The 69,540-nt window shown below is 41.1% G+C and overlaps 7 protein-coding genes across 11 annotated transcripts in view; 4 read left to right on the plus strand and 3 right to left on the minus strand.

Annotated features, from left to right (window-relative positions):
* Positions 1 to 17,273: 17,273 nt before the first annotated feature.
* Positions 17,274 to 19,799, plus strand: LOC113010036 (caspase-8-like). The gene is made up of 6 exons (XM_026148817.1): positions 17,274 to 17,918; positions 18,044 to 18,387; positions 18,488 to 18,504; positions 18,630 to 18,732; positions 18,815 to 19,358; positions 19,447 to 19,799. The coding sequence occupies exons 2-6, from the start codon at positions 18,051 to 18,053 to the stop codon at positions 19,583 to 19,585; spliced, it is 1,140 nt and encodes a 379-aa protein (XP_026004602.1). The 5' UTR covers positions 17,274 to 17,918; positions 18,044 to 18,050; the 3' UTR covers positions 19,586 to 19,799.
* Positions 19,800 to 22,830: 3,031 nt separating this feature from the next.
* LOC113011136 (ciliogenesis-associated TTC17-interacting protein-like) lies at positions 22,831 to 26,365 on the plus strand. Of its 2 annotated transcripts, none has more exons than XM_026150530.1 (9): positions 22,831 to 23,260; positions 23,407 to 23,589; positions 23,679 to 23,734; positions 23,846 to 23,932; positions 24,151 to 24,318; positions 24,407 to 24,531; positions 25,607 to 25,683; positions 25,778 to 25,845; positions 25,946 to 26,365. In XM_026150530.1, exons 1-9 carry the CDS (start codon positions 23,143 to 23,145, stop codon positions 26,132 to 26,134), a joined length of 1,071 nt encoding a protein of 356 aa, XP_026006315.1. In that variant the 5' UTR covers positions 22,831 to 23,142; the 3' UTR covers positions 26,135 to 26,365. The 2 variants fall into 2 exon arrangements, with proteins under 2 accessions (XP_026006315.1, XP_026006314.1); XM_026150529.1 differs by having other exon boundaries at positions 22,842 to 23,260; positions 25,775 to 25,845.
* A 294-nt stretch (positions 26,366 to 26,659) lies between these two features.
* Positions 26,660 to 33,609, plus strand: LOC113011134 (caspase-8-like). The gene is made up of 12 exons (XM_026150528.1): positions 26,660 to 26,899; positions 27,629 to 27,770; positions 27,905 to 28,080; positions 28,165 to 28,270; positions 30,784 to 30,913; positions 31,012 to 31,070; positions 31,157 to 31,199; positions 31,333 to 31,397; positions 31,492 to 31,603; positions 31,758 to 31,885; positions 32,309 to 32,694; positions 33,330 to 33,609. The coding sequence occupies exons 2-12, from the start codon at positions 27,660 to 27,662 to the stop codon at positions 33,463 to 33,465; spliced, it is 1,452 nt and encodes a 483-aa protein (XP_026006313.1). The 5' UTR covers positions 26,660 to 26,899; positions 27,629 to 27,659; the 3' UTR covers positions 33,466 to 33,609.
* Positions 33,610 to 34,658: 1,049 nt separating this feature from the next.
* LOC113010736 (protein lifeguard 3-like) lies at positions 34,659 to 46,484 on the plus strand. The gene is made up of 12 exons (XM_026149938.1): positions 34,659 to 35,131; positions 38,013 to 38,324; positions 38,706 to 38,773; positions 42,477 to 42,541; positions 42,624 to 42,677; positions 42,768 to 42,818; positions 42,918 to 42,957; positions 43,431 to 43,468; positions 43,559 to 43,646; positions 43,746 to 43,841; positions 43,930 to 43,983; positions 44,103 to 46,484. Exons 2-12 carry the CDS (start codon positions 38,018 to 38,020, stop codon positions 44,250 to 44,252), a joined length of 1,011 nt encoding a protein of 336 aa, XP_026005723.1. The 5' UTR covers positions 34,659 to 35,131; positions 38,013 to 38,017; the 3' UTR covers positions 44,253 to 46,484.
* Positions 46,485 to 49,468: 2,984 nt separating this feature from the next.
* mcm6 (minichromosome maintenance complex component 6) lies at positions 49,469 to 54,410 on the minus strand. The gene is made up of 18 exons (XM_026150779.1): positions 54,139 to 54,410; positions 53,820 to 53,966; positions 53,564 to 53,674; positions 53,230 to 53,317; positions 52,976 to 53,137; positions 52,731 to 52,896; positions 52,491 to 52,639; positions 52,253 to 52,403; positions 52,004 to 52,145; positions 51,714 to 51,855; positions 51,490 to 51,597; positions 51,202 to 51,357; positions 50,933 to 51,061; positions 50,675 to 50,839; positions 50,362 to 50,488; positions 50,082 to 50,276; positions 49,832 to 49,971; positions 49,469 to 49,729 (listed from the first exon to the last, which is right to left on the minus strand). The coding sequence occupies exons 1-18, from the start codon at positions 54,234 to 54,236 to the stop codon at positions 49,619 to 49,621; spliced, it is 2,487 nt and encodes an 828-aa protein (XP_026006564.1). The 5' UTR covers positions 54,237 to 54,410; the 3' UTR covers positions 49,469 to 49,618.
* An 8,534-nt stretch (positions 54,411 to 62,944) lies between these two features.
* Positions 62,945 to 68,161, minus strand: LOC113010532 (C-X-C chemokine receptor type 4-like). 2 transcript variants are annotated; one of them, XM_026149631.1, is made up of 6 exons: positions 67,987 to 68,161; positions 66,476 to 66,546; positions 64,481 to 64,538; positions 64,175 to 64,383; positions 63,793 to 64,076; positions 62,945 to 63,699 (listed from the first exon to the last, which is right to left on the minus strand). In XM_026149631.1, exons 2-6 carry the CDS (start codon positions 66,481 to 66,483, stop codon positions 63,104 to 63,106), a joined length of 1,155 nt encoding a protein of 384 aa, XP_026005416.1. In that variant the 5' UTR covers positions 66,484 to 66,546; positions 67,987 to 68,161; the 3' UTR covers positions 62,945 to 63,103. The 2 variants fall into 2 exon arrangements, with proteins under 2 accessions (XP_026005416.1, XP_026005417.1); XM_026149632.1 differs by lacking the exon at positions 66,476 to 66,546 and having other exon boundaries at positions 67,987 to 68,160.
* A 1,328-nt stretch (positions 68,162 to 69,489) lies between these two features.
* The window catches only part of LOC113010541 (uncharacterized), a 2,641-nt gene continuing 2,590 nt past the window's right edge, over positions 69,490 to 69,540 (minus strand). For all 3 annotated transcript variants that reach the window (XM_026149644.1, XM_026149643.1, XM_026149642.1), the window contains exon 6: positions 69,490 to 69,540. This exon is cut by the window's right edge and continues 501 nt beyond it. The gene's annotated coding sequence lies outside the window, so the exon portion shown is untranslated.

Below are 69,540 nucleotides of genomic sequence, written 5' to 3' on the forward strand. Positions count from 1 at the left end.
TAATTGTTAAGCAGTAGTCTGCATCAAGCTTAAGGTTCGCTGAAACTCAGTGTAATGACATGTGAGATGAAGACAATACGGAGAATAACTAAACTAATGAAGTGCATAGAGGCACTTGACCAGCTTGAAACTTATCATTCTAGAATGACACATTGCTGAGATAGAGCACACCTATAATAACAACCAATAAGCAAAACCCTGTAGACAACAGCTAAAACTACAGGATTGAGAAGCTGAATTAAATATGTAGACACTGCTAAGCTGATGAGCATGTTCCACATTTTCTTTTCTTTTTATTTATTTGTTTCTTTTAGAGCAGAAGCTGCTGTAACACACCCAAAGAAAGACTCTAGGTCTGACCAACCGTCTCAGTCATGGGCAAAAAGATGTCAGTCAATAAAATTCTAAAAGATAATTTACTGACAAAAAATATATCAAGAGATAAAAGATAAAACAGTCCAGTGTCCCACTTATGAATTGTATAAAAACACACAGTCCCAAGGCCAGAGCCAGCTATGCCACACGGCCAAGTTGCACTCCACATGTTGCCTTTAACAGGGTTAGAAGTTGTCCTTGGAGACCCACCACCCTGCAAGCATATAGTCAGTGGTCACTCCTGCCTCTGCAACCCTGCTGCCTTTAGGCTGTGGCATATAATAGGCCCTGGACTGCACAGAGAGACAAAACGACACACTTAATATAAAATTCATAGCGCAAAACCAATCCATCCCAATCATATCTGATTTCATCACATTACATACCTGCACAGAGAGACAAAACAACACAGCAGTGGTTGTAGTGTGGGCTATAAGTAGACCAGTGTATCAGTGCAATCAAGTACACCTGCCTCTAATTAGTCCAACCTCATTCCAGCCATTGGCTCACCAAAAATGTGACAACCACAAAACCACTCCCATCCCAGTGCAACTTCACACAATAATATGGAGCTGAATTAACACAGGCACATTAGTCTACCATCTTACAAGCTGCATGCTATTAAAAGCCAACATATGCAGACTTCTGCCTTGTTCGGGTGGCAGCATTTTTCTTTTTTCTTTTGTGTCCTGACACGTTTATGTTTTTTGTTTTTGTTTGATTATTTTGTTGGTTTTGGAAACGAATTTAAACGAACTTGTGACCATACTTGGGAATCACAGTGACACATAGTGATTAGGCATATGATTGAAAAATGCCTAGGTTTAGAGCTGTGAGCTATGAGCTGTGAGCAATGCAAAGTTAAATATATATATTTGTATAAATGGGAAACAACCCTAACTTGAAAGTTTGAAATGTGTGAGATCCATGCATTGTTTGAAGAACTAGAAATTATCTAAAACTGCCTTAAGTGAAAATGTAGAGTTGCATCTATTCTCCCAAACAAAAAAAACAAAAAACAAAAAAAGGGAGAAGCATTCTGTAACTTAAAAATAAGGCTGACTGTTGACAACAGACTAAAACACTAATTCGCAGGTGGCTATCAGGAACAGAGAGGCGAGCAAAGTCACAAACACCAAGGCCGCAGACAGCCACGCAGAAACAGCAGATAACATAGAGACAACGCCTGCTAGAACCGTGGAGAGGAAGGTCACTTCACACGAGATTGTTGCGCATGTGAAATACACAAAGATAAACAAATAACCATTTATATAGACAGCCAGTATGTTTTCTCTGCTGTGCATCATTTTGCAAAAAATCTGGAAAACCAGAGGGATGATTACACCAATTGGCAAACCAGCATGCCAACCTCTTACAACGCCTACTGACTCTTTCATTACTACAGGCAACAATTTTGCTGACAGAGCAGCAAAATAGGCGGCACAACAGGCAAACATCACATTGATGGCAGTAAACACACATCAGATTCCACTGGATGTGTTGAAAAATGAACAAAAAGCAGCAAGCACAGCAGAGCAGGCAAAATGGCTAAAACACGGTGCAGTTCTGACAAACGACTTAATGATGTGTTATGGCAAGCCAGTGTTGCCAAATTTCCTCCACAAAATGGCGGCATTAGTGACTCATGGCTGTACGCATTTGTCAACGGGGGGACTGACCAGTATTGTCAACTCTCATTTCTACACTGTAAATTCTACACAATACTCTCATTTCTACACTGTAAATTCTACACTGTAAATTTTGAAACCTCAGCAAAACAATTTGTCAGAACGTGCATGACGTGTCAAAAATATAAGGCTCAGGAAATGCATGGCAGAAACAGGAAGGCCATGGCCTGAATGTTTGGGTTTAGTGAAAATGTGGATGCGCTTAACACAAGGCTCCCATAAACTAACTCCATTTGAAATCATTCATGGCAGGCCGTTTCCACTGCCCATTACCAGTCAACCAATAGACAAAGCAATCAGAGAAAACACATTAGCAGAGTGGATGTCTAAGCTGTTAGAAAACAAAGAGATCGTTGTACATAATCAACAACCTGATGATGTTTCTCCAGTGTCTTGCAGACTAAAGCCCGGTGACTGGGTTCAGATCAAGGTGCTCCAAAGGAAAAACTGGAGCACACCCAGGTGGGAGGGGCCATACCAAGTCCTCCTCACTACACCGACCGCTTGCAAAATTGCGGAACGACCATCCTGGATCCATCAGAGTCACTGCAGGCGTGTCAGTGAAGCCATCTAAACACAGCTGACGGCAGGCTTGCCCGCTTGTTGTGATCTCGCCCGGTGGAGGGGTCAGCTTTCCTGGCCGGGGGGTCTACTCGCGACAGGAGGGTGTGTTCCGTCGTCATGACGTGGTGGCTCTTATCAACTGCAGCGGCCCTGACCATGGCCGGGCTCCTCACCTTTGCTTCCGTGAGGGACAACAAGTCACGCTACATGGAGAAAAGGCAGACACTGTATGACAAAGGAAAATACACCAAGTTTCCCCATGGATACGCCACCAACTTCTGGTGGCAGTTTATGAACACTACAGCTCACTTGAATAACAAAACTGACTGCTATGCATGTACCCATATGCCCCTATCCTCGCAGACGTCTGGCCTGTGGCCGTACAGCATACCTGAAGATCGCAGTTGGTGTCTGTTGGGCCTGGCAACACATCCAGGCTACGGTACTCTTTGGTCCAAAGCCAACTACAGCATCCCAGCAAAAGCAACCTGGAGGTCATCATCACTCACAAATGTGAACTGTTCCGGACAGACCTACCTACTGACCTGGCCCCAAGTCTCAGACCCACTGCCTGATGTAATTCTACTGAACAAACTGAACGCATCACAACTGCCAGTATGTGTGATGAACAATGGCTCGCGGGCAGTGGGGGAGCTGCCTACTCACCTATGTAAGTCCATATACACTTTCTGCCCACCAAGGAACGAGAGGAAGTGTATGGCCTGTTCAATCAACGCCACCTGTGCCAGTGACACGACGCTGATGGGCCTAAACTGTCGCTCCGACTACAGCTACCGAATGCCACTACAAACAAAGACTCAGTACCAGACAGGATGTGCACGGACGGCACCCAGCAGCAGAGGAACCAGAGTTTTGGCTGACTGGTACTTCCTATGTGGCAACAAGGCTTATCTGTCACTCCCTGAAGGTTGGGGAGGTCTGTGCGCCCTGGTGGAATTATCAGATCACGTTTTCTTCATGCAAAGTGTTGCACATCACCCAAGCAGCCGGCAGAGACGTGAAGTGGACATCGCCTCCCCCAATTCTTTCGGCATTACCGTGGACACTGGAGTGCCGGGAGAGTTTCGCATCTGGGGAGGAGGAGTGAAATTCTTACAGAGCTTGATCCCCGGCATTGGAGTTGCCGAGGTGCGAGATCACGTGGAGATCAACCGATATGCTCTGCTACGACACATCAACTTGACTAAGACCCTGGGAACCGCCTTAGCAGGAGAACAGCAGGCCATCAGAACGATGGTGCTGCAGAACAGACTGACACTAGACCTGCTAACAGCATCACAAGGAGGAGTTTGCAAGCTGATCGGGGAAACATGTTGCACTTTTATCCCTGATGGATACGAAACTGGAGGAGACATTTATGAAGCTTTGCAGAATTTGACCGCTCTGCAAAAATATGTCACTGAACACACACCTGGAGCAGCTACAGCACAAAGCTGGCTGGACTGGCTGTTCAGCGGTTCATGGCTGGCTGCTGTAGCAAAGCCATTTTTCCTTCTAGGTCTCATCATGATAGCACTGCTCATATTAGTGTTGTGTGTGTTGCCATGTCTAAGAGTAATGATTTCACAGATGATAACAACTACAATGACTGCTTATGTTGCCGTGCCTGAAGAAGAACAACATCCCGTTGCAATTCTGTTAGAGGAGAACTTGTACTAGCTGCTAATAAATGACGTGGTGATTAAAAATGACTTGTCAAGTGATCATGCACTGATTAAAACATTAGTAGTTTATGCAAGTTTTCATGCTTTTATTTTTTTTGAAGTCTTGACTTTTAAACATAAAGTTTTTCATTTTGAATATAACGTTTTCATGCTTTTATTTTATTTTTTTGAAGTCTTCAGTTTTAAACATAAAGTTTCCATTTTAAATATGAAGTTTTCATTATTTTACACATAAAGTTTTCAATTTAAGGTTTGCATCATTTTAAGTATAAGGTTTCATGCTTGTATTTTTTGAAGTTTCCATTTTATAATATAAGGTTTTCATCCTTGTATTTTTTGAAGTTTTCATTTTACATATTAGGTTTTCATCATTTTTAAAATATAAAGTTTTCATTTTACTTTTCATTCTTTTATTTTTTGTAAGTTTTCGTTTTAAAATATAAGGTTTTTTTCCTTTATTTTTTGTAGTTTTAGTTTTGTTATTTTTCTTGTTTATTCCACTTGTTATTTCATTTACTATGATTTTCATTTACTATGTTTTTCTTTTTATTATTTTCTTTTGTTTTATTCTTTAGACCGAATGACTGCCATTTCTGCTATGCTGACATTTTGAAAATTTTGGAAATTAAAAATTGCCTAAGATACTTAATAAATAATTTTCCTAGACAATTGTTGTATACATTTAAAATAAGTTAAACAGGGGGGAATGTTACAGGAAAAATGATTCTATGTTTCTTTACCTTCTTTTAAATGTACAAAGATGCCTTTTGTCTGCCCTTTGCCTATGGTTAGATTAGTTTAGAATTATCTTTTTAGACTTTCTCAGCAAAGACATACTGTTTTGGGACATATTGTTTTAGATTGTTTTATCTCTCACAGCCTTCTCCCAGCTCTCTGCTGACGAGACTAGCGCCACATATGGAGTTGTTTATTTTATTTGTTTTGTATTTTCTTATCCTGTTCTCACTGTCTTTCCTATAAAAATTACCAAGCCACTGTGCATGGTGTGAGTTGTTCTTAGCAGCTCACCCGTGTACACGTTTGATAAAGAAAGTAACTTTGTCTCATTGTGTCTTTATTTCTCCTGGGTCTTTTACAGAGTTTTCCCCCAACACTGACCTAATGCAATACATATACACTTTGTAGTTAAAGAATTTTAAAGTTCTTACTGTCATCATGGCAGCTACATCCTTTAGCTTTGTGCCCCGTTTCCCCGATCACTTTGCGAACACTTTCAGCAGACTGTCAGAGAGAAACTTAGCTCCGTCAGAAACCTTGACAGTAAAGGCAAGGTTGGGATGCGCTGGAATGCTGCATTTTATCTGAAATGACATAAATTTTAAAATCTTACTTCTTGCATACAAGTGTTTCCATAAATCTGCTCCTTCATATTTGTGTGACCTGCTCCATATCACCACTGTTTCCCGCACTCTCAGATCATCATCTGCTATTCATCTTACTGTTCCGTCCTCACACCTTATCACTATGGGGAACAGAGCTTTCAGTCGCTCTGCTCCTCGGCTCTGGAACTCTCTTCCTCCTGCACTAAGAAATATTGACTCCCTCTCCGTATTTAAGACACAGCTCAAAACACATCTGTTTAAACTGGCTTATTCGCTTTAATGCTGATTTTATCTGTTGTCACGCTCTGTTTTGTAATTTTAACTTATTTTATGTATTTTATGACTATTGTTCCTTTTATTAATTGTGTTTTTTTGTAAGGTGACCTTGGGTTTCTGAAAGGCACCCTCAAATAAAATGTATTATTATTATTATTATTATTATAAAATTATTTTGAAATAACAGCAGGCACTGTGCTTGGTTAATCAGTAATGTTTTGTTGAATAAAAACTGTGTTTCCAGATCTTATGGGATTAAAAAAATCCAAAGATGTTTGTTTTTGATTTGCAACCCAACCACCCACAAGTTACAACCTCATTTTAGTTCAAGTGTGCATTAATGTGAGTCCAGTATTCACCTTTCTGACAATACATACAGGTATAAGTTAAACCTATGGCAGATTTTGGATTTCTCAGTCTGTTTGATTATGCATGCACCTAATAATTATAAAAAAAAAACCTTATTATAATTAAGTTACAGAAACCTTAAGCAAAAGTAGAATATACTTTCTAACCATAACACCTTGAACCCACAATCCATCAGCTGACTCCTGGTGAAATGCAGAATAGAGGTCATCTTTCAATGTGCAGCAAAAAAAACAAAAAAAAACAAAAAAAACAAAAACAAAAGGACAGAAGGTGAGGGCAGGAGGGGTAGGGATGTAAGCTAGCATAATGCCGCTGATGATATTAGCTAAAGCTTTTCAATGTCCAAAATCTCACTAATACCACGGTGCAGTAAATACACAATGTAACTGAAGAGTCAGTTGGCAAATCTATTCACACAGAAAACCAAATTATGTTATGAGTGCCTCGTAATTAGGTTTAATGTAATATTACGGCTCTTGTGCCAATGACAAATTCAGATGAAAAAGCGCCAATTCTTTGACAACAGATAAAACAGCAAATAAGCTAACGGCTCTCTTTTAGCATGTTACATGGCGACACTCTAGACGTTTAACTACATTTGGCTGAAATATGGTAAATATGAATTCAAAAAATCAAGTCATACCAAAAAACGTAGAGTTGGCTGCTCGACTTGACTGAGATGGATACCTTTTTTAAACCACGATCCAAAGCCCGCGAGATGAAATCACGCGTGGTTTCACGAGATTTAACGTTGCTATCTTATTGACTTACTTCACCTGAACATGATATAAACAATTTAATACACCCTTTCTGCATATCATGTAGTTTTTACACTATATAGTTACATTTAACTTTAAAACATGAGGCAATTGTGTTAAATACATGCAAGATGCTTACATAAATCCAAGAGATGGCCAGTCCGTTTTTTGTTTTTTTTTCAGTGTACTGTGTCTACTGTTGTGTTTGGTTGTTTAACTCAGTTTTATTGTCCTTCCCTCAGATGTTCTGCCACAAGATGGGAATAAATACGGTGGCCCTGAGAGGCCGAACGGACTGCAACTTCAGAAAACACCAGCAAAAAGAAAAATGCTGCAAATAGAAGAACCCAGCAAAAAGAAAAATGCTGCACTGCAACTTCAAGAAAAATGCTGCACTGCAACTTCAGAAAACACCAGCAAAAAGAAAAATGCTCTAAAAATAAAAACACAGCAAAAAGAAAAACGCTGCACTGCAACTTCAGAAAACACCAGCAAAAAGAAAAATGCTCCAAAAACAAAAACACCTGCAAAAACAAAAACTCTGCAAAAAGAAAAAAGCTGAAAAAGCACACAAAACACAATAGAAATGTTTCTGGGGAGACAATCGAATTTCCCAGAGGAACCCACCCGAGGGATTAATAGTTCTATCTTATCTTATCTTAATCCGGTCTTTAAGGTATGACGTGACGAATCCTACTTCCGGGCCTAAAGTAGTCTGTGTTTAATATGGCTTTTGTGTTGTTAACATGTTTAATGTTTTCTATTTTGGCTCAATGCTTACATATATGTGTAAAAAGAAAATGTACAAGTTGTGATAACTGTTTTTGATAGAATGAAGACTAGACTGATATATTAAATATTCCTTTATTGGGTGAGAAAATCAGACCATGTCATAACTGCTTTAGATATCAGAGTCTTAAACAGGCTGACTTCTGCTAAATGGGTCAAACTGGGCAGAAAGCCTACAAACACATAACATCCTTATAGAATATGATGTAACACTATAGATCAACTTATCTCAGAATATATAAAGCATATAAACAGTTACAGCAATATGATACAACAAACACAGCAGTGCTACTAATCCAAAATACTCAAAGCTTCATAGAACTAAAACAAACATTTATTTTTAGGTCCATTCTGCTGCTGATACATACTTTAAGTTTCTGAATATTAAACTTGTTGCTGCCTTTCATAGTGTGTAATTTGAAGGCCCTGAGTACTTTCTCCCACACTGAAAACACTGGGATGATAAAATTATTTGAACATTACCTAATAAGACTGATTCAGGACAGACAATTAAATGGTAAATGGTCTGTATTTGCATAGCGCTTTACTTGGTTCTAAGGACCCCAAAGCGCTTTACACTATACACAATCATCCACACACACACACACACACAAGTGATGGCAAGCTACATTGCAGCCACAGCCGCCCTGGGGCGCACTGACAGAGGCGAGGCTGCCGGACACTGGCGCCAACGGGTGAAGTGTCTTGCCCAAGGACACAACGACCGAGACTGTCGGTCGTTGTAAGCCCAGTAAGCCACCCCCGCTCCGCCACTGGCTGTTACTATTTAAACGATTTTAGGACAGAAATATTAGCCTCTGTGATGAAGTAATGAGTTACTACTTAATAAAGTTTCCAGTAAAGTGATTAATCGCAGCCACAGATTGACAGTAAATATCCCGATTAGCTTCAATGCATCTATAAAAATATGTGCAAGTTTCAGTGCTTCGTTTACATTGTATGATACTTATACTGATCTAGGGTCAGTGTAAAATACAATCCTAGCTGTCTGAACAAAGTCTGCCTCATTTAATCCTGCATGACAAACCTCAGGATGCAGGTTTATTGAGCCTCCTTCCTGCTGGCACAGCTGAGAGTCAGCTGGAAACTTACAGTAACGTGGACATCATGCAAAGACTGCCAGACTCTGTAATACTGTAAATGATCAGTGACTCAGGTTAACACTAAACTTTAAACAGTACCTGTGTGTGTGTGTGTGTGTGTGTGTGTGTGTGTGTGTGTGTGTGTGTGTGTGTGTGTGTGTGTGTGTGTGTGTGTGTGTGTGTGTGTGTGTGTGTTCTGAACATCAAGAATCAGGATGGAGTCAGGCTGCATCTGAGCACGTAAATAGCAGGGGGAGGCGGGGCTTGTTCTTTCTTAACCAATTCGGTTTCGAATTTATTCTTTGGGGTTTCTTATATGTATAATATTTATATTTTATTATCGATTTAAATGAGGTCAACTCAAGTGATTGACAGCTTGGTGATGAATCACACTTAACAATAACAACGTTGCACTGCATTACTGAGGCCTAAAACTCACTGCGCTACATACCAAACTGCACCACTGTGGAATACTGTCGAAGAATAATGCTGTCCAGGAATATAGTTAAGATGGCTAACTGACAAACACACATGTAAGCTGTACTACATTCAACTATGTTTATGTGCTGTGTTCATTAAAAGTCACTTGTTCTTTGCTGACGACTTCATTATCAGCCACCATTGCAATAATAAATAAATAAAAACACGGGCCCATTTTAACCCCTGGCTATGGCACACGATTTTGCCTTTCATGTCTTTGATATCTCCTGGTGATGAATACACGAGCAGGACTGCCTTTCACGTGTTTCTGTTTAGGCTCAAGTTTTTATGTTTGGAGGCTCCCAGTGACGAAATACAACAAATAATGGCAGTTTCTCAATTCTCTCGCCAGTCCGGACTTTGTCGATTCACATGGGAGTCCTGACTTCCCGAGGACGGCAGTGTACGTGGTGACATCTCCGTTCCTGAGTTTTTACTGCGTTTCCTTCTTAATGTAACTGTGATTAATATTTGCATTGGAAATTACACATGAAATGAAAAAAATGCACATAATGTAGTAGATTTTTTTTAAGAAAAAAATAATTAAAAAGTACCTTAAGCACTTTGGCAAAATTTGCTTTTACGTATCATCTGTTTCATAATGTCTAATAAGCTTCATACGGTTAAGCAAAGCCACTACATGTCAGAAACACAAGCTTAATCTCTCTATTAATAAACACATGTATGCCTGAATAAAGACAAACAGGTGAGATGTTAGAATGCTTTTATTTTCATTTTAATAGACACTCAAAACTTACAACACACAGCTGCTGGTGTTTGGAAGAGAACTGAACAATATTTAAAATACAATCTTCAGGATGTCCACTTATTAACATGCTATTTTTGCTCCCGGTGAAAATGTTTCTTCTTGTATTAAAATATATTTTTAATGTTAAATTCAATTCACAGTCAGCCGTTTAAATAAGAACAGAAGATTTTACATCGGGGGGACTATGACGGGTGAAATTCAAAGTATACTGACAGCTCTCAGAGTAAGGCTTCAATATTAAATTAAACGGTCCAGTTATGAAGCCAAACTGATTTAGTCAGGAACCAATAAAACACCGAAATAAACCAAACATTAACATTTAGAAATGACTTATAGATCATGTGCCTCTATTCTAAGCGCACGTAAATAATTTTTGCAAGTACAAATGTTGCATTTTGAGGAGAAAAATTCTCAAGAGAGTACAAACAAAAAGAAAAACCCTTTTCACTAGCACTCAAAAACTAATGTGTACATCCATGTCTGCATTTTTATTTTAAATGTGAACAAAATGATAGCAGAAGAGCTGTCACGTGTCTGGCCATAAGAGAGTGGCAATTTGTTTGTTTGATTGTTCGATTAAAGGCTTCAGTTGAAAAAAAGAATTGCGTTCACGTTTGCAGCTTGGTCTTGTTGTACAATATTTTAAATTAAAAACAAACACTACTTTTAGAAAATATTTGCAGGTGTTTTCTTGTTTTCTTTAGTTTGGTGAAACTAAACCTTTATGGAGTTAGTTCAGTTACAACGGCATTTGTTTTATTTTTATTTTGTTACTATATACTATGTACTATATATACTGATTTTGTTTTTGGTGTGTGTGTGTGTGTGTGTGTGTGTGTGTGTGTGTGTGTGTGTGTGTGTGTGTGTGTGTGTGTGTGTTTGTTTTGTTTTTTCCTGCGCTCATTTTCTGTTATTTTTAGGTTTTTCTTTGACCCTTAGTCTGTTGTAATTATGCAATTTTTATTTTTATAGTATGGCTGGTTTCATTATGTCTATATCCTCAGGCCTTTTTACCTGTAGTCTGTGTTCTGTTCATAATTCTAGTTTGATTGTATTCTGTTCCTTGGTTAAGTTTATTTTACGTTCCCGTGTTTCATCCATATCTTATTTAGTCGCCATTTCCTGTTTTATTTTTTTAGTCTGTCTCCTGTGCGTTTTTGCTTCCCCTGTTTAGTTATCTGATTATTTTCACCTGTTTCTTATTTTCCCCCAGATGTGACTCATTCTCTTTTAATGCTCTGTCTGTCTGTATATAAAGTCTCGGTTTGTCCTAGCTTTCTGTTGTGTTGTACTTTTTGTCTGCCCGTGTGTTTCCTTCCATTTTGGCTCAATGGACTTTGTGTTTCTGCAGGCTAAATGAAGCTTTCTGAAACATTTAAGCTTGTACTGAAAAACGGTTCATTACTGAAAGCTTTTCAACACAGTCTTCTTTGGTGGCATCAAAACAATATGAAGAGCAACCTAAATCTAAAACTTGAAACAAACTTCTTCAATTGCCCACTCAAGAGAGCTGTGTTCATAGCTTCTGTTTAATGACAGCTCTGACTGATATCGGGCTGCTGTTTGTTCTATTCAATTCAATTTTATTTATATAGCACCAAATCACAACATCAGTCGCCTCAAGGCGCTTTATATTGTAAGGTTGACCCTACAATGATACATTCAGAGAAAAACCCAACAATCATATGACTAGGGGTGGGTTTTGATAATCAATTTATCGATTAAAATCGATTCTGGCTTGGATAACGTGATATCCGATTCATTAAAATCCTGAATCGATTTTTTAATAAAAATTAATTTTGCCCGAAATGCCAGAATCTCAGGTTAATCCACACAAAAGCTAAAACAGTAAATGAGAGCAGGTACACGGATTCTGCACAAAGACGTAAACACAAAGCGGATCAGAATCAGTGACAGCACGGACACGGTCGGGGCTGAAAGCCGACACCTCGCTGATTCTGATGTTTCGGCGGGTCGCGCTTTATGTTTAAGCCCCTTTTGCGTTGATTCTAAAGCTGTTAGTTTTATCTCTCTCCAAACAATATTGACCGAACCAGCAGCAAATGAAGATCCAAACTACGCTTCACATAAACATCGTCATGCATTCCCTCTGACTTTTGCTGTTTTGCTTCCACCACGATAAAAATCACACTTCATGCACAGCTCTTTCTCTCTCTCGCGCTCTCTGTATAGAACAGTTTCCCAGCTAAAAATCTTTTTTCTGCATTATTCGCTTGCTTGTTATGCACAAGTCTACTGTTGTTTTTCCCTTTTACTTAGAAAACCTAATTTCTGTACAAATTTAAACTTTTTAAAATTATACAAAATGCAAAACACTTAGCTGTGTCTCTAATAAAACCTCTGTAACTTCAGAGGTAATGTTCATATGTTGATTAATGGTTTTCTATCGTTTTTGATGTACTGCAGAATATTTTTATAAAATCCCAGGACAGGAAAATCACCTTCATGTTTTTCTGTGTTTTATCTTCAGCTACTTTGACACAAAAGTATCTGCTGTGATGCTCACACCTTTGAAAAAGTCTTGCGAGTGTTGAATCGAATCGAATCGTGGATCGAATCGATTCGGGACCTTGTGAATCGGAATCAAATCATTCTAGAAATCAGTGACGATACCCAGCCCTACATGACCCCCTATGAGCAAGCACTTTGGCCACAGTTTGAAGCGAAAAACTCCCTTTTAACAGGAAGAAACTTCCAGCAGAACCAGGCTCAGGGAGGGGCGGCAGGCACGTGCAGAGGGGGGGGCTAGAGGGGCTTGAGCACCCGCCCCTTTCCTGATGGGTGCCCAAAGTGCCCTTTTGTTGAGGCAATTTTTTTTTTTTTTTTTTTTTTTTATGTGTGTGTGCGTGCGGAGTCCTGTCTGTGCCCCTCAACAATAATATTTAACTATTAATCACAGTTTTGCTAAATAAAAGGATCTGGCTTGCATCAGTCACATGATCACATTTAACCAATGATCGCCCTTGACGGCAGAACGCGCTGGTTACGAGCCGGGAACGAGCTCACAAAGAGCACGCGCATTTTTAGCGGTCCGGAGCTGTAGGAGAAACACAAGTTAACTCAGAGACACAGACTGATGCGACAAAACCAGTAAGTAGGTGTACAGCGTAAACTGTAGTGTGTAGCACCCAGGAGTATTAGCTTATTACGTACACGTTGGTAAGCTGTCTTGTGGCAACTGACTAACTGAAACAAACGAGCGTGCTGTGTGTGCAACAGCGCGACAAACATTACCTGTCCTTTTATTAACTGCACAAGTAGTGCTGGTCATAGCTGCTGGCTACCTGTGTAAGGCTTTCATGGGTCTGTAGCTCTGTCACCGTTTTAGGGAACATATTTAGTTTTAAAGTATTTAGAAACATATTTAGTTTTAAAGTAAGTTTACGGGCTTTTCCTGCCTTTCTGGAGGGATTATATTTCACTAAAAAACGGTCTAATATGCATGTCCACATAATAATTATTATAATATATTAAAAAACACAAGCTGTATTTTAAAGAACATACATTAAGAAGCAGATTATATTCGATTTATATTTTAAATAAGACAAAAGTTGGATTTTACAGCAGTAAAATGATTGTATCTCTACAGTTTAAAAATGTAATAAGCTTTGCCCCTGCACAGAGTGGATAGTGAAACAAATGGAATCATCATAAATACATTATTTCATATTTATTACTTCCCCCTCCTCTTTGCTTTATTATTGTAGCTCTAGTAATAAATAATAATGTAAGGATTCTGGATCAGCACCATGATGCCCATAGTACAGTATTCTGAAGAAGGTCTAAAATGTCCCTGTGTGTGCGTGCATGTGTGTGTTTTATTTAGATGGAGTTTAAAAAAAAATATTACTCATGATATAACATTGTCCAGACATGCCTGGTAAGGACATGAGGAGGAAACAGTAGGAGCTGTGTGAGGCTACTAAAGGCAGTGCTATAACATTTTTCTGTCATCATTTTATTATAGATTAAGTGCAGGAGTTGTTAGGTGTGGATAATTAGATTATAGTTTATTGCAATAGCAAGTTGTGCCTTGTTCTCACATAGCAAGTGGAGAGTGATATATGAAATGATGGGATGGAAGAAGAGAAGCAAAGAGTGATTCACAGGCAGAGCCTAAATTATTTCTCACAGTTTTTTGTTGCCTTATGGTTCCAAGCGCTGTCACCAATCTTTGCATTTTGTTATTATCTCATGACACTTGTTTAATCAGCTACCATCTCTCCTATGGACTTTTTAATTCAATTCAATTCAATTCAATTTTATTTATATAGCGCCAAATCACAACAAAAGTCGCCTCAAGGCGCTTCATAGATACAGAGAAAAACCCAACAATCATATGACCCCCTATGAGCAAGCACTTTGGCGACAGTGGGAAGGAAAAACTCCCTTTTAACAGGAAGAAACCTCCGGCAGAACCAGGCTCAGGGAGGGGCGGCCATCTGCTGCGACCGGTTGGGGTGAGAGAAGGAAGACAGGATAAAAGACATGCTGTGGAAGAGAGACAGAGGTTAATAACAAGTATGATTCAGTGAAGAGAGGTCTATTAATACATAGTGAGTGAGAAAGGTGACTGGAAAGGAAAAACTCAATGCATCATGGGAATCCCCCGGCAGCCTACATCTATTGCAGCATAACAAAGGGAGGATTCAGGGTCACCTGGTCCAGCCCTAACTATATGCTTTAGAAAAAAGGAAAGTTTTAAGCCTAATCTTAAAAGTAGAGATAGTGTCTGTCTCCCGAATCCAAACTGGAAGCTGGTTCCACAGAAGAGGGGCCTGAAAACTGAAGGCTCTCCCTCCCATTCTACTTTTAAATACTCTAGGAACAACAAGTAGGCCTGCAGAGCGAGAGCGGAGCGCTCTAATAGGGTGATATGGTACTACAAGGTCATTAAGATAAGATGGGGCCTGATTATTTAAGACCTTGTATGTGAGGAGCAGGATTTTGAATTCAATTCTGGATTTAACAGGAAGCTAATGAAGGGAAGCCAAAACAGGAGAAATCTGCTCTCTCTTTCTAGTCCCTGTCAGGACTCTTGCTGCAGCATTTTGGATTAGCTGAAGGCTTTTCAGTGAGTTTTTTGGACATCCTGATAATAATGAATTACAGTAGTCCAGCCTGGAAGTAATAAATGCATGAACTAGTTTTTCAGCGTCACTCTGAGACAGGATATTTCTAATTTTAGAGATGTTGCGCAAATGGAAGAAAGCAGTCTTACATATTTGTTTAATATGTGCGTTGAAGGACATGTCCTGGTCAAAAATGACTCCAAGGTTCCTCACCGCGTTACTGGAGGCCAAGGTAATGCCATCCAGAGTAAGAATCTGATTAGATACCATATTTCTAAGATTTTCAGGGCCGAGTACAATAACCTCAGTTTTATCTGAATTAAGAAGCAGAAAGTTAGCGGCCATCCAGGTCTTTATGTCTTTAAGACATTCCTGCAGTTTAACTAATTGGTGTGTGTTATCTGGCTTCATGGACAGATAGAGCTGGGTGTCATCTGCATAGCAGTGAAAATGTATGCTATGTCTTCTAATGATACTGCCTAAGGGAAGCATGTATAATGTAAACAGAATTGGTCCTAGCACTGAACCCTGTGGAACTCCATAATTAACCTCAGTGTGTGAAGAGGACTCTCCATTTACATGCACGAATTGGAGTCTATTAGATAGATATGATACAAACCACTGCAGCGCAGTACTTGTAATACCTACAGCATGTTCTAATCGCTCTAATAGGATATTATGATCAACAGTATCGAACGCTGCACTGAGGTCTAGCAGGACAAGCACAGAGATGAGTCCACTGTCAGAGGCCATAAGAAGATCATTTGTAACCTTCACTAAAGCTGTTTCTGTGCTGTGCTGAGCTCTGAAACCTGACTGAAACTCTTCAAATAAACCATTCCTCTGCAGATGATCTGTTAGCTGTTTGACAACTACTCTTTCAAGGATTTTTGATATGAAAGGAAGGTTGGAGATTGGCCTATAATTAGCTAAGACTGCTGGGTCTAGAGATGGCTTTTTGAGTAAAGGTTTAACTACAGCCAGCTTGAAGGCCTGTGGTACATAGCCGATTATTAGAGATAGGTTGATCATATTTAAGATCGAAGAATTAATTAATGGCAGGACTTCTTTGAGCAGTTTTGTAGGAATGGGGTCTAAAAGACACGTTGATGGTTTGGAGGAAGTAATTATTGAAGTTAACTCAGAAAGATCAATTTGAGAAAAAGAGTCTAACTTAATATCAATGGTACTAAGAGTAGCTGTAGATAATATTACATCTGTGGGATGATTATTGGTAATTTTTTCTCTAATGATAAAAATTTTATTTGTGAAGAAGTTCATGAAGTCATTACTAGTTAACGTTAAAGGGATGGTTGGCTCAAAAGAGCTCTGACTTTTTGTCAGCCTGGCTACAGTGCTGAAGAGAAACCTGGGGTTGTTCTTATTTTCTTCAATCAGTGATGAATAGTAAGATGTTCTGGCTTTGCGGAGGGCTTTCTTATAAAGCAGCAAACTATTTCTCCAGGCTAAATGATGATCCTCTAGATTTGTGACACGCCATTTCCTCTCCAGATTACGAGTCATCTGCTTTAGGGTACGTGTTTCAGAATTATACCACGGAGTCAGGTACTTCTGATTTGAGGCCTTAGTTTTCACAGGAGCTACAGTATCCAGAGTCGTACGTAGTCTACAGTAGTCTTTTTAATGTCTACAGTCTCAGATCAACACAGCCCTGCCCTTCCCATATTAGATTCTTGATGAATGTGTGTTGTTGTTATTCAGCCTGGTTCAATGTGCCCCTTTTTAACTTTGAGCACCCGCCCCTTTAAACCTCTCTGCACGGCCCTGAGGGGCGGCCATCTGCTGCAACCAGTTGGGGTGAGGGAAGGAAGACAGGATAAAAGACATGCTGTGGAAGAGAGCTGAAGATTAATAATTCAATGCAGAGAGGTCTATTAACACACAGTGAGTGAGAAATGTGACTGAGGAAGAAATACTCAATGCATCATGGGAATCCTATATGCCTTAGCAAAAAGGAAAGATTTTTTTTTCCTTACACAATTCCACTTGTTTTGTGACATAAAATAACTAACCTCCATCCTCAGATATCAGTGTGTGGGAATGGGGCAATGGGAGTGGAACACCTGAGCCTGAGGCAGCAGGTTGGCAGATATGTGGTTTGTTTTCCACATATACAAAGGGTCTGCCTTCACCAAATAAATTATCATGGTAACTACAATGCGCTCCATAAATTTATTTCTTAAAATGCAGCTTTTATGTCTTTTAATCATGATTTACAATGTACAGTTGCACATGGGCGTGCACACACACGCACACACGGATAAATTCAGTGTGAAATCCACTGTGAGATCTTTACAAAATATGTTATGTTTGTGTAATAATACTGTGCGTTTTTGCAGCAGGGTGGGGGATTTGTGGGGAATACTCTCTGCTGCGACAGGGATGCTGCAGCACAGCTTCTTCTCAGTGCTACACCAAAGGCTGTAAACCTGTTATTCCTGCTGTCGAGAAGTAGAGGGCGCTATTGTATAGCGTGTAGTCGTTATTGGAGGATCTGAGTCACTTCCGAGTCTGTTCTCAGAAGGCGGGATAGTTTCGAGCTCAATGTTATTTGAAAGAAGGAACGAGGTTTCGTTTTTAAGGACAGCAGGAGTTCCAACTGACCGTAAGAGAATTACGTTTTATGTAATATAATGTGCAGCTATTATTACGATAGTAAGCTGTAGTAAACCACTTCCTTCTCATAGACAGTAGTGTTTAGGATCACCTCTGACTCTTTCCTTTGCGCAGATTCAGCATGTCGGCCCAAAATGCAATAAGGAGCAATAAAACAGCCATTCATGAGTTTCTGTCTGGAGATTACGGGCTAATTCTCAACAAAGATTATGAGAATAAGCTGATCACTCAGTGGGACTACGAGAATCTTAAACGCATCAACAACGTAAACATGGAGACACACGTCATTGAGCTCGTGGATAAGATCATGAATAAAGGAGAAGATAAATGCAAAGACTTCCTGAACCTCCTGCAAACTGATGGCGCCATTAAAGACACTTTCCCTCTGCTGGCGAGTTTACAGCTGACTTACACCCCCCTTTTATCCGAGCCTGTCCAAGTGTCTTCATGTCAGCACGGTAACACACACGTAACACTGTATAGAAACGCTGTGTCTCCTGTTGTGTTTGGTTTTTTAACTTAGTTTTATTGTCCTTCCCTCAGATGTTCTGCCACAAGATGGGAATATGTCAAAGGTGAGATGCTGATGCAGAAACAGCCTCCTACACTTGTGACATCGCTTGAGACAGATATGTAGATGAAATTCTGTGGTTACGCAGCCTGTAGTAACACATGTAAAGTGTTGGTGTCCACTCTTTAGGATGTTTATCAAATCATTAGCCGGCCCGTCGGCCTCTGTGTGATCATAAACAATAACAACTTCAAGTATGGTTCACAGAGAAGAGGGACAGATAAAGATGCCCGTAAGTTTCAGGGGCAGATTTTTTATTCTTTCTTGTTAGTATCTGGTGCTTAAATATTTTTCTCTAATTACATTTTTTGCAGAAAGCTTGGCAGAGGTGTTCAGCTGGCTGGGCTTCAGAGTGCTGATGTGTAAAGACCTGAACAAGGATCAGATGGATCAGGCACTGACGTTTGTTGCTTCCCTGGCAGACATGTCTCAGCTGCAGAAGTTCAACTTTAAAGAGTGGGATGGCAGCAGCTTTGTTGATCCTCAGCAGGTCCTTGAGCACGGTGATGCTTTCATCTGCTCTATTCTGAGTCACGGAAAAAAGGGTGTAGTTTTGGGAACTGACAGGAACCCCCTCCCCATTAAAGAAATTACCCGAAAGTTCAGGGGGTGTCACCAGTCAGTCCTCACCGGTAAGCCCAAAGTGTTCCTGATCCAGGCCTGCCAAGGAAGTAACATACAGCATGGAGCGCAGCTGATGGAGACTGATGATGATACTTCACCGTCTACCATCCCTGAGGATGCTGATGTTCTGGTTGCCATGGCCACTGTTGAAGATCATGCTGCAATTAGAGATCCATTCGATGGAAGCTGGTTCGTTCAGTCTCTTTGTGAGCAGCTGAAGGAGCGCTGTCCCAGGTAATTGTTTTAAAATCACCAAACACATCTGCACACTGACCCTGACAGTAGTAGTAACATGTTTTTGTATCTCTATAAATGCTCTTAGGGGTGAGGACATTGTCTCCATCCTCCACTACGTGAACAATGATGTAGCACATAGAGAGACCTCCTCGTTGGCCAAGCAGATGCCTGAAGTGAGATTCACCCTGAGAAAGAAACTTGTGCTGCAACCTCAGCACAGCTGAAGTCATCATGGAAACACAGCACACCTTACTGTGTAACTAGGGATGCATGATTAGCTCAGTTTCTTATAATGTTTCTTAAAATGTTGCTTTCATATTTTCCCTCTTTCTGTCATCATTTTAAATCTTTTATTTTTCTAAATCTGAATCTCGCATTGAGGTGCTGCATTTTATACTGTAGCAGTTTTATATCAAAGAATAAATCTCAGACTGGGAACACACCTGGTGTTATTTGTGTTGGGAGGTTTTTACATGTGCTGCAGTAGAGCTTCACGGGTGCTTTTCCTAAACTGAGCCTTTACATTCTTAAACCTAGTAACATTACTTAATCAATCAAAAAGGTTACTTTTATTTCAAACAAATCTCACAACGGTCTCCTGATAGTAACAATTGTTATGTCTTTTAATTCTCTCAGAATACATCAGTTTGCTTCAGAACTGTTTGACTTGATTTCTCCCTCCACAAATCCTGAAAGTTACCATGGCTACCATATGTGGTTGAAAGAAAAATGTTCCAGCAAAACCTTTTTTCAAAAATGTTGTTTATTTTATTCTGTCCCTCATTTTGTTTTGTTTTTTTCATGTGGATCTCTGAACTGTTAGATGAAGGGAAATACTTGATTTAAAAAAAAAGGAAGGTGAAGTTCAGAGAAGAACATCCCAGTGTTTGAGTAGTCTATGCTGGAGCAAAGAGACCACAGCTGAAGCCTATTATGGTTAATAGATATTGCATAAGTGCTGTAGGAAACATCTGCACTGGCCTTCTATCGTCTGATCACACATTGAAGTCATCTTGTCAGTGCTGGAAAGTAACAGTCTTAAACAATCTGTCTATATGCATTGAAATTGCTATAAATAGTACTGAATATATCCAGAGTCAAGTCATGTCATAGATATTAACGTATGATATGCAGCTTATAAATGTTTGGGCTGCCTGCAGAGATGAGCATCTCCCTTTGGTTTGTGTGCTTTGACACTTTCAAGAACCTGGCTGTCTGATCACTGATGTAATCAGTGATCCTCCAGTCATGGTGGTTATAGACAGAGTTGCCCTGTTTTCATGTTTATTGTTAGTCTTTCAACCCAGTGTTAATAGGGTTGAAATTGAATCCATAAAGAAAGAACGGGTAGAGCCAAAAAACACCTTTGGTTACACGCTTGTCCATAAGTGACAGTGGCTTCCTTCTCAGGCTCCTCAGAAGCTGGTGTGCCCTCTGACTCTCACCTCCCTGCACTCCTCCGCCTCATCCTATATGCAAGTCTGACTGAGTGAAATCCAGAATTTAAAAGAACTCTACATCACTCAGCCCTCTGCTTCCTGAAGTGTGGACACAGATTGAAAATGTGTGACATAACAATTGTTACTACAGAGGCACCATCGAGAGCATCCTGTCGAGCTGCATCACTGTGTGGTTTGGAGCCTGCAATGCGTCCTGTCATAGAACCCTCCAACGCATAGTGAGAGCTGCAGAGAGGATCATTGGTGTCTCTCTCCCCTCCCTCCAGGACATTTACAGCACCCGTCTCACTAAAAAAGCCCTTTGCATAGCGGCTGATCCCACACACCCAATGCAAAGCTTCTTCAAGCTGCTGCCGTCGGGGAGGAGACTGCGGAGTCTCCAGGCCAGGACCAGCAGGCTGAAGGACAGCTTCATCCATCAGGCTGTCAGGAAGCTTAACTCCCTCCCGATTCTGCCCCCTCTCCCCTCTCTCCTCCACGGTCTCACTGAACTCTGTCACACACACACAAACACACACACTCTCTGACTCACTCACTGGCCTGCACCAGTTACCAGTCACTTTGTGGAGCATTGGACTGCCATTACCTCATAAGACTTTGTTGTTACACTTTCTCTTACCGTACACTACTAAATCTCCATTTGCACTATTTGCCTATTTGCACTACTCTGCCTGGTTTACACTCAATGTCACTTACCCATTATATTGTATATTGTATAGCTTTCTTGTTATATGTAAAATTGTATTTATTTAAATTTTTACTTTTTAATTATTTTACTTGCATTTTTTAAATCACTTTTATATTTAAATATATTTAAATGTTCATTTGCTATTTATCTAGGGATTGAAGAGTAACGCAATTTCTATTCTCCGTATGTCTTGTACATGTGGAAGAATCGACAAATAAAGTTGACTTTGACTTTGACTTGACTTTGATGTGGGAGTCTTGCTGTCCACTACAAAGGACACTGAATCAAACATTTTGTTACGTTCCCCTGAGGGGTCTAGGCGGGGAGGGGGAAGTAACAAAAGTGACCGGGTCAGAAAAAGGAGTCAAGGAGGCAAAAGGGTAAATTAAAGAGTATTAAAGTCTCAATTCATACCAAGTAAAAGAGACGGACAAGCCGCTATCACCATTTAAGAAAACAAACAAAACTTAGGTGTTGGTCAATAAAGTAAAACGTAAGCCAAAAAGAAAGAGAGCAGCTCACTAGCTGAAAACCACCAAAAACACAACACCCACTCAGCTCACTAGCTGTAACCACACTACTGGCACTCTGGCCCAGAGCTCACCTTTCCCTGGGTTTAAATACTTTTAATTACTGATGTGAGTCAGCTGTGTAACAGGGAAAGGTGGCACCTCAGGCAAAAGAGGTGGTGGGACACGCCCACACAGGCACCTTCAGGAGGAGGCCCTGCTAGGGCCGTAACAATTGGTTAAGTGGGATAGGTTTACTGTACATTTCTGAAGTCCTACTAAATTCAAAATAAGAATCCCCAAGAATATTGAATGAAAAAAAATCGACTTTTAGCAACAGAAACATAATATCTACAAATGTATCTATTTAGATTGTAAGCCCAACAAGGGACAATTGTTGAAAATTAGCAGTAGCTATAAACCTGTGTGCGGCACATCAGTTTCATGTCTTGCACTTGAAATATGTTAAACTGCACTGTCCCTTTTAAATAAAAAAAAATAAAATGATCAAATTTAAAAAAAAACCCACTTAAGCTCCCTTGTTGCTATAACATGTGAAATGGCCATCATTTTGAAAAGCAAGCATGTTGCCTGCTAGACTGACCCCCACAAATGTGGCCCAGGATGTCCTCCTGACAATACAGTAGGACTGTTTTTAAGATTGTTCTGTCTAGCAGCTTTTGCAATCAGAATTATGATCTGAATTCACTATTATATATTGTATTGCATAATTGTTTGCTTGATGTAAAGATCTCAGACTTAAGTAAATTAATTCACAAAAATTATTTGCTGGTTTTTAGGAGGAATAGTAATCAGTGTTCTTTGTTTTGTTTTTTTATTAGCTTATGTACAGCGCCTCTATTTTTGTATAATTCCTTCCTCTAGATTTGGTGGTGAATAGTCAGCCTACAATTCACACATACAATGGTCTTTACGGTACTCCAGCGTCGTTGCCATGCCAACAGAGATTTGGTCGCCAGCTTCCCTTCCGTAGCAGAAAAATGCTAAGCAGGAAAAGTGTGGGATAAGACTGCTTTGCATAAAATTACCCAGACAGACTGTCTGTCGAGGCAGGCGAGTGTCCTGTGAAGTTGCTCCCACACACTTTTCAGGCTGTTTTAAAGATGGAAGCCACGCTGGGTGAACAGACTGCTGTAGGTTTTTCAGCGGGGACTGAAGGACCTGAACAGCGACAGGAGCTGGAAGCCTCTGACGAAGCTGTCACGTTCATGTCCGGCATCGGTGAGTTCGCATCCAATTTAGGCTAATATGGTCGGTAGGAAACAGCTGAGTCCAAAACTACCTGAAAAGCAAAAAACCGTGAAATCATTACAGATATTTGAATCTGTCCACTTTGGCTTTACCTTCTGTGTCCCTTCGCTTCTCAGAGCCTGCCGAGCTGCAGAAGTGTGTGTTTGCAGACTCGCTGGTGACTGTATCAGAGGGGGGGAGAGAGCTGGGGGAGTTCAGTGTGACGGTGGAGTTTGCCCGGAGAGAGCAGCCATGCATGATGCTTCATGCTCAGAGCCACGGAGCCATTGATGACTGCCCCTGTGGGACAGCAGTGACAGGTGACAGCAGGCAGAGGATGCTAGGACAAACTGATCTTTGCTGTTTCCTGTTGTTAGTATTTCTCTTCATACCCTTTACTCTGTTTAAGCCTACCTAACGACTGACCTGGAGGTGCTGGAGGAAGATCACCATGAATATGTCAAGGTGAGTCGCTGAATCCTTTCCGGGCTGTTTCTTTTTACATTGACTCAGCTCAGCAGATGCATTAAGTGGAAATATTGCACCTTTGATGTGCTTCTATACTTCTCTCCTCAGCTTGAGGGCCATAGTGTGGACAAGAGGTGTCACATGGTGCAGCGTGATGGGCTGATGGTGATCCATAAGGTTACGACTGTGGGAGAGGTCAGATAACCACTGCTTTATAGGTCAACTCACTAATATATTAATGAAACAGTACCACAGTCATTCAGAGCAACTTCCACGCTCTCTTTGCAAGAGTTAGTCCAGTATTTACAAAATCTTTACTTACTGTTGCGCATTTACTGCATGTTGTCATTTGTGTGCGCGCGCGCGCGTGTGTGTGTGTGTGTGTGTGTGTGTGTGTGTGTGTGTGTGTACAGGAGGTGACAGAAGAGAGCATGTCCTACCCCATGTCTGTCCTGAGAGGGCTGGTAACTGAGGGCTCTAGCTTGCTGTTGATGCGCCTGATCGCTCTGAGGAGGAAGATGCCAGAAAACATGACGTTTGTCTCCTTAGACCCAGGATTACACATAATTAACACCTCTTTTGTAAGTCTTTATGCCTGTGTAAGACATCCTGGTCCATCAGTAACTTGTTTGAGTACTGAGCTCTGATTGTGGTCTCTTTTGTGCTCAGAGAGAGCTGGATCAGAGGCAGCTAGAGGTCGGGGGTGAGCTCCTGGATGTATTTGGGGTAGAGAGGATTATTCAGTCCATGGAGGGCAGCCCCAGTACCTGGCAGTGCTACTTCCTGGATGATGGGTAAGCTTAATATATGTACCTCTCCATCATCCCACACATGTTGGACTGTGTTACTGCCTCCCTCTGTGCACCAGACAGACTGCAGCTGCCCACTGTTGAGTTTCATGTTTATATTACCTACTGCTGATAGGAGGTCACTAATGTAGACTAAACAACAAATCATTTTAATCACACAATAGCACTACTTATTGAATGCTTCCCTTAATCACAAGGGATCCATTAGTTAGGAGGTTAAAAGGAGAGGACTGTTATCAGCATGGGCAACCAGTATGAATGAACCATCAGTGATTCCCCAGTGGTTGGGTTTATTTAACTTGTAGAAAAAGGTAGTTTAAATTACACAAAAGATTGCCACACATGGACTAGCAATCTCTTAAAAAGACCAAACAAGGTTAGATTTCAAGTCACTGACTTAAAGCTAAATAAGTAAATTAAGCTAACTCACCTTAGCTGCTCCCAGTCCAGAAGCAAACAGAGTGAGGTGGAAGGGAGTGCAGTCATTATATACTCTGTGCCAGGTAAGTTCAGGTATGGAACAAAGGAGCCCACCAGTGATAAGAAAACTCCGACAGTAAGTGAGGTTAAAGAGGTGTGGATGAAACAGGGAAAGGGGTAAATAAAAGAAGAATTTCTACTATTTCCCACATGTTTGATTTGGCATCCTTCCTGGTACAACCCTGCTTGTGATTTATGTCACCTCCTGGTCTTAAACTAGAGATCTTTCACATGTTAGCCAAAACTATTAACCACTGCTAATGGAGCCATTGATGCTTCTTCTTTGTGGGTCCAAACTATAACATTAGCTATAGTAGAATAGTTAATTGCTTTGTGTCCTTGACATCTTAGGAACTATTCAGTTTCTAAAAATGATCATTTTGAAGGGAAAGGTTCCCATAAACTGTAGCTATACCTACGGAAAAGGACACATCTGATTTTTGTATGCGAAAGAATATTGGTGATACATGAGGACTTTCTGGTTTAACTCAAGCGGTTTCTGAATAACAAGTAAGTGCTATTATTGCTGTTATGTGTTACACTAGTGCTTTCAATTTGACTCGTTATATTCTCTGATCAGGCATCTGGTGACCAGAGTTCAGGTGGGGTCACCAGTCACCATGAGACTTCTAGAGTTGCCATCAAAGGCAGAAAAAGGTTACACACATCGCCCACACACATATTCACACATAAGAGGTATGATTCCAATGAAAGATTCAGTGATATTTGTGTATTTGTAATTTTACAGTAGATTTCAAGAAGATCCCCCTTGTGTGGGAGGAAGACATGCAGATGCGTTCTAAGTTTCTGGACAGAAAGGTAGCCGGTCATGTGCAACAGGAGATTAATACTAGACTTCCATTACTCTACTGACCATCTGAGCAGAAAATGAATGTGTGTTTATGTCTTGTTTTGGCAGGAAGAGCTTAAGGCCGACCACTCCTCATACTTGAGACAGCATCCAGAGATTCGAGCACTAATATCTGACTTCCTGCAGTTGCTGTTGTTGAGGAAACCAGACGACGTCTTTCTGTTTGCCAGAGAGTACTTCACCCCTTTTGCCTCCAATCATCCTGCAGACGCAGACCAGGAAGCCCAGTCCCTCTAGTCACATTATCACATGCTCACAAACTGTCTCTTTATAAGATTCATATATGTTTGTTCATGAGAATAATCTTCACTGACATTTAGAAAGTTATTTTGTTTTTTATTCCGAGTGACTGACTATTAGTTGTATCTGTGGACATTTGGTGGAGAGGAACACAAACGATCAAAACTCAAACGTTGTGATCTTTCCAGTAAAAGACAGATAAATAAAGTTTGGGGTTTTTTTTTTTCAGTTTCAGTAGTTTGGGTTTCTTGTACACGTTTGGGCAAAGCCCTCTGCCGATAAATATGTGTTTAAGAAAAAAAAAGAAGCATGGGAGTTTTCAAAATAAAGGTTTACAATGCTAAACAAACGGATTTTATTATGAAAGACGTGCCAGTATGTGCTGTAGTTGAGCTTAGTAAACTCATGTAGCCAAGTGTGAAGCGAAAAATATATTGGTCAGCTCACTAACGCTACAGTTTGTGTGTGAATGTGGCCTATGTGGCCTTTATTTTTTAAAATTTTCTACCCAGCACCCGACACTCAACTTCAACTTCCTATACCGTGACGTCACATCCAGTTACGTGAGGCGCTTGCTCCGAAAACGAAAGAATTTGCAGCTCTAACAGAAAGCGGAAATAAAAGCCACTGAAACATATTTCAGTATTTTTTTCGCTCCCAAAAAGTTTTTTTTTTTCATTTGTTTAAGTTATTTTCCTCGCATTTAACAAGACGCGCCCTTTTCGCTAAGGAGCTGTAAACTAACAGCGAGAGACAGCGGCGGTAAGTTTCAGCGTCATAATTTAGTTCACCTGACGTAAACTGTTAGCGTAAACTCTGGGCCACGTTATGTAACATTGACTTAAAACTTTTTAATGTTCGTTTTTGTCAAGAGAAACAAAACTGGCGGCGGGGGGCGGGGTGGGTAGTGTTAGTGACGTCACTCTGTCGTATCACGCAGATGTCTTTTCATGGGACTACACGGGATTACTAGGAACGCATTGAGAGGCCAAAATAACATGAAATAAAGTAAACCGTGAAGGACTGAAAGACACCGCGTCACGTATAAGCTGCCATGCAAATACACAATTTAAAACCAGGCTTTCATAGGAAATTGTAAATAACATTTAAATGTTGCAGGTGTTTGTTTGTTTGTTTGGATAGTCAGAGATGATGTGGCCTAACATCCAAAGCTCTGTGCCATTTAATAATGATCAAGATAACAGTTCGCTGTTGAAAGGTCAGCGATGGAAGACAAAGTTCTCTATGTAGTCATCTTACTGTGTTTCCCTGTAAAAACATACAGTATAGCGGTGCTTCTACGTAGGGCAGTAATGGCATCTTATCGTGTATGGTGTGGTGTTATTATTATTGTTGTCGTTATTTTAACATTCTAGCCATGATCTTTAGTCATTAATGTAAAACTGCTTGTTTGCAATGCATGAAGTTTTTGAATACTTCAGTTTTTGCTCCATCAAAACATGCACACTTGTTTTCTGTTAACAATAAAAGCTGCAGATCGCTGTGAGCTGAGGACCAGGCCATGATGGACAGGCTGACTTTGTCCCACATAGATGAGGGCCTGGACTCTTCTGAAGTGGCAGAACTTTGCTTCTTATGCCGTGATGTAGTCACCAGAAGACGCCTGGAGAACGTGAGCACAGCAAATTTTGTAATGTTTTTACACTTGTTTTGTTAGCATGTTTGTGGGAAATTGTTTTAAATAACACGTTGACAGTATGACGCCCTAGGATATGCATGTTCAAGAGTGGGTTTTTTTCCCTACAGATTAAGGATGCAAAAGACCTGTTCTTGAGATTAGAGGAAAAAGGTCTGCTGCAAAACGATGTCTTCCTCAGGCAGCTGCTCTACACCATCCATCGAGCAGATCTCCTCAGGGTCCTGGAGACAGACAGCAGACCGCCAGAGGAAACAGATGCTAGTCCTGTCCTGTCAGACTACAGGTAAAAGCTTTCGGTTTTTATCTTAATAGTACAGCATGCAGCATAGGAATAGTAATATATCAAAAGTTTTTCTCTGACCATTAGGAAGACCCTGTATTCTATATACAATGGCTTCACTACAGAGAACTTTGAAAAGCTGAAGTTTCTACTGACTGACCAGCTGGGCAGGAGACAAATGGAATTGTCCAAGGTGAGAACACACCAATCCACCTTTTCATTTCTGCTTTTGAGTGAGAAGCTTTTTACTGAACATCAAAGGCTAGCTGTACAGTTGACATTTAGATTGTTTTCACTGTGATCAGCATGTAACGACTTTTCCTTTCATTTTATAAGCACAGTAAAGAACACGCTTCCACTACTAAGAGTAGTTAACTGGTAATTTTACTTTGAAATGTTCTGTCAAATAGACTGAGTACTGTTTACAGTGGCTTTTCACACACTGAAGTTCAAGTGGAAACTACCAGCCTCTGAATACAGTTTATTATTTTGTGCTTTGTACATGATCAGTGCAAAGTTGAGATCAGTGATATCATAAAAGCATGCAGTTTACTGAAAGTCTGTTGGTTGGCTTAAACTAATCGATTCTCAAGAGTTTTCTTCTAAAGAGGGGAAAAAAGTAAAAGCAGGAAAACTGGATTTGTTTATTTTTGCATGCAGCTAAAGTGCAACCAATGCGGATTTCTTTCCAGACACATGAAACATAAACAGATTTCCATACTATTTATTAAATGTAGTTATTTACAGTCCTTGCTAAAATCAGATTAATTTTTTTATTGTCATAAGAGGTCATGGATTACTTGTTTACACTCTGCCCAACTTTTGCTTGGATCAGCTGGTTGTTGTGTTTGCAGCTTTCACAACATGTGTGTAACTAACATATAACATATAACATCAGCCATCGTTATATGGTGAAGGGTGTTTCTCCTGTTTATTTTTTTATATAAATGCATAAATGCTGAGATGAATATATCAGCAAACACATGATATCCCTCTAACTATTCTGATGTTGTACAGGGGTGTCAAACGCAAAGCCTGAGGTCCAGAATCAGTCTGAGAAAAGACTCCAATCCTGCCCATTAGGCAGCTTTAGAAAATGTGAAGCAAGGCCTAAATTCTTTTTAACTATAATTCAATATATTTTTCGGCTTTTCCTACCCATACACATCTCTCTGGTGACCATCCCTGGTACACCACATTAATTACATTATTTTAAAAAACAGAAAAGTTCCTGTTTTTTCAATGTTAAAGATGGAAGGTTTTTGGATGTTGTTTTCTTGTGCGTCCACACAAAAAAGCACATTTCTTGTTTCCTATTTACAGGCCAGTCAGGGCAACGAGGCAACGAACTATTAGAATTTTCTCTGAAAATTGACACATTTATTTTTTAGAATTTAAACCCAAACAGTCATGGTGAAAGTTTACCACAGCAGCATTTCTGTGTCGTGTAGAAAAACTGAGATATGCTGTTGAAATTAGTTAAATGTCTTTTCACTGACAGAAAGGTGTGTTTCTCTGGTCAGGCCCACTTGAAATCAAAATGAGTTTGACATCCTTACTATGTGAAACTAACAAGGAACAATTAATTTTGTAATTGAAGATATATTTTTTTGGTGGTGTCAATTTCCATCTATTTACACCTCTTTTGTTTAACTGTTATTCATCGTTATTTGGAATTTGTTATTTAATTTTCCTGTTATTATATAATTATCCTTCTTCTTTATTTTGCTATAGGTTAGTGATAATTTATTCATATTTAAAAACTTACAATTCCCTTTAAATTGTATTGAAACGCTGCTTCACTTTTTTATCCCAGAACAACATAAATTTATATACATACCGTTTGAACAGTTTAGGTTTGAGCACTGAACTTTAAGGAGTCCCACAAGTAACTTTCTGAATTCAGCATAGATTATTTGTAAATAATAATGTCTATTACTTTGGTTGAATTTCTGTAATATGGAATCTCACTGTTTTGTATTTTTCTTAAATTCAATTAAAATCTCCACTAAGTATTATGGCCTGCCTGCATTTGTAGAGCGCATCTAAAACACTGGCACTAGAGGGCTGGAGATGGTTACCCCTGCTCCAAGCCCTAATCAGAATACTAGTACTACCAAATTCCTGTTTGTACGTGATGGATGTATGCCGTTGTCTCCAAGTTTTTTAAATAGAGCCAAATGCACAAACAGAGTCTTTATGGGATCTCCCTGCTGCCACCATTATGCTGCCAACCAACCACCGTTGTCATGGTGCTGGGCCATGAGGCCCAGTGTTTGAGTTCTAATGCATATTTCTGTATCCCCATGTTGTAGTGTAACACATGGTAAATGGCCTGTATTTATATAGCGCTTTTCTAGTCCCTAAGGACCCCAAAGCGCTTCACACTACATTCAGTCATTCACCCATTCACACACACATTCACACACTGGCGATGGCAAGCTACATTGTAGCCACAGCTGCCCTGGGGCGCACTGACAGAGGCGAGGCTGCCGGACACAGGCGCCACCGGGCCCTCTGACCACCACCAGTAGGCAAACATGGGGTTAGTATCTTGCCCAAGGATATTTGGCATGCAGCCATTATTTTCTGTGCTTTGCATTTGATGCAAATGGAAACCGTGTTGTGGATTTGATGGCACCAGAGATGATGACTGTCCCACAAACAGCCTCTGTGAACTAAAAACTTTCTGTCTTTTCATTCCAGACACCGCTGGACGTGTTTGCAGAAATGGAAAAATCTGCTTTACTATCAGAGACAGATGTTAGCTTGCTACATAAAGCACTGCAAGAGTGTGATCAACAACTGGCAATTACTTTAGAGGAGTACACACAAGGTATAGGATCCACTTCCATATACCCGCACATGTACATATACATACATGTGGAAATTGAATGTGTTGGTAACACCATCAAATGATTGTGATCGTTACAGGAGGCCGTCAGCAAAGGCAGCAGTTCACGTTACCCCCTGATGTCAGCATGGATATTGAGGTCTATGTGTGTCTGTAAATGTGTGTTTCTGAGCAGTTAATGTTGCAGTTTGTCAGTTTGCTGACTGCTTTGTTTTATTCCCACAGAGGACCCATGAGCCACTGTCTATAACTGAAACTCAGCCCAACTGTAGGTGTCTCTATTAAAATGTATTTGTGATTATTATTTGTTAAACCTTCTGTTGTCACACTTATGTTTTTTGTTATTTTTATCATACTCATGATTGATATACAAGTTTACATTGTTGTAATGTTTTGTTTAGATCGAAGAGAGAGTATTAACACTGATGCACAACTAGAAACAAATCCCACCTCTCTTCCTGATCAGGTAATCCATTCACAGGCTCTCATGCTTTCATTCATTCTTTTGTCACATCAGTAACATTTATGATCGGCCTGTTTGCTGTGTTTGTGTCCTGTAGTCAGACTACTACACACTGACTCATAACCCACGTGGTCTGTGCGTGGTCTTCAACAATGAGATCTTTACAGCAACACATCTGAGTAATCGAAAAGGAACTCAGAAGGATGCAGGTACAGTTCTTGCCTTTAAACAATGACCTGATTTATCTATGACTGTTTTATCTGGAAGCTCCTGAGCCCTGTAACAATTAATGCATATATACGTATGCCATGACCATGTAATGTACTTATAATCCTTCTTTTGCTTCTTTTCTGTCTGACACAGATACTCTGACAGAAGTGTTCACTCGCTTAGGTTTTCAAGTGGAGATACACGACAACTGTACTGCAGAGCAGATGAAGAAGAAAATAAATGATCTTGGCAGGATTAATTTTACAAATCATGATGCCTTGGTGTGTAGTCACACACCTTTTAGAGTTGTAGTACTTCATGCATTTTATACATTTACACTTATTTTGAATTTTTTTTCTTTTTTAAATAAGAGATATCTGAGAAGATTGGCAACACAGCCATACAGAATACAAGCAGCAGGCTCTGAGGCTAAATGTAACCTGCAAATACTTTACCATAAAACCCTAACTTATTAATATTACATTTACATTTTTTTCTTTAGTAAATGAGCCAGCTACTGTTTCATATTTACTGTGCAGATATGTGGTATCTGTCTTCTCAAAAAGGTCTTAGCTGGGATCAGCACATTTCTGAAAATGTCACCATGTAGTGCATGTCTCTGTGATTGTAACAGCAGCTACATCGACAATGTCAGTAGTAGTGTTAGTATAAATAATAAAACATATATCTACCTCTGATTTAAGGTGGTGTGCGTTCTTTCACATGGAGAAAAGGGGTGTGTCTTTGGCACTGATGGGGGAAAGGTGTTCCTGAAAGAGCTGACGGACCCCTTTACAAGTGGAAGAGCCTCAACCTTGGCAGGGAAGCCCAAACTCTTCTTCATTCAAGCCTGTCAAGGTGAAGAATACCAGAAAGGATACTATCCCAGCAGCAGAGAGGACGAGAAGCAAAACAAAGGAGCACTGCAATCAGACGCTTCAATCCCTGATGAGGCAGTGCTAGTGCCTGAACTAGCAGACTTTCTGATCGGCATGGCCACTGTGGAGGAATTCAAATCATTTCGAAACACAGTTACGGGATCTATCTACATCCAGGAGCTGTGCAAGCAGCTGACAATAGCAGCAAGAAGGTGAGTTGAACTGATTAGTTTCTTTATGGCAGACCATACTATAATAATAATAATGGATTGGATTTATATAGCGCTTTTTCAAGGCACCCAAAGCGCTTTACAATTCCACTATTCATTCACTCTCACATTCATACACTGGTGGAGGCAAGCTACAGTTGTAGCCACAGCTGCCCTGGGGCAGACTGACAGAAGCGAGGCTGCCATATTGCGCCATCGGCCCCTCTGGCCCATATGTACTACTGACATATGGGAAGGTCATAGTGCAGTAGTTTCCTACAAAGTAGATTTTTTTAAATGTAATTTCTGTTATATACAGTTCGGTCCATAGAATTATGGACAAAGACACAAATGTTGTAGTTTTTCCTCTGTAGAGCGCCTCAATACATTTTCACACAATCAGACCTTGTGCTTTTATTCAAGGGGTTTTACAAAAAGCACAGTCTTAACTGTTTTGAAGTTGCACCCATTTTCTGAGGCTCAAAAGTCATCAGGGAAGACAAATCAAATGCATCAAATCTTTGTACATTTCTGTCTTCCTGCTTTTGGTGGTTTCAGACATGGTGTTGGCATGAGCTGCGTGTTTTGTTAAAATTATCCAAGATGAATCCTTTTTGTTTCACGTGTGTTCCTTCCAGACAGGAGATGGACGATATCCTCACTGTCCTGACACGTGTGAACAGGGAGGTCAGCAAAGGAGAGTATTTATCCCACAAACAAATGCCACAGCCCAACTACACTCTCACCAAGAAGCTCGTCCTCAAATTTGTATGACCCGACTGTGACCAAATACAACACTGCATGTCTACACAATTCCCGGATTCACATTACAGTTTACACTGTGTGTGTGTTTGGTTTGATAAATGTGATTTTTGTAATTATGAACTGAATAAAAATTATCCACAGTGGCAAATGAAATGGTACATTTTTGTCATTTCTCAAATATAAATAGGATTTTTTTTTATTTGGTGTTTTCCAAACTCTAGAAAATTGATTTTCACCTAAGAATCATGAAATCAAATCTTACACTCTTACACCACTTCTTAACATTTGAGCAACAGGTTGCATAAAGCACTTTGAGCGCTCAAAGAAGAAAAAAGCATTATATAAGAATCACACAATAAAAGTTTTACATTTGGATCCGTCACTGCATAAGAGCTGGACTGATTTCATTGCAGGTCTTGTGTAATCTGGAATGCCTCAACCCATTCTTCCCGTTTCCCTTTAAGAATGGCTTGTTGACAGCCACCCTTCCACGAAGACCTTGTCTGATGAGACTTAAGTGGACAGTAGCTGGATAAACTGAAGGGCCAGATCTCTGAGGTGCTAGATTTTGTTCATATTTATTAGGTACATGAATTTCATATACTGTTCACCTGCTGTAGATAGTTTTTAAAGGCCCGCTACATCGTCTTCTGTCCACTACTTTTATAGGGACTGACATTATGTATCCGATAAATTTGAAGAAATGTGTTTTTGGAAAGTGCCTAAAGATAAAGGAAAAACATCCTCAGATCAGATAAAAGAATTGGACTAAAAATGATTGAAGAAGCAGCCAATGATTATTGTTTAAGACCGCTTTGAAAAAAAGAAGAAGCAAATTCTGGTCCATTGGAAGCAAAACATAAAGAAATGAAGAGTGAGTAGAGAATTTTTACAGTACTCTATAATACTTAAACAGGCATATCTTTTTCCTGTCAAATCATGAATGAGCTTATCTGATAAGATAAGATAACTCTTTATTGTCATTGCACAGTCATACATAGTACAGTAGTACAATGAAATTGGAAAAACTGTCCTACGTCGGCACTACATATAACACAACACGACACGATATGACACATCACAACGTAACAAACAACACAACACAGTATATTAACTTAGTATAAAAAAGAAGAATAAGTGTATGAGTGTATCTGCAGAGGGCGCCTATAAAACGTGTTTTCACATCATAACGCTGGCCTTCATCAGCCTGAGAGAAGTTCAGCACACTTGATGAGCTTGTTTACTACAGAGTCCAAATAACAGCTCATATCAGGTGAAAGGAGTCAGAACTCTGCAAAGTGTGGAAGACTCGCGCGCCAGCAGCAGAGGGCACTTTAGGAGAGCGCGTGCATTCAGTAACGTGACACCGTCAGTGCTGAAAATGAGTCAGCGCCTTTCGGGCCCCGCTGTCCGCGATGTGGGTGTGTGTGAGAGAGATTCCTCCGGACCACACCCTGCTTCCACAGTTCCAGGAAAAAAAAAAACTTTTCACAGCTGCCCACTTCTGCCAGTGCTTCTCTGAATAACAACATCGAGAACATAAAACAACCCCACACTAAAACTTGGAGTACAGCATTAAAGACAGTTTAAGGCTTTGTGAGTGACAGCGGGAGGATATCGCTCTTCTTCTCTCTGGGACTGAGAGCCACCGACGAGGTTGACGTCTCGTAATTTGGTAAGATGTTGTTATATTCTTCCCATTCTGTCAGAAACACCGCTCATGGTGAAGGTGGTGGTGTTTGTGTTCTGGCTGAGCTCGCTCACACACCTGGAAAAGCTTTTTTGGGGGGAGTTAGCGGAGGTTTGGTAACTGGGTGGAGTGGGTCTGTGTATAAACGCTTTTAGGATAGCCATCTTTCTTTTTCAGTTCAGTCGACAAAACTGAAATGTTAAACACGAGACACAGCTGATGCTGAGTTTTCTTCTTTTTCCTTTTGAATGTTACATCGTTGCTTATTTTTTGCTGTCAGCGATGAGTTACAGGGCGGGTAAAGGCGGCCCTCGTAGCGGGGAAGACAGCTGTTAGCAATAACGTTAATGAGTGCGCCCTTAAAGGCAACGGAGCTCTTGATGATTTCTAATTCGCTGATGTCCTGTCGAGTCGTGTGAGACGTCGTGTCAGTTGTTAGTCAGTGTGCCAGTCTACACACACACTTGTGCACAGTCTGTTATAGTTAAATAATAAGTGGCTGATGTTCAACAGGACTATACCCGATAAATATTGTTTTGGGAGTCGGTTGGGCTTAAGCCTGAGTTTTGCTTTGCGGAAGTTGACCGTAAACATGTAAACATAAACAGGCTAAATTGAAAAATGCCCAACACAGTTGCCCAAATGTATGATGACATCTCCGTGTGTCTGGTTTCATCTGACCAGCCTTTACACAGTGTTAGTCATCTACTGTTGTGGGGGGTCAAAAGGGAGCAACCAAATGTTACATTTAATTTTAGGTTTAGTGGCAAATGTGTTATAAGAACCAGGAAACGCATAACAGGCTTTATCTAGCCTAAGCTAGATTGCAAATCCCCTCCCTGGTGTCTGGTGTTTGATCAGCTTTTGATATGACAAATAAAACCTTAAATGCAGCATAAATTCATAGATAGGATAAGTAACTGGATGTTGGTTCTACCACAAAAAAGGAACACCAAATGAAAGCAATACTCAATAATACTGAACAACAGCATTCCCATTTTCTGACATCCTCGATTAATTATTTTTGTACAATTCATTTTAATAATCTGCTGATGTTTACTGTACATGTAGAGAATAATGAAGCAGAAGTATGCAAAAAATCTGTTTATCTGATAATAAAAAAACAGGATAAAATAACAAACAGGTTTTAAGTTAGCATTCAGGTTAAAGTTCACTGCTGTGTACAATGTAAAATGTCATGATTTGGCAGGAAAGCATGTGCGAGAATGTAAAGGACAAAGTCTGTTGCAGGCGTATTGGATTAGAAAGAGTCGGCAGCATTAAAAAAGAATGCATGACTTCTTGCCCAGGCAGAAATAATGAAGCTCAACAAAAAGGAGTGATTAAAAGCTTTGCCAAACCGGTTCTCAGTGTTCTTGTGTGGTGCTTCTGTAACTGTGTCCATCCGCATGACAGGCTTCACGTAACAAAAGCATTTCTGAGTCACAGGGCTTTGCTCTGAGTGACGTGTTTGTGCCATGCCAGATGAATGTAAACAGACTAGTTATGTTAGTGTGTTCAGACGACATACGTTACAGTAATAACCACAACCACATGATGACTTGAGGTTGAAGGGAGGATGAACTACATTGAATATGAGTGTATTTTTCGTAAATATTAGAGCTACACCCTCCTGTTCAAACACACATATGAACCTGCTGCCTTCTCATGTCTCAGTGACTATGAAGCAATCAGCTTTGTCCTCATTCCACAAGGATCAGCTGAAGCACTTTTTCCATTGATTGTTTTCTGTCCTGTTGCTTGGTGCTTAGTATGTGAGGTAATGGCAACAAGAGGTGGAGCCAGCTCTTGAATTCCTTTACTGCGTATATTTCCCTAAAAGTCCCACTGAAAATGCAGCACTTTCAGAATAACTGAGCAAACTGTATTGTGCTTAGAAACACGTCAGCCTTTTAAGATAGCAGTTTGGTGTCTTTTGTAAAATCAGCAGAAGTAAATTGCCCTTTTAATTCTTTATGTTTCACACTGAAAAAGTAGGTACACTTAGGTCTCAAGAACCCAGTGTACTGACCATCTCAGTTCTTTCAGCAGCATGGAATACTTGGGCCTCATGTTGTTGCATGATGTTAGCGTGCATGTGGTTATTATTAGAAATTTCCCTTTGGGGCCCGTGTGATGGTTCCTGGGTATGTGGTGGGTTTTGTGAACCAGTGTTGAGCAAATCCTTCTACTCCGTGAACCCGATACACACCCAAGTGTGTACCGTAAGGTGCATGGTAATTACTCTGGCAGGAGCCCAAGCCCAGCTATTACCCAGACCTTAATGTGCACGCACACCAACAGTGGCTCCATGCAGAGCCCTAAAGCTAAATGGAGCTCTGTTGTTGTCGCCAAAGGCACAACTGTGCATTTTCAGGCGGGCAGGCGGGAGGGCAGCGTGGACACCTAAGTTTGCTAATGTCATAACGCAAAAAAAAGTGAAAAAGTGATCCTGACAGTGATCCTGAACACACTGCCAGTGCAGTGGAACCATACCTGGATAGAAAAACGCACAGTGGGACATTGTCAGAGTGTGGACCTCAACAGTAATGAAGTAATGTGAAATTACAAGAAGGCTGCCTTAGAGAATTCAGGTTGTGATGAAGAATAAAGGTGGTCATAAATCAGGTAAAAACCGTATCGGCCTTATATACCATGTATGTTTGCCCATGTTTCAATAAATTGCTGTACCTATTTCCCTTTTTCCTGACTTTTTCAATGTGCATTATAAATCTTTTACTGACGATGACAGTGTACAGCAAAACCTTAAAGAGCACATGTTGGTGATGCTTCCGACTGTCTTACCTCTGCTCCCTGTAGTCCCTGCATGTTGTGAACTGTATTTCCTCCCCTCCCTTCCGCACAGGCATCATGTCACACTACCCTCCAGGGTACGACGAATCTCATGGCTCACTGTATGGACCTCAGGGTGGGAACTACCCACCACCCCCTCCATATGGATTCCCATCATATGGTGGTTCACAGCCAGGCTATCCCTCTGCTCCATACCCTTCTGGTCCAAATGCCCCTCTGTACCCAGGCCAGCCAGCTGGCTACCCTCCAGGCCCTTATCCAGGGCAGCCACAGCCTGCTGGACATCCAGGATCTCGCTACCCGAATCCTCCTCCCATGCCTCCTGTCGTTCCACCTACAATACCATCAGATGTCCTGAGCTCTGGTAAGACTCTGGCTTGTAACGTGTATCCTCTAATGACATTATCTTTTTAATAAAAGGAGAAAGCATCCTGCTACTGTGTGCTCACACAACACCTAACAATGATATCATTCCAGTATTGAACTAGAGCCATTAGTCAGCTAGTGCATGATGTAGGTTAAGGAATATTACAACAAAATCCACCTATAGGAGTTCTTAGTCTCATAGAGTTATACATTAGAGCTTCTTTGTTTCATTTTTACACTTGTGAGTGGACTATCAAGTGAATTTTAATAAATAAAACAAAATATGCATATTTTAATTGTAATAAAGTTTACCTAATGAATAATGCTTCTTGTTGCTCTTTGTAGTCAGTGATTGCTTTTCTATCTACTGATGATACAGGTGATGAGTTTGCAGCAAGTGGCAGCGATTGGGACAGTCTGAGCATTCGGCATACCTTCATCAGAAAGGTAAAGCACCACAATCTGCATGAAATTACCTATTTTACTGTCCTGTGCAATAATTTATCCAGAGGAGTGCTTAATAACACTTTTAAGTTACTTTCAGAATCATTTAAGACTCATTACAACACCCACACCCAAAAGAAAAGGGCAGATTGACAGCTAAAAGTTGTATTGTCAGGAAAATTACATGTACAGTGGGGCAAAAAAGTATTTAGTCAGCCACCGATTGTGCAAGTTCCCCCACTTAAAATGATGACAGAGGTCAGTAATTTGCACCAGAGGTACACTTCAACTGTGAGAGACAGAATGTGAAAAAAAATCCATGAATTCACATGGTAGGATTTGTAAAGAATTTATTCGTAAATCAGGGTGGAAAATAAGTATTTGGTCACCTCAAACATGGAAAATCTCTGGCTCTCACAGACCTGTAACGTCTTCTGTAAGACGCTTTTCTGTCCCCCACTCGTTACCTGTATGAATGGCACCTGTTTGAACTCATCATCTGTATAAAAGACACCTGTCCACAGCCTCAAACAGTCAGACTCCAAACTCCGCCATGGCCAAGACCAAAGAGCTTTCGAAGGACACCAGGAAAAGTATTGTAGACCTCCACCAGACTGGGAAGAGTGAATCTACAATAGGCAAGCAGCTTGGTGTGAAAAAATCAACTGTGGGAGCAATCATCAGAAAATGGAAGACATACAAGACCACTGATAATGTCCCACGATCTGGGGCTCCACGCAAGATCTCATCCCGTGGGGTCAAAATGATCATGAGAACGGTGAGCAAAGATCCCAGAACCACACGGGGGGACCTGGTGAATGACCTGCAGAGAGCTGGGACCAAAGTAACAAAGCTCACCATCAGTAACACACTACAACGGCAGGGAATCAAATCCCGCAGTGCCAGACGTGTTCCGCTGCTGAAGCCAGTGCATGTCCAGGCCCGTCTGAAGTTTGCCAGAGAGCACATGGATGATACAGCAGAGGATTGGGAGAATGTCATGTGGTCAGATGAAACCAAAGTAGAACTTTTTGGTATAAACTCAACTCGTCGTGGTTGGAGGAAGAAGAATACTGAGTTGCATCCCAAGAACACCATACCTACTGTGAAGCATGGGGGTGGAAACATCATGCTATGGGGCTGTTTTTCTGCCAAGGGGACAGGACGACTGATCCGTGTTAAGGACAGAATGAATGGGGCCATGTATCGTGAGATTTTGAGCCAAAACCTCCTTCCATCAGTGAGAACTTTGAAGATGAAACGAGGCTGGGTCTTCCAACATGACAATGATCCAAAACACACCGCCCGGGCAACAAAGGAGTGGCTCCGTAAGAAGCATTTGAAAGTCCTGGAGTGGCCTAGCCAGTCTCCAGACCTCAACCCCATAGAAAATCTGTGGCGGGAGTTGAAAGTCCGTGTTGCTCGGCGACAGCCCCAAAACATCACTGCTCTCGAGAAGATCTGCATGGAGGAATGTGCCAAAATACCAGCTACTGTGTGTGCAAACCTGGTAAAGACCTATAGTAAAAGTTTGACCTCTGTTATTGCCAACAAAGGTTATGTTACAAAGTATTGAGTTGTATTTTTGTTATTGACCAAATACTTATTTTCCACCCTGATTTACGAATAAATTCTTTACAAATCCTACCATGTGGATTCATGGATTTTTTTTTTTCACATTCTGTCTCTCACAGTTGAAGTTTACCTCTGGTGCAAATTACTGACCTCTGTCATCATTTTAGGTGGGGGAACTTGCACAATCGGTGGCTTACTAAATACTTTTTTGCCCCACTGTATATTTGAAAAAAATCCACATCATTTCCTGGTTAACAGTCAAATTTTGGCAGAATGTATTCAATTCAATTCATTTTTATTTATATGCCAAATTACAACAACAGGTGCCTCAAGGCGCTACAAAGAATGTATTTCTTTATGCAAAATGGCAAATTTTCTTTGAGATGTGTTCAGCAACACTGGCCAGAGTGATTTTAGCCTTGCAGCTGTTGTTCATGTGTTTTGAATGGTTGGATGAGCTTTGACTCGTGATGAGGTTTTCTAATGGACTAGTACATGGGACTATATAAGTGAATATACAAGCCTTCGGGATTAATAAAGTATTCTGATTCTGATAACACATACACAGCAGCAGACCAGAAAAAGATCATTATATCCAGCTTTGTTTACTGAGACAGAAAAGTAGCCTCATCACAGATGCAGAATTTTCCAAATAAAGAACTCTAGTAGTCTCAGAGGACAAGCATCAGTCTCTAAACTACTTCTGTGGAGGGGAAACAAACCAAGCACGGGGGGGGTTGGCTAAGACATGCAGCATTTTATAGAGTATGATGGTGAGAGGTTCTGTTTATTGTTAGATCCAAATTTGACATTTGTGACACTGACTGAAAGGTCAATGACAGAGCATAAACTGGGGAGAGGATGAGTTATTCTAATAATAACTTTATTTGTATGGCCTTTTTAAAAACACCCAGTGCTTCACAGTTTGTACTGTAAGCACATTAGATAATAAGTGTAAATAATTATACATCTGTGTACTATACATACTATATAACAGGAGACGGCCTTTTGCTATATAAGGATACACAGGAGCTATGACAGCTTTACAAGAGAATTAACCTGTGTGTGTGTTTTAGTCTCAGCTTCTCTGGTCAGTGCTTTGGTTGCTTGCCGGTCCACAAGTGTGTGCTAGTCTACACGAGTCCCTGCCTTGAAAACTGATAACCCTTAAACTGTTTAGAAACAGATGAAAGTGGGTGTAGATATTAGAAGGCAGAGTGCAGCCTTGCTTTGATTCTGGTATTTTAAGGATTTCACTTATGTGCCTTCTTCATCTGTAACAGTAGGGCAGTTAAATGAAGACACAGCGAAACAGAAAGCATAGGAGAACAGCCAAACTAAGTTTACTTGGCACTGAACTTGAGAGCTGTCACTGAGTGTTGTTTTGTTGGGTTTCCTGTACACAACCTTTCTGGCTCGAAGTTAAATGGATAGTGTGTGAACGTGCGACACATTTGTTTTGGTTTGCAAGCACAGGGTTGTTTTCACTAATGTTGTCTTCCAGTCTTTAGCGACTGCTGTACGAATCCTGGGTTCACTTGAGTCCGGTTGGCAGTGGGACAACAAACCCAAACACTGGTAAATCTGTAAAGAACTGCTTGAAGAAAAAGACCAGGGAGTGTCTTAAGACTTTTAAATATGCGTGGTCACCAGATCTCGTCTCCTATGAGTTTTTGTGATGTATTTGTAACTGGATAGCTATGAATGGCTGTGTTGACTTTACTCTTGGCACTGACTGTTTTGCCACTTCAAAAGGTGGAGTGTCAAATCTCTTCCCCCAACGTGCTTTCCCAGACTGGTGTCCTGGTTTGCTACATCCTGATTCCAACATAGTCTTTTGTTTTGTATAGTTTTTATTGTTGACGAGCTCCAACCTGCTCAGTGTTGGCATGATTTATTTTAAGTGAACAACAAAAGCACATAAAATAAATAATTATATGTGACATTGTAGCTTAAAAGATTCCACCATATTTTGAGAAAATGTATAATTCATAACTACATACTGCTAGTTTGTTTTTGTTTTTGTATCATACGCAAATGAGCACAAAGATATGTCAGACACAAACTGGACCAATCCAATAGCTTCTGTATTCAGAGTATAAAATAATGTGAATATTTTTTTCTTTTTAAGGTGTATTTGATCTTGGCGTGTCAGCTCCTGGTCACCACAGCCATTGTCGCCATATTCACGTTTGTGTGAGTATACAGATTGTGTTCTTTCTCAGGCTCTTTGCGTGTGAGCATTTCCTGGTGTTAACTGGGCCTCTCTTTGTTACAGCCAACCTGTCAAATCTTTTGTAAGGAAGAACTCAGCTGTGTACTGGGCATCATAGTAAGTCTCCCTCTGTGGTAACATCATTCGAAGTGATGTGCTGACTCATGGATAAAAACTGTACCTTTGTGATTCATTTCTACATTTTAGCGCGGTGTATTTCATCACCCACATCGTGCTGGTCTGCTGCAAGGGCCCCCGGTGAGTGTGATTGCCTGCTTTTATTATGTTTTAAGAGGAAATACTCGTACTTGAACAGTTTTAAACCAACGTTGTACTGAAAGCCAACTTATTTTGCAGGAGGAAGTTCCCATGGAACATGATTCTGCTCGGCCTCTTTGTAAGTATGACTTGTGGTTGTGGTCATTACCAGCAGTTTCCTGGACTTGGATCAAGTCATACTGAAACCCTTTTTGTCTTTGTCAGCGAGACATTCCATCCAATGACAGCCTTATCACAGTACTTGAAATGTAATTTTGATATCAGAGCCAAGCAGTGAGTCACCACATTTGTTTGCATTTTACCTGTTGATACGTTTGAGTGTTCAGTTTATCAGCTCGAACAGCAACATGACTGAGCTGTTTTATGATCTGCATTTTGTCACATAATAAAAGGTTTTGTGGGTTTTTTATTCTGTATTCTTATTTCCTGAATTGTCACGTGGACTTGTAGGAGTCCCACATGACACTGGGACTTTTATCACAGTATTGTGTTGACACTGAGTTAGACCGCATGTCAAGATTATGCTGTTTGTGGTTGGACAAGAAGTGTTTCATTGTAGTTATATCTGATCTTTATTTTTTTGTGAAACAGACTCTGTCTTTGTCGTATATGACTGGAACCATATCCAGGTAAAAAAATATATATACAGTCCCTTTCATGTGATAAAAAGATTCTGATGGTTTCCTCACTGCTGACTGTGTGTTGCGCTTTGGTTTTAGTTACTATGACACAAAAGCAGTGTTTCTTGCGCTGGGAATCACAGCTGTCGTCTGCATCGCCGTCACAGTGTTCTGCTTCCAGACGAAGGTAGGGGCGTGCACGTTTCTGCTTATCAGCTTTAAATCTCCACAGTGTGTTTGTTCATGGCCACGCGTTGAGATGCCTGCTGTCAATTTCTCTTTGTAGGTCGACTTCACCAAGTGCCAGGGCCTTTTCTGTGTCCTCGGTATCGTCGTGTTCGTGACTGGCATCATTACAGCCATCGTGCTGTCCTTCAAATACGTGAGTTACTGCTGTTGTGAAGACTGTGACTGTTTCCTGACACCTTCTTGGGTTTTCTTGTTATCTTAATGACTATTTGTTGTTGCAGATATTTTGGCTTCACATGCTTTATGCGGCTATAGGAGCCATAGTTTTCACTCTGGTAAGTATTTCACTTTAAAGTTACAAAGAAGTGGAAAAGTCACCTTAAATCTTACAGCAGCCCTCATTGTATTTGTTGATATAGTGCTCAGTTTTTTTGTAACTGTTTGTGTCTTGCAGTTCCTGGCATATCACACTCAGCTACTGATTGGAAACAGAAAGCACTCCATTAGTCCAGAGGAGTACGTGTTCGCTGCACTCTCCATCTACGTCGATATAATCCAGATCTTCCTTTTCCTGTTGCAAATTATTGGTGCTTCCACCAAATAAAAATCCAGCGGCACAGTGTAGTGAAATCATTCCATGCTTTTGAAAAGCTTTACTTTTCCAATAGACATTAAAAGATTTTTAAGACCATGGTGCTCTTCAGGGAAAATGTCTAAGGGCTGAATATGAGATTTTACATTGTAGATTAAACCTAAACTGCTGCTCAAATGTTTGGGGTCACGCTGATATACCCTTTTCTTGAAAGGAAGAACTTTCATCTAATAACAAATTAACTTGATCAGAAATGATCTGATCAATTTAATGACAGTTAATTGTAAATGTCCAAATTATGTGAGATTATGTAAATTTATGGTTTGGGATTTTCATAAGAAAACTGGAGTCAATTTCAGCATTTTCCCTCCTGTATTGCTGAGGTGTATTGTGTTACCTAATGCAGGTTTATCACGGGACCAGGCTTATTGATCCCTAGACAAAAAAACTTTCCAAACACAGCTGAAAGCTGATAAAGGAGCGTTCTAGTATAGTTAGAGTATAATCTAGTATAATCACACGAAATGCTTCAATCAGCTAAGTAAATGATTAGCTTCTTTAATCTGTTCTCAGCTCTTGTTACATGGTCAGTCTTTTTACATGGAAAAACTTGCATTTAAGTAACATGGTGTGCCATGAAAGTGGGCTTCTGTGTTTATGATGTAATTTCCCACCATATATATTGTATTGGAGTTCCATCTACTGTGTTATCCATGTGGAGGTGTTAAAGCATGCTAGTCTGCAGTAAGCTAATGTTTAAATGTTCAGTTAACTGGATGACTTTACAATAATAACATTTATTTTCTTGTTCTGTGATCCAGCCATGACCAGCTGATCAGAGCTGTGGTAAAAATTAATGATTTGTTTTTGTTATTCGTTGGATTTTTTTATTTTTTTTTTCATCCCCTGAACAGAAAAGTCAAGGCGTGGACTGAACCATTGTTTCAGAGAGCTGTACTAAGGAGACCTTTTAAAAAAAAAGTTATGACTACTTTAGGGCTGTTAATGTTAACGCGGCTTTATCCGTCATCATGATTAACGCAATTTTAAATTTTTGAACACAATTAAACCACCTGGAGCGCAGAATGGACAAACTTTGTGCAAACTGCCCAAATTGCCTTGATGCATGCAGGGATTTTGAGTCATTTTCGCTCCAAATGGGTTAATTGCATTGAAAATTTTGATCGTGTTCATCATGACGACAGATTAATCCACGTTAATGTTGACAGCCCTAGAATAATTCCATTTATCTTTGTTTGTATAATATCTCTGATCATGCCTTGTTAAGTGTTTTTGTTTTTTTGCAAAGTAAGGATATTTTAAAGTGATGCCCCCCAAAAATCTGAGCATTAGTTTACATCACCCAAAAATGCACTTTGTATGAAATCTATATTTGTTTTTTATATACTTTAACAGCTTATCGGTGGTTATGACAAATACTATTACCTAACTATCTACAGACACTTGAATCCCATCTGCAACATTTATTCCATATTACTGGACTTAATGCAGAAAGTGTCTGATCTCTCTTCTGTGTATGAACATGTACAGCTACAAATGAATTCTCCCATGTGTCTAAATGCTACAAGAACAAGGCAAATCCTAAAGTGTAACTTTCTGAGATTATGAAGTACAGTAGGGGTGGGCATTGCCACAACATTTGATCTCAGTTACTCAAGTATGAGCAGAGTCAGTATTTTGGGACATGTCCACCCCTGAAGCACAGCTCAGCGCCACTAATGGCAGCCACGGCTCTGCTATATAGGTCACTTTATTTGAATTGTACTCCTTTATATCACTTCAGTGCCTTCACCGTGTCAATGTCTGTTATTTTAAATTTTTTTTTGACTTTACAGAATACAGGGTTATAATATGTTTTATAGAGTTATTATATGTGTGCCTGTAAATATAGTTGTGTTAGTCAGATGTGGGTCAGACAGCGAGGGCGGGATTTTTCCACACAGGACAGCATTATCGGTGCCGTGTTGTTAAAGTACTGGAACATTTCTGAACTCCAGTCTTTCATTGTCCAAATGTTTCTCCTGAGATGATCAGCGAAGACCATTAATGACAAATTTAGAGCACAGCTGAAAGTTTATAAAAGCCTCGAGTCAAATCAACAGAGGCAGACATGTTTACTGTACACCACGGATGGTTAGTGTGGAAGAGGGGGTTGTAAATATATCAGTGCTACAGAAAATCTATTTGCTTATCATTATAAATAAAGTTTTCTTTTAGTCTTAATGTGATTGTACCAGTGATGATTTTATTCAAATATACATTTACCTCTGACATGGGTGAACTTTACATCAGTGTTCTGATCAGTCTTTTATCCAAGAGTCTCTGTGTGGGATACTGTGCATACGATGCAAATCACAGCTGCAACATAAATTACTGGTCGAGTTTAACATCCACTGCATGATGGCGGTAGCGACTCCCTTCGTATTCGCCTTCATTTGATCTTTTCATCCTCTGTCTGATCTTTAACTGTTTCAGTCTGTTTTTGTCCACTTGTCTCTTGGCCAGGAAGAAGCTGATTATTCCTGTAGGGAGACCGATAATCCTGCACAGAGAGGAAAGAGACAAAATATTTATACAGTACTGATGGCTCTGTCACACTAGAGAATAACAGGACAGCAAGTTCTACGCAGCTCGGGAAAACTGGTGGTTCCCCAGTGACTGCGCTGAATGTGAACGACAAATCTGCACCTAATATATCTTGCTCTTTTTTAAAAAAAAAAAAAAAAAAAAAATGTATTAGTAGCCTGTGTGGATGATATTCATCCAAGTTGTATTTTGGATAGTGAAGCTCTCTTTTGGAAAATTGTGCAAAGTTTTCTCTTTTAGCCACAGTAGCATTATATGGAAGAACAATTGTTTCACTGTTATTGTCTGCCAATTGTGTTTCTGGGACTTGAGGAGGACACATCAGTAACATTAACATGCAGGCAACACAGGAAGGTGACCAAAACATAACATTAAAATTACCTTGGAAAGAAAAGCATCTGGACTTTAAGTTTCTTGAAGACGTTTCACCTCTCATCCGCGAAGCTTCTTCAGTTCGAAGAGTAATTGGTGGAGATTCACAGATTTTAAGCCCTATGGGAGTGACCCTAAGAGGGACATGGACCCCGTCATGGATCCTCCGTCTAATCACATGAGCCTGGGTGTGGGTCACAATGAGCCAAGGTTTTCGCATGAACCCATTGCGAAACCTAGCCCTTCCCTATCACATGATTTACTGAGGTCAAATGGCCCAAGATGTGAGTGGGCGTTAGGGCGTCTGGGAAGGGATCTCAAAACTGGATTATAGATGCAGACAGTTGGTGTCGTAAGCCACCACCTCTATTCAAAGATGGTTGTTCACAGTGGACATAGATTGCTCCTAACACTCCTCTTTCAAACCATCTGTCTTCTTTGTCCAAAATGTGAACATTGGCATCCTTGTTTTCACAGGATGAGAGGTGAAACGTCTTCAAAATATGAAGAAGAAGTCGTCCAGACGCTTTTCTTTCCAAGCTCTTTAGACTACGATGACCTGGATGACTGAAAGCCTTCACAGACATTACAGTTACCTAATAAATATGAACTTAAAGACACAGGAAGTTTTTAGTAAGTGCTCTAATAATATTTCCTCTAATTGCCAGCCACCTCTTTTCAAGGGACCAAATATAATTGGCCAGTGGACTCAAAATTGGTTTCATGGACAACATGAGCTAAGCCTTAACTTAATTTAACCCCAAGCAATCTCCTGAAGATTGCCTGGGGCATTCTTTAGGTGCCTTCCCAGTGTTGACAAATGTCCAGCTGGTATAACCACACTTCCTCAGGGACTTAAAGGCCAGATTAGGTATTGCATAGAAAAGCAAGATCAGTTTGAAAGGTGAGCAATTCAAGCAGAAATACTAACTGATATTCACCGAGATCTATTCAAGTACTTTAAAAACACTTTTCAAACCCCCATCAACACCTCACTTCGCTGTCACACAGTTACTGTAAACTTTTGCAGTTAGCACTAGAGCGCGTTTTCTTTGAGAAAACAGAACAAAACCGAGAGGTTTTCGAAGAAAAGTGAAAAGTTCTGCATTTGTCAAGCAGCTGACTTGAACAAGCAACCAAGCATGCACTACAATCAGAAGAACTGCAGTAAAGGCCAATCACCCATGCTCTAGCTGTAGGCTTTAGGCAGTCAAACAAACAATCAAAAATAAACATTTTTATTATCATGCTAGCCCAATTATATTTGAGCCTCTGGAAACGAGGACTGCATAAAAAGCGTGTCATTTCTAATCTTTTTAATCGTTCTTTGACACACCTCTGACTTGATTTGTCAGTGCTGTAGCTTCTATATCTCTCTCGCGGGTTTTGGTCAAAAGAGAGAAATTACCAGGCAAAGCCGATTTTCACCATAGGGTTCTTGGCTTTTCTCTTGGGGATGTATTCAGGACCCTCTGGTTCCTCTACCTCCTCCTGGGCTCTGCCTCTGTCGGTATTCTGGGTCTGCTCGCTCCTCTGCGTCTCCATCCTGGAGCAGGCAGCAGGGGAGACGTGCAGCCGCAGGCTCGGACACACGGCCCGGCTTTGACTGCTCTGTCTGAGCAGCCACCGGCCGGAGAAAAGGTACATACCTGTTGACACAAATTACACCAGTACTTTAAAAATCTTACTTCATTTGCGACCACGTCGATATGAAGTCTTCTTAAAGTGCTAAACTAAAGCATATAAAAGGTTATTTACAAAAAATAACTATATTAAAATAAACAACTTATCGCCGCCGAGAAAAAAAAATATAATTCCCTTAATTGTGACCTTTTTTATAACGAATAAAGCCAATAATTAAACCTTTCAGTGTTGTCCGGACTGTATTCACTGTGGACGCCGCCATGTTTGTTGCGTAATTGAAACGGACATGCGCAGTCGCAACAACGGGAGCTGCTGCCACCTAGTGGTACTCATTTAGATTTTGTATTATTTTAATGCCGCAGGCAACACAAAGACACATGAAGCAAATTTGTGTTTTTCAACATTTTATTCATTGTTCCAACATTTCATTCAGAAAATCATAATTATAATACAAAAACACTTTAAACCATGGACGTAAACCATGCTGTATGCTTATAATATACAGTTATTCAAAGTCAACAATAAACTAAGTCAAAGAGAAGTGAATAAACAGCTGGAGAAGAGGCCAGTATATTTACATCTGTTTTTGTTTTTTTGTTTTTATCTTTTTAAATCTAAAGAATATTTAGATAAATCCTCGTATCTTTGTACAGCAGCGAAACATCTCCAATGCCACCATTATGAGCATTAAACACACTATGAACAATAACTCTTGTTTGCCACAAAGAAGCAGGGATCAATTTGAGGACAGGAGTTTAGTCTTCCAGGTTGTAGTTGGGGTTTACAACCAGAACAGATTCCTCTTCTGTGCTTGCAGACTCTGAGCCCTTCAGTCCGGCCTGAGACAGCTGGATGAGGATGTGATCCTAGTGGAAGAGATTTGTGTGGGAGATCGTATAAATGAACATGTCTGCACTTAGAGAATCGCTGACTCATTATCTTTTCACATTTTAAGATGGTAGACTTACATAGTGCACCAGCCTGTGGATGACCTTCTCTATCAGCCCCTTCCTATTGATGAGCTCCTCCTCAGAGTCGATCTCTGACTCGATCTCCTTCAGATACCAGTTGACCACTGCACTTTTCTTCAGATCCTCCTCTTCCTCAGCTGCAACACAGATTAGCAAGAAAAATGTGAGAAGAAAAAGAAAAAGAACAGTGACAGAACAGACAAGGAAATGAGATGGAAAACAGACTGGAGGGAGGAACATCTCTTACCATCCTCTGCTCTGCGCAGATGCAGGACGAGCAGGTTGGAGATGCGTTTGTACTCGGCGAAAGACAGACGAAGAGATGGTTTGGACTGGCTCCCAGGCTCGCCGTGGCCATTGACACCGCCAGCGTGTCCATTAATTCCATTAGTAAGGCCAATGACACCATCCACGTTTCCATTTACTCCATTCGGGACGTTACCTGCAAAGATGCAGAGAAGAGTTTACGTTAAATAAACAGCGGTGATGCATGGTGTCATTTCACATCTTCTCTATATTGATAGTACCTTCTTCCTGCTGCTCCTCCTCTTCCTCCATTTCATCCTCCTGTTCCAGGTTGATGTCTGGCGTCTCCACTCTGATGATAGATTTGTTCAGAAGACGGAACGCTTCCTTCACGTGTTTGGGCTGAACCTAGAAGCATGGGATGAAAGGGCAAGAGTTAATTCACAGTTTGGCCTTTTATTTTGAAAGGATGTCTTTTTGTTCCCCTCATTTTGGTTAAAGTGATACTCAGGGTGGTTTTGCAGTATTAAATTTTATCAACCACACTCAGTATCGAGTGTTGCATGAATGAAGCTTGTGTGTCTTCGCACGTACCTCATCACAACAGTGCATACGTGCCATGGCCTCTGAGAGGCGGATCATGCTCTCCAGCTGTCGCACAGTTATCCTCCAGGCAGATTTGGACACGCCCCCTGAGCCGTCACGCTGGCGGAGACGCTTGTACTGCTCGACGATGAACTCTTCTGATTCGCTGGAGATCTACGGAGGTCCAGAAGTTAATATAAAGGAAATGTGTTAAACAGTAAAAACTGGGTCGCTGGTGTCGGCGTGTGGGGACACCAGCACACCCACCTTGGGTTTGAACTGCCTGGCGAAGAGCAGGTATCTGCGGATCTCATCCAGGGAGTACAGTCTGTCCACAGACTCCTCCACACGGGAGTGCAGATCCACGATGCGTCTGGCGATAGCGTAGTCCGTCACCTATGACAGGTGCAAATCGTTAGCTGCAGTATTCAACTAAATTATCATATTTAAAAAAAAAAAAAATGGACAAAATAAAAGACATGAATAGAAACAACCAGTAAGCACAGGATGCTCAGACTACGCTCATTTGCATGTACCTCATTGCACTCGTCCACCAGGATGAAGAAGAGATCAAAGCGGCTCATAATGGGAGCGGTCAGGTTGACGTTCTGCTTCAGACTCTTGCTGCGGTCGTAGCGTCCGCTGACAGGGTTAGCAGCAGCCAGGATGGATGTGCGAGCGTTCAGGGTAGCCTGAGGAGAGAAGCGGAGGAACAGTCTGGTTATTCTACTGCAGAGACGAACGATCGAATATGATAGCAGTGTAACTTCCGCTTGTGCTGCATAAACGCGAGTGTTTAAAGCGCAAAGCTTTGAAAGCGTCACCTTGACTCCGGCTTTGGTGATGCTGATGGTCTGCTGCTCCATGGCTTCATGGATGGCCACCTGGTCTTTGAGGTCCATCTTATCAAACTCATCAATACAGCAAACACCCTGAAATCAAACCAGTTAACAAGTTTTACTTGCACTAATTACATAAAGAAACTTTTTTGTTTTTTTTAAATATAACAATACACTGTTCACTGTTCTTCAGAACTCATGACACTCACGTTGTCGGCGAGCATCAGAGCTCCAGCCTCGATGACAAACTCATGTGACTCCTCGTCTCGGACCACGGCCGCCGTCAGACCTGCAGCAGTGCTGGCCTTGCCGCTGGTGTACACCGCTCTGGGACTGAACTCCTCCACGTGCCTACACAGGCACACACACTCAAATCAACACTGCTGTACAACAAATGTCTACAGCAAAGAGAGCACTGAAAAGTGTTTGTGCCAGAAGATGGAACAAAGAAAAGCTTTATGCAAAGCTAATCAATGAAGGTGGAAACTGTGGAACGTACTTGAGGAACTGGCTCTTGGCAGTGCTCGGATCTCCCACAATGCACACGTTGATGTCTCCTCTGAGCGAGGTCCTTTCCATGGTCGTCTTGGGAACGCCTCCAAAGAGCATCAGCAGGATGCCGCGCTTCACCTCATCGTTACCTGCACCATCACGTTAACGTTTAACTCACAAGTCACAGCTTTGATAAAGAACTACGAGAGCGTCCTCCATTGGAGAAAAAGGCTAGACGGGGGGTTCGATCACTGACCGTGGATGGTGGGGAAGAGGCTGGTGCACAGGTTGTGGTACAGGTTCTTGTCCTGGCTCATCTCAAAAACCTTCTCCCACTCTTTCTCTGTCATCTGGCTCTTAATGCTTTCAGCCGTCTGCTCCTCCTCCCGCAGCTCTTTACCGCCAAACTGTGATAAAGACGGCACACATTTGTAATCACACAGCAAGATTTGTAGCCGTTTGCATTTTTAGACACATGGGCGAGCGCTTCTTACCCGTGGGTTGGTTGGCGCCACGTTGCAGGCCAGGAAGGCCAGCCTGTATGACAGCTCTCTGACTCCCAGAGCTTTCAGTCCTCTCAGACCATCAGACTCAAAGCCCTGAGGACCTCCTGCTATACGGGTACTGGTCTCTGCTCGCACACCTGGAAGTAACATCCATACAGTCATGAGAACCAAAACAAAACACCACAAGACATAGTTTTGACCATAAATGGTTAAAATTTTAAAAAGTACCAGGTGTGCTGAGCTGTGAGACATCCGGCACGACAATCAGGGTCCCAGTGAAGTCACAGCGGTCTCCAGCCTGAGCCGTCTCCACAGCCTCTGCCCTCAGGATGATCTCAAGAGAGCGTGGGATCGAACCGCGAGGCAGCTCCGCCTGCGTCTCCTGGATACGCACCTGGATACACAAACAGGGTACACAGGGTCAAAATCAGACTCATTCATCCATGCAGACAGACATCCTTTATCACAGTTACCTTCTGAAAGTCGATGAACTTTGATTTGTGCGTGTCGAGGTGGAAGCGGGAGCGGTTGTTGCACACGGGGTTCCTGCAGATGGTCGGAGGAGAGTATTTGAATTGCTGAGAGACATCTTTGATCACTGCCTGGCAGTCCATGCACAGGAAGGTACCGCTCACCTGCACCAAAGGAAGCAGGATGGGTTTAATGACAAAAGACAAGCGTAACGCAACTGAACTTTGTGTCTTCTTCACTGATATAAACATCTCACCAGCTCAGGATGGACTGGGTGCGTTCTCACCACCTGACCGCTGATTCTCACCAGGCTGCCAATACGCATGGAGGACAACTCACGGATCCTATTTATTTATTTAACACAGGAAAAGGATCAGATTTGGCATTTCATTCCCATTAACATTTACCAGTGAGAGATGCATCATTCCTGCTTTATGCACCACAACTTAAACACCATTTTGTTCCAATTGATTCAAGCCAAGCAGACATTTCTACAACCATCTTTGCACTAAAGCAATCTAGCTGCATAAATGGCAGCTCAGACCAGATAAATGGAGATGTACATGGTGGTTTGGTTAACAGTGTCTTACTTGTGTCTGGTGGGCAGCTCCTCGATAGCGACGTAGAACTCTTTGTTGAGGGGGACGTTCCCGTGATCCCGAGCAAAGTTGCGCACTGCTCTGCAGAGGTAGGGATACACTCTGGAAACAGACAATCCTTCAGGTTACCCCACAGCTTATTTCCACAGCACTGAACTGATGGTTTGAAATGCAGCAGCGCACTCTCCCACCTCAGTATTTAGATGAGATATGATGGAAGCACCTATGACTTGGTGGGCTTGCTCACCTGTAGTACTCCTCCTGGATGGTGGTAGCCAGTTCCTGGTTGAAACCCTCCAAGTCGGTGAAGCTCACCAGTAGGGTGTTCCTCTCAGGCCTGATCAGCTCCTCGGCCTCCCGGACATACTTCACCTCCCCATCCCCGCTCTGAAATCTGCAGGGTGACGCAGGAATCGGGCGAGAGTTAAGAAAAGCAGTGAAAAGACACCAATAGCAGCCGATCAAAGTAGCACTCGATCCTTATAATTGCTGATTACAAGAGCGATGTCAAGCCAAGCACGTTTCGGCCGACAACAATACGACCCCGTCGCTGCTGCCTCACTTACTCCTCTAAGAAAGCCTGGAATAACTTCTGGCACTTCTCGGCCAGCTCGTCCTTCACCATCGCCCCGGCAGTCTCCGCGGTGGCTGTGGCGACATCCATGCTGCAAGTCCGTCAAACTGCGACAACAAAAAGATACAAAAACAAGTTTGCAAAACAGACACGAGTTGCTCCTCTCTGACACACAGCACGCTCAGCTCCGGACAACAGAGCCCGGTTTCGCGCGAAAAGTGAGACCACGTGATGTTTGGCGCGCCGCTTTCGACCAATGTGCGACGTTATGGAAATATCTCTGAGCTCGTAGCCAATTAGAAGCGGAAACGTAAATTGACGCGGAGCCCTGCTGCCCGTTTTCCCGCGGTACGCTTCCTGTTCTAAGCTGTAGACCCCGGGGAGAGACCGAGCTGTTATCTCAGTGTGCGCGTGTCTTTGTCGAGCACGTGCGTTAAACAGATATAAATGAAGAATGCTGACAGCGTCACAGTGAACTTAGCACTTGAGCCATTTCCGGCCAAAATATTTGGGCAATTTAAAAGTATGTCGTCATCATCATCATCATCATCTTCTTCTTCTTCCTTCTTTCTTCCTCATTGGATCATCCAGCTTCATCTATGAATCGTCTGTTTTCCTTCTGCTTGCCTCCTCCATACTTAGCATCCTTTGCCCAGTATATCTGCTCCCCCTCCTCTGCACATGTGCAAAATATCCCAGTCTTGCCTCTCTTACTTTGTCTCCAAACCGATCAACCCGCCCTGCCTCTCTGATATACTCATTCCTGAACGTGTCCATTCTGGTCATTCCCAGTGAAAATCCCAACATCCAGCTCAAACTGTCCCAGTGCAAACTTGCAAACCTGCAAACTTGATATTCCATGGAAACTCCTGCCTGACCTCATCAAAACAAGAGGGGGATCAGAGCCAATCCCTGATGTAATCTCACCCCCACCTTGAACACATCTGTCACTCTCACCCCTCTCTTGCTGTCTTACATGTCTTGCACCACCCTCACATATTTCTCTGCCACAACCTCATGCTGTACCACGGTATCTCTCTCACCACCCTATCAAATGCTTTCTCTAGACCCATGTAGTCACAGTGCAACTCCTTTTGACCTTCTCTGCACTTCTCCATGAACACTCTCCAAGAAAACATCACATCTGTAGTGCTATGAAACCATAGTCCTGCTCACTATCACATTTCTCCTCTTAACATAGTTTCAGCAACTCTCACTCTGTAGTTACAACAGCTCTGCATATCACCACTGTTCTTGAAAACTGGTGCTAGTATTCTTCTTCTCCATTCCTCAGGCATCTTGCTTTCCAGAATTGTGTTAAACAATCTTGTTAATGCACCCAATGCCCTTTCTCCTAGTCATCCCCATACCTCCACAGGTATGTCCACTCACCCTTCTTCATAGCTACTTTCACTCCTTCCTTACTAATCCTCTGCACTTTCCTCTCATTTCCTCATCAGCCCCTCAAAGTACTCCTTCCACCTTATCAGGACATTTTCTTCACTCGCTAATACAGTTCCATCTCTATCTTTAACCACCGTAACCTGTTGCAAATCCTTCCCAGCGCAATCTCTCTGCCAAGCCAAAACTTTTTTTTCCTCCTTTCCTAGTACAACTCACTGTAAGCCTTTTCCTTTGAGTAGAAGCTACTCCCAGCCGCTCCCTTATTTTTAATTTTGCAGTTTTACAATGGATGCTAAACACCAAAAGGGGATTTGGGTTTGAGTAAATGTACTTTGATTTAAAAACCGAAAGCATTTTACTGCTGCACATCTGCGGTGAAGCTGTTTTAACTGCTTTATACAAGCCTACATGTCATTTGTCTCTTCCACTAGTGGTTTCCATCCAAAGAAACAAGCTGCTTCAGAGGTCACCAGCTAGAAGTGAGAATTTGTTAGATGGGAATAAAAGACTGAATTTAAAAAAAAAATTCCCAGATCAACTTATTTGCAGTAACGAATGTGTTTGTGCCTCAAAGGTTTAGATGAAAAACTCATCGCACAGCCTCACACATTGTGTGCATTTATGTTTGAAATATGTGTGTCCAGTGTGCTTTATGTTGTAAGCATTTTGTGTGTTTTGCAGTAAATATTATTTTGTAAAGTACTGCTCATGTTTGTGAGGTGAAGGGAGTAAAGTTACAAGTATATCGTCAAAACTGTGCACAAGGACACAAGTAATTGGATTCAACTTGTAAATGTACCACGTGACCACTGGGGGGCAGTGAACACTCACGTTTCTGCATATTTTTATTTTACATGTCAGCTCAGTCAGTGTCAGCGCCTACTAGGTATCTATGTGTTGCAGGGGTGATGCTATCCATGATATGGTGCAGGTCTATATTGCATCATTTCTAAAAGGAAAGTAGTACTACAGTCACTACAGACAATAAAATAATACAATTTTTCCAAAATTGTTTTTCTTATTTATAGTTTTGCGCGGGGACTAGAAAGATACAACTTCAGCTGAATGGTTAATTTTGCACTATGTGTCTGTGTATACTTGTTCCACTCTATTGTTGTAGTTCTGTTAAAACAGTGCAGCTATGGGACAGCAGGCATTGGTGGAAGGTTGGAGTACAAGTTTGTAAGTAAAGGTGCTGTTAATAAAGTTACAACAATAAAATGAGAAACCACCGACGGATCATGTCCATGTTGTAGAGAGCATTACAGTCCCTGCTTCTTTGTTTTATCACGGTGGCTCCTCGAGACTGGAAAGAACAGCTATTGTGACCTTGTATTCACATCAGTTACAGCAGAATTAAAAAAGTAGAAAAAAGTCGACCAAATGAACCCAACACCAAACAGGCACACCTGAGGAATCCCCACAGACAGTCATCTTGACCCGTGACGTTTTCTCATTTTAATTTCTTTAGACAGTGGGGACAACCAGAGGGTTTTCTGAAAGAAAAACTCACTGAAATGTAGCTTTTATATATATATATATATATATATATATATATATATATATATATATATATATATATATATATATATATATATATATGTAGATAGATAGATAGATATATTTGTGGTTACATAACACACATTTATATTGGGCATGTTTTGGAATGACTCTGAGAGACCGGCAGAGGAAGTTATTTGTTAACAGAACAATTCACAGGGGGAACAGTAGAGCAAGACCGCCTGCAATTCTCGGAACCGAGTGGACATGATTATGTTCTGCAACAGTTAGCTGATAATAAGTGACAAGCAGATGTGGCAAAAATACAGACATTCTGTACTTAAGTAGAAGTGCAGATTCAAAAATACTCCAGTAAAAGTTGAAGTCCTGGTTTGAATTCTTTACTCAAGTAAAAGTGAAAAAGTACAGACTCTGAAATGTACTCACAGTAAGAAAGTAAAAAGTAGCTCCTTGAAGAACATCTCTACCACCTATTTTGTGCAACACTAACTGAACCTTGTGCTCTATTATTGTAACTATAAAATAATATGCTGCTCTTTGTGGATGTACACAACTTAATTCAACCAGATGTCAGCAGATGTTTTATGAGTTGTCTTGGCTGATTTCCATCCTCGACACTGACAGTACAGTGTGTATTCTGTCTTTTTTCTAGAAGGTATAAAATTGGTATGAAGGTGAAATTCGCTGAATGAATCTCAGCATCATCAGCTTAACTTCAGATTCATCTCTGCTGCACTTTATGTAACCTAACTCTGACCATGAAACCACAGCCACTGTGCACCAGTCACACACTGTTCTTTACTTTAAACCCCTCACAACAAACTAACCTGTTTATTGGATAGGATTTATAGGATTTTCATGCAACCTTTAAATAACACAGCGAGTGTACCTCCGTTTGTTTAGCTGCAGGTTTCACAATATGAAAAAACGTAATGTCATGTGTACAGACCAGATATCTGATTTAAAAATGTGAGAACTTACATGTAAGCTTTAAATTTCCGGTTTATCAAACACCACTGATCAGTCCTTATCTTTAGCCCCTCTTCTTCCTCTCGTGTCCTCTTTCTTATCTTTCTCCATCTCTGAGTGAAGTTAGCTCTCTGTGTTTTCTCTCCCTGTGAAATACAGCAGCTGGACCTTTAGCTAGCAACACAGTGTAAGACAAACTGCACACAAACAGTTTGTGTGTTTGTTAAGCTGATAGAAACATCACTCCCTTCACGCTCGCTCGTCTTTAGGGCTCGCTAGATGCTGAAGTACTGCAAAACCACTGGCCCACTGTAACCCCTGACTACGGCACATGGTTTTGCCTCCTTCATCTCCTTTTATGCTACATCCCCTGCTGATTAATACAAGAACAGGACTGCCTTTCATGTGGTATTGGTTTGATGTTTGATGGCACGCAGTAACATGAAAAAATAACTTCCCTCAAATGCCTTAAACCAGGAGTATTGAACTTCAGGCCTTGAGGGCTAGTGTCCTGCAGGTTTTAGATCTCACCCTGGGTCAACACACCTTAATCAAATGATTAGTTCATTACCAGGCCTCTGGAGAACCTCAGGACATGTTGAGGAGGTCATTTAGCCATTTAAATCAGCTGTGTTGGATAAAGGACGCATCTAAAACCCCCAGGACATCAGCCCGCGAGGCCTGGAGTTCGACACCCCTGTCTTAAACCACACATGTCAAACTCCTGTCCTCGAGGGCCTGTAAAACAACAGAAACTACAGATCTACATCATAGTACACATAAAAATACCCATAAGACAAACTATAAAACATTATTATGTATTTCTTAAGGTGTCTTTCAATATAGGGCTGGATCACCCAGGGGACACAAACTCCATCCTGAGGCAAACTCAGTCCACCGTCAGGGTAAACATTCATTTCTGCTCTATTATTCTATTAATTTCTATTTCAGTTCCCACATTATTCTCACGTCTCCACCTGCTGAAGTCAATACAAACATCAGCCAGCGGGCTATTGGTTTCACCTGTCACATTGTATTAATCCACCAGGAAAAAAGCAGGAAGTCATTGTGAGCCATTTGGATGCAACCCAGCCTCCTTCTCTCTTTATTTCTCCTTTTGTCTTGACCTCTGTTTTTCCCACGATTGTTCAGCCGCAGGAAACTCAGTCGTGTTTGAATATGAGGGAACCTGACCATCTGTAGACGATCACACCCCCACTCACCCACCCACACACACACACACACACACACACACACACACACACACACACACACACACACACACACACACAGATCAAATTCACACGTACTCAGGCATATCCACCACAACAAAAGTGCTCTGATGTTTGATGTAAAACAGTTTTCACATGATGTTTGACTTTGTATTTGAAAATTAAATGACAAAACTACTAATACTAATATTATTACTTTACATCATTGGGTTTATGACATCATTAATACTAATGATTTCTTATAATCAGACCCACACACAGGCAGCACTGCCTGTAGTACACATCTTTGTGGTACACTAAAACTTGCTGGTGCACGGAGATGAAAAACATGCAGTGTGTATAGATCTTTTGGTAACTGGTGAGAAATAGTACAATGGGGGCAAAATACAACCAGGATATGAAAGAGGAGCGGGAAAAGATAGTTTAGAAAAGACTTGTTTCCTGGTTTATTTGTACTCAGCTGCTGACACATTTTCATTGTTTCGCTCGTGTCCTTCTGTGCACTAGACGAAAAATTACGGTATCTCACATTCATACAGTTACAGCTGTTCTTATGTGCTTTGTGACTGGACACCTACTTTTACTCCCAGCCTTAGTACATCGGTTGTGTGAAACATAAAGATAAGCAGTAGGAGACATGTTCAGGACAAAGAGTGGGCTGTAGATCTGTACATTTCTTGAACACTACTGTGAGTTCACTGTACTCATATGGCCTACATTGTGACTAGATCTCAATTCAGTACGGCACATCTGGATTGTAATGGAACGGGAGATTCATATCATGGATGTGCAGCCAACAAATCTGCAGCAAAATCTCTGGGGAATGTTTCCCAGCCCGTTGCTGGATCTTTGCCATGTAGAATTGAGGCAGTTCTAAAAGTAAATCCCAATACAATCAAGTGTCCAAAAAATGTATCCAAGCAGTTGTGTCCTGGTGACTATTCAAATTCATTTAGATACCACAGTGGGATAACTGCAAGTATCCAAAGGCATTTCAACATAGATGCAAAGTTGCAAGACTTTTTTCTAGAAAGACTTTTGTACATTAACCAAACAATGTAAATAAAGTTTTATTAATGACCATAATAAGTCAAGCCTGTAACGTAACATTTGAACTTTTTCATTTTGATATTTCAAAATGTATTTGAAAAGTCAAACAAACACAGCTAGCATGCTAGAGCTCGCTTTGGTTTTCTAACAGACATGCTAGTGAGCTATTGTAAACAAGCAGTTGAAGTTCTCTTCTTATGCTAACCGCTTTAACGCTGGTTTGAGCGCGGAGTCAAGGAGGCCATTTATGTGAAAAGGAAAAGACCATCTCTGAATCGAGGAGGGGGCCTAAGGGTACATCTTTCACCATCTTACAATGCTGTGATTGCAGCCATTCCCCAACTCTCTGTGAATGGGACTCATGGCCATTGATCAGTGGTCTTTGATCAGTGGGTTTTGGTCAGTGGTTGTTGATCAATGGTCATGAGAATTTGCATAATTATGATTAAGGAACTGACCTCCCAGCCCATTGTTTCCTCAGTGGGCTGGTTTCAGTCATTATGCAAATGTACTGTTTATAAGATTGGGGAGACCTGCAGTCAGCTGAGACTGAAGAAGTCACTTGGATGAGTGACGAAACGTTTCTCCCACAAAACGCTGCGTCCAGATGAACAGAATCAACTTTTTGGAGGGTAACTGCTTTAATGCTAGTCCGTACTTAAATACTAATATTAGCATATTATCGTGCTCACAATAACAGTGCTAGCATGTTTAGCTGATGTTAGCCATATTTAATTAAGATAAAACAAGATTAAATGTAAGTTAAAAATTTACCTAGACATGATAATTATATAACAGCGAGGTCTGAAACATAATTAAAGAATTAAGCAATTAGCATGTTTGCATAATAGAATTAGGTATTTATACTAGACAGAGTGGTGTAAAAGACAGAAGAATCTTTTATAGACCTGCTGTCTGTGACTGGAAAGAAAGTATCGTTGAGGATATTAGAACTAAAAGGCTGTAGGTGAAGATTGAGGGGCCCATTAAAGTGATTCATCTTCTGGTGACCATGAATATCTGTACAAATCTGCAGTTAAAAGATTAACAGTCTGCACTACAGTGACGCTGCATACTTTTATAAGAAGGAACAAACCCAAGGTTCTGGAGCACTAAAATACACAAACATAAAAAGACAAAAAAATGAAACCATCCTATAATGATGTCTCAATGTGGTATTTATTTCTTCCACACATACAAATAACTTAGCACCTTTATACCTGGTTATGTGTGAAGCTGGTTCAGGTCTTTGAAATCCTTCAGTGTGAATGATTTAGTTTATAAGTGCTCTGTGTTGATGAGTGGAGAGCTGCTCCACTGTTTGATTGTTTAAGCTGCTTGTTTTTCCTAAAATGAGCCACAGGAAGTCTTTCCTGTTTTGAATACACTATGAATAGAAGTGAATTGTGTGTATGTGTAGCGCATGTCGGTGTGTGTGTGTGTGTGTGTGTGTGTGAGCGTTTGAATGTGTTAGGGGCGAGGAGGAAGCGGCGTATATAAAAAGGTACCAAAAAGGTCTTCTTTAGGTTTGCAAACATAGAGGTATACACTGCGATCAAATAATAGGACGCAGTAATCATGATTTACACCTCGAGATGCTCAAAATGCCACACAGTTAATTTGATCGCGGAGCCGACTTACTGTATTTTTCCTTTCTGTCTCTCTCACAACTCTCCTCCTCATCCTCTCTTCGTCTTCACTCCAGGAAACAGGACACAACAAACTTCCAGCTTCTGTTTCTCTCACTTCCAAGTGGAAGTAGAAATGTGGGAAGCACTTTTGTGTGCATTAAGGTACTGGAAAAATGAACCTCCTGACCCTCTCGTGCTCCCTTCTTTCTCATGTAGGAACTGCAAACTGTTTATATCATCAACATAAATCTTACCCTGCTCCCCCAAAAGGCTGACGCAAAAACATTCACACACATCCAATATTTATATCAGTCGCACACACGCTCACACACACGCACGTACATGTGACTCAGATACACCTGGCAGACAGATGGTGCATCTTACAAAACGCAGTTTCATTTTTCAAAAGAAATTGGCTGTGTCCATTCTCCGCATCAGTGGATTCAGATGGCGCACAGCTAAATGACAATGAATTAAATATGGTGATGCAAGCTGCCGGTTAATCAGATAATAACCATGCAACCCACCTACTGATTTTCTTTTTTTTTTCTTTTTTGTTTAAACTCTGCAACCGAGAAACACCCTATTATAAACAGGATTCCCAGAAAACACTCGTGATTTTAAGCTCTGACACAACAGAAGTTATCATCTGCTAATTAAGACCAAAGACATTTGATTGAGGCTTGTTATTCCTATTACACCTTTCCTGTCCCTTTTCCGTGTGGGGTTTTGTGATAAAGTTCTATTGCCATCGTCCTTTCATCTCATTAGCTAGCTTGGCTCCAATTTTCTTTTTTTAGGAGTTTTCATGATTTGTATCTTACCCACTGAGAATAGGAGCTGAGGGTGGAACTAGCTGTGGTTGAGAGATTGTGTAAACCAGAAACTCACACTGTTTCACACAGGAAGACAGAAAAAAAGAAAGAAAAGCCACTTTCACAAAGTATTTTGTATATTTTATTACAAACATCTACAATAGTCAAAAGCACACACAAACACACACACACATAACAACATCAAACTATTTACAAAAGATACCCTCAAATGAGGGAGAGGATCAGTCATGAGCCAGCAGACTGCTTCTTACTTTCTCTTATATACATTTATACATATATACAGTACACACACACATCAACAACAGATGCAAACACTAGCTGGAGTGTAAACTGGAGGATTCGGACTCTGTAGTTGTTGAGGTCCCGGGGCGTCTTCGTGGTAAAACCTTCAGACTGGATGCCCGGTTCAGAGTGAGAGCTCTGCGGGCCGAATTCTTGAACCCGGCCCCGAGGAAGGCGTACAGCAGTGGGTTCAGGCAACAGTGAGCGAACGCCATGGGCTCAGCCACCGACAGCCACACGCCTAAAGCAGCTTCCAGCCTGCAGCTGCGGGGCAGGACTTCCAACCGCAGCAGAGCGTCCACAGAAATGCCCGCTCCATAAGGGAGCCAACACACGAAGAAGCAGAGCACCAGCGCGATGGTAGTCCTGACCGCCCGTCGCTTCTGCCTCTGGCCCCCCAGTGGGCCACGGGTCAGCCTGGTGACAATGACGCAGTAACACACCAGGAGCACCAGTCCAGGGATCAACAGACCCACCAGGACGAGCTGGAGGTGGAAGACTGCAACCCAGAGAGGAGCATTTTCTTCTGGGTAGAATCTCTGGCACAGAGTTGACCCCTCTCCTCCTTCCTGAGTGCGGGCAAATATCAAATCTGGCACTGCCAGCAGGCCAGCAGGCAACCAGGCACCTGCAGGGAGGAGGAAGATTAAAAAAGACAAGTGAGGGACTGTGTGGAGAAAAGAAGACTAACAGCAGGAAGAGCAAGCCTTTTGATACTCACCTACATACACCAGTTTGTGAGCCAGCAGCTGCCTCAGCCCACTAGTGTTGGTGTCCGTGGCTCGGACCACCGCAAGGTAGCGGTCCAGGCTGATGAATGCCAGGATGAGCACGCTGCCGTACAGGTTGACTGTGTAGATGACATGCACTCCAATGCAGGTGGCAGCTCCGAAACGCCAGTCAGCCAAGGCTGCATCCACCGCCCAGAACGGCAGAGACAGAACGAAGAGGAGATCCGCAGCAGAGAGATGCAGGCGGTACCAGTCTGTGAGGCTGCATTTCGACCTGGAGACACAAAAAATCTGATCACTTTCATGCTCTTCCCCCACACCCAGCAATGCTTCGAAGTCAAAGCTTCAAACAGCAGTTACCCATCCCCTCACCTGCGTTGGCAGCCTAGGACTACGACAACCAAGCCGTTTCCGGTGATGCCCAGAATGAAGATAAGGGCATAAATGACAGGCAAGAAGACTTGCTGAAGCTCAGTAGTTGTCATGTGCTCCACACCACAGGGCTCCTCCAGATCCACTCCAAGTTCCCCAGAGCCAGAGCCAGAGCCGGTGTCATTGTAGTAATCCTCAAAGACGATATGCTAGAGACAGATGAGAAATGATGAGAAGAGAGAAGGCAATCATATATTTGTGAACACATTTAAAGTTTCTGTGCATGATTAGATGACACCTCCCTACCTCATAGTAGGACATGGTGGAGACGGCTGCACTCCTTCGTTGAGTGAAGCTGAGATTTCTGTCCACAGAGGTTAAATAGTTGTTTACATGCTCCTCCCCCCACACTCCAACACATCTGTGTTCCTGCTGAAACGTTTTTCCTGTTTTCGAGGTGTCAGGTGCTGATATCTATCACAGGATACCGCAGTGTGTGCGCGCACTGTGAATTGTTTTAGCCCTGAGACCTCTGGTTTGTGATAATCAGGTCCTATTGGCCATAGGAAAGGATGTTGATGAGAATCGGACAATAAATAACGTGTCAGTGTTTGTGTGTCTGCGTGCAACAGTAACACTCTAAGCTCCATTCTTAGTTAAATCAGGGCAAGCAGCAGGAGTGTCTCCGCAGACTGTGAATATACTTGTCCTGTTTGCATCACTGTCTCATATAATGCATGCAAGGAGCGTGCACACTGAGGGCTGATTGATTCAGAAGATGACTATCGTGGCTTTTCAGCCAAGTTCACCAGACAGTCTGCCTCTGATCTTTGAATGTCAATGAAGCGAGAGGTGCGATGCCAGTGTGTCACTTTCCTGAGAACAAAATCAACACGTTCTTGTTATTTCAACACTGATGCTTGCAGGAACACATCCCTCTGGAGTCTCTACTATAAACAGCCATTATTTTATGTTTTTATTTTAAGGTATTTAGTTTGTTTTTTTGTTTGAATCCACAAGAAAAGAGAAAATAATACAGAATTAAAGCAAACTCACAATCAGAAAGTGTTAATGCTTTAAAACACTTTCAATCAGCCCTGTATAGCTCCTTGTAAGGGGAAGCTGTCAAACAGGTTAACTCACTGATGATATAGTTGCTAAACCGAGTAGGACTATTCCAGTTTTTAGAAACTATGCAAGCTTTACAAAGTATTACAGTCTTTTGATGATGGCTTGATTACTGCATAGTTATTTGGTCTGCTGCTTCAGGAAAGACCTGGTTATGCTCCAGCTCAGTCAGAACGGAGCTGTGTGGATGGTGCGGGTTGCCGGCATGCCAGGCTGTCATGGATGCAGGTGGAGGACAGGCTGGCATGTAATCTTGTCTTTAATATAAGGAACATTTGTGTACTGAGAAGGCCTAAATACTTATATTCACAGTTAACATGAGAGGCTGTGTCACACATGCTTTTATGGGACGTTTTGCTTATCTTTGCCTAAAATAAACGTGTTAAAGAAAACCAGCATTTTAGCAGGTTATGTCACTTCCCATTCCCAGTATTTAAGTAAGTATTTAAAGAAGTATTTTTATAATTTAAAAGCAATTAGAAACAGCAGCTTTAAGGAAGGAAATACTTTTGGGCTATATTTGCTTATTTATCTGTGATGACTGATGATGATTGTATAATGCTGGCTTTGTTGTCCCTGCATTCATTAACTGACTGTCGGTAATAGTTTGTTAATTGTTTTTTTGTTTAAATGCTTGTTGTACAACCTTTTGATTGTTCGTGCAGCTAAAACACTCATCCTTTCCTATATTAATAATATTATTACTGCATGATCAGACTTAACGCTTTAAAACCATTACAGAACCACAGAAAAGGCCTTGTTGCAGTCATCACTGTTTTGTTGTATAGAAGCACATTTTATTAAATACATGAATATCTAATTTATAACATTTTATACAATGTGGCTCCTCCAGCATTGAGTTTATCAGAGTAAACAGAAAAGAGGAAGAAGAACAATCTTTTTTTTCTTTGAAGGCAACAGTGGTGCTCTAGAACCATTATTATCAGAGAGCAGAACATATACAACACTTTAAATGTCTATTTAAAAAATGGCTGATAATCTAATAATACAAAATGAGATGCTTTTACCCTCCTGCTTGTTTGTTTTCATCTTTATGTTGATAATGTGAAATGTTTTTAGGTTGCCTTTAAAAATCTGACCTGGGACTATGGATGAAAGTCAGCCCGTGACTAACTGCAGTGCATTCACAGTAATATATATTTTCATTCACACATTTTCATCGTGCTGTTTCCTTCGGTTTATTTGTCAGTTGTCTGGACTTTCACAGGGAAGAATAGCTGTGGCTGTGGATCGAAGTAAAAAATATTGTACCTCAAAGATCTAATTAGTACATTCATGGTAGCTTTTTAAAATAGTTTATTAATGACTCACCTCAATATCTCTTAACTACTAAGAAGGCACATTTCCTGACGTGCTGACAAGCCCCCAGCAGCTCTGACTGCTCTCCCAATACATTAATCCTCTGAGTAAACAGTAAGGCTACCCCAACATAAACAAACTAAAAGAAATCTGTTAAAACTGTGAAGACTGCATACCCTGGTCCCTTATCTGCCTCTTACTTCCCCACCCTTCCTCTGCCAACCATTCACTGTATCAGCACAAACATCTCAAAAAAACAACACTGTTGTTCGAAACTCTTCCTTTTTAAAGTGCTGACGGATGTAAGAAGTTTTAGTTTTGCTTAATCTTTATAAGACTTACTTTCCCCCCCCTTGAGCCTTAAATCAATCAATCAATAAATAAAGATGGCTAATTTTATATCTACACACCAACATAAAATAAAATCTGCAGGAAATCTATTTAGATTTAGGCTACGTCCACACGTACCCGGGTATTTTTGAAAACGCGGATTTTTCTATGCGTTTGCACCTTTCGTCCACACGTAAACGGCGTTTTTGGTCACTGAAAACGAAGATTTTTAAAAACTCCGGCCAGGGTGGATATTTTTGAAAACTCCGTTTTTGCATTTAGGTGTGGACGAAAAAAAACGGAGAACACAGCGTCAAATGTGTGCGCATTTTTTGACGTCACACTGTGCGCCACGTTATTGTTTCGGTGAAATAAATTTCTACAATACTGTTACTGTTAATTCTACTCTCTGCAGTGTTTAAACGCTTACATATACACACAGTTACTGTCCCTCCACACATACGACTCGTTCTGCTTCTATGCCCCAGCTTTGTTTACTTTTTCCCACCGAGGCTTCTAGACTTCTGATTGGCCAACATTTCTGCACGGTTAGGAATCTAGCGCCACCTGCTGCTTTGGCATGTTCATAGCAGCGTTTTCCTTCATTTCTGCCTTTACGTGTGGACGGGATTATTTTTTAAAACGGAAACGGAAAATCTCCGTTTTCAAAAATACCCGTGTACGTGTGGACGTCGTCTGTGTTCACTCTGTCACATCTGCCAACACAAACTATGGAGGCTTATCGGCGTAACTGTGACTCCCCAGCCTGAAGTATTTTATATTTATTTTTTTTGTAATGTAATACAACATTGTCAGACCCTACATACTGTAATAATTAAAAAGAAAGTTGAGATAAACCACCACTAAAACTAATACAAAGTTAAATGAAACAAGCATTTAACTGAGGTCACTGTTGCCTGAAAAATTAGCTTTTGATTAGTTCCAAAACTTAACAAAATAAAAATAAATGCAGATCTACTGTATGATATGACTCGTTGGCACTTCTGCTCATAGCAACAGGTGGCTGCACTGACCTGCAGTAACTGCGACTGTGATCCTGCAGTGTAAACACTTGAACAGCTGATGATTCACACAGGTGAAAATGATGGTATCAGGTTAAAGTTGCTTTACCCTGAGCTGCAGGACCGACCCTGCTTATTGTGCATGCCGGCTCTCTGGGATGCTTCATGATCATTAATGTTATTGATTACACCTGTACCGGTCCTGCTGTGCAGAGTGAGACTGGCCCAAGCGAGTCCAGTGCCAACCGCTTGTATTTATGTCACATACCACATTACCCATGCTCCCCATGAGATCTAACCCTGTATCTATGTGCTTTTTGTACATTTGTGTTTATTTTGTGTTACTACACACAGAGCTGTAGAGTCAGTCTGTGAATGCTGGTTATGTGGCGCCACCATGTGGGCTGTTAGAATAAGCGTCTGCAAACAGCCTGCTACGTGGGCTCCATCTCCACTGCGTTGAGAAAAAGAATGGATGGATTTACCTTTCTTCCCTAAAGTAATTGGGACTTCAGTGTACTTGAAGAAGTAAATGTCTGTCCGAGTTTGTCACACATTCCCAAATAAATCAAAGGCACACCTAACTTTCCATCATACCTGTGTACACCACTATCATACACCTCATCTCCACCGCCTTATTACACACCTTCAAACAGAAGTGCCTCTGTTTCAGATCCAGCACTCTTTTGAGGGTTAGGGTTTCTCTCAGAAAGGCTGTTTGGTTTGAAAGTGCATCTTGAGCCTGCCTGGCAACATTTTACCATAAGATAACTTCAAGTGACTGATGATGGACGGAGGCCGTTCACATTCCCAAAGCCAAAAGACAGGTAGGCCTGGTGATATCCTGTTTAGACAGTGGGTTGCCTGCATTGGCAATTAATTGTGTATTTCCCTCTTATAAGCTCTGATGCAACAACCTCTCAATTTTTGCAATGGTGCAGATGGGTACAAACACAGTGAGTCAACATGACAGCATATAGGAATAACTAGTATACACCATGGCATATAAAATAATATTTATAGCTCACTGATTTTCTTTTTTGACTGTTTTGTTTTGTAGGATTAGGAAAGATATAGTTTCAAATATTTTGCCACCTTTTTTCGTTTGTCTTTGGATGCATTTGTGAAAAAATAATGTCCAACAACAGCCCACTCAGACACTGAAGCTGTGAAATCCCTCTCTCCTCCCATTATCACCTAGTTGTGGACACCACACTTGGGAGTGAGGACTGATATCTTCACATTATATAACGAGTCAAAGCTCTGATGCTGTGCAACTTTAACATCCCTGAAATGCAGCTCACTGAAGAAGCTGGAGCGCTAGCAGGAAGTGGTGTACATGCTGTGGACACTATGAACAGTGACCAGCTTGCTGCAAACGAAAATGAAAATAAGCAAGTGTTTGCATACAGGTGAAAGGTACTTGATTTTGTGAAGAGCTGTAAATGCACGAGTGTTTTTGAATGCGAGTGAGTGAACTTATGTCGGTATTTAAAAAAAAAAAAAGGCATGGCATGAGATCAACATAAACATTTATTCACAGCTGTCCAGTTGTAAGGAACATTA

Source organism: Astatotilapia calliptera, chromosome 18 (genome assembly GCF_900246225.1).
Source record: "Astatotilapia calliptera chromosome 18, fAstCal1.2, whole genome shotgun sequence".
Lineage (NCBI taxonomy): Eukaryota > Metazoa > Chordata > Actinopteri > Cichliformes > Cichlidae > Astatotilapia > Astatotilapia calliptera.

Coding starts and splice junctions, on each gene's coding strand:
- LOC113010036 (XM_026148817.1), top strand. CDS start 18,051: ATGTCGGCCCAAAATGCAATAAGGAGCAATAAAACAGCCATTCATGAG. Junction 18,733..18,814: donor AGGGACAGATAAAGATGCCC/GTAAGTTTCAGG, acceptor CATTTTTTGCAG/AAAGCTTGGCAGAGGTGTTC. Junction 19,359..19,446: donor CTGAAGGAGCGCTGTCCCAG/GTAATTGTTTTA, acceptor AAATGCTCTTAG/GGGTGAGGACATTGTCTCCA.
- LOC113011136 (XM_026150529.1), top strand. CDS start 23,143: ATGGAAGCCACGCTGGGTGAACAGACTGCTGTAGGTTTTTCAGCGGGG. Junction 23,590..23,678: donor CTGTGGGACAGCAGTGACAG/GTGACAGCAGGC, acceptor ACTCTGTTTAAG/CCTACCTAACGACTGACCTG. Junction 25,684..25,774: donor GCCATCAAAGGCAGAAAAAG/GTTACACACATC, acceptor GTAATTTTACAG/TAGATTTCAAGAAGATCCCC.
- LOC113011134 (XM_026150528.1), top strand. CDS start 27,660: ATGATGGACAGGCTGACTTTGTCCCACATAGATGAGGGCCTGGACTCT. Junction 28,081..28,164: donor CCTGTCCTGTCAGACTACAG/GTAAAAGCTTTC, acceptor TCTGACCATTAG/GAAGACCCTGTATTCTATAT. Junction 28,271..30,783: donor GACAAATGGAATTGTCCAAG/GTGAGAACACAC, acceptor TTTTCATTCCAG/ACACCGCTGGACGTGTTTGC.
- LOC113010736 (XM_026149938.1), top strand. CDS start 38,018: ATGTCACACTACCCTCCAGGGTACGACGAATCTCATGGCTCACTGTAT. Junction 42,542..42,623: donor GTCGCCATATTCACGTTTGT/GTGAGTATACAG, acceptor TCTTTGTTACAG/CCAACCTGTCAAATCTTTTG. Junction 42,678..42,767: donor GCTGTGTACTGGGCATCATA/GTAAGTCTCCCT, acceptor TCTACATTTTAG/CGCGGTGTATTTCATCACCC.
- mcm6 (XM_026150779.1), bottom strand. CDS start 54,236: ATGGATGTCGCCACAGCCACCGCGGAGACTGCCGGGGCGATGGTGAAG. Junction 50,840..50,932: donor CCAGGCAGTTCAAACCCAAG/GTGGGTGTGCTG, acceptor GGACCTCCGTAG/ATCTCCAGCGAATCAGAAGA. Junction 49,972..50,081: donor TCTGCGCAGAGCAGAGGATG/GTAAGAGATGTT, acceptor TCTGTGTTGCAG/CTGAGGAAGAGGAGGATCTG.
- LOC113010532 (XM_026149631.1), bottom strand. Junction 64,077..64,174: donor GTCCTAGGCTGCCAACGCAG/GTGAGGGGATGG, acceptor TTGTGTCTCCAG/GTCGAAATGCAGCCTCACAG. Junction 63,700..63,792: donor TCACAAACTGGTGTATGTAG/GTGAGTATCAAA, acceptor TCCTCCCTGCAG/GTGCCTGGTTGCCTGCTGGC.